Genomic DNA, 72089 nt, shown 5'->3' with positions numbered 1-72089 from the left:
AACCTCACATACGTTCTGCCCTCTATCACATACAAACATCAACCAAGAGTGACAATACTCTCTCTCGTCTGATCAGGGTGGTGGAATTTACATCAGCCAATTCAGATCCACCCACCCTTTCCCCTGAAATAGCCCAGAAGGCTCAAGAAGGTCAATGCGATGCCCAGGTTCGGTGGGGGCAGAGAGAAGAAAGGTCCATCTGGGCTGTGATGGCCTAGGCCCATGAAGGTCACCACCAAGCCACCCCTAGTCCTGCCTGTGAGGGCCCTTTTGGCTTCATGGCCTCTGTGGAATCATCTGCTGTGCCTTTTTCATGTCAGGTGGTGGATTCACGAGGCTGTTCAGGGCATGCTTTATCATGACCCATGAGGCAGCTGTTTCTTCTCTGAGGTCCTTTGCCTCCCTGCAAAACAGACACAGCCTGCTCCGCCCTCAGCTCCCACAGATACACCTGGGGATGTGGCTACTTGCCCAGCGCTCAGCCTGGGGGACAGGAAGCCAAGCTCCTCCTGGGGTCTCTCCGTGTCTACGCCTTCCCTGCCCCCCTCCACCTCACATTCCTGCCTGCAGCCCTGAGAATCTTTTTCTGGCCAGCGATAGGGATGGGAGGAGGGTATTCCTCTCATGCATCTCATGTCCTTCAAAATAATCTTTTGCAGACAGGAGTGCTTTTTGTCTGCCTGAAGGTCTGGGCTACTGAAACTCTGAGGCCAGCAAGAATGTTCCTTTTTCATCCCCTTTCTGCCATCATAGGGAGGGGTAGGAAGACGGGAGTCTCCCTGATGAATGGAAGGAAGAGCTCTATGAGGGAAAAAGAAATAGCAATAATAACGACAATCAGATCACGTTTTAAAAATATGGTCCCGCCACAGGTTAAGAGGCTGGGGCTCAGAGACATGAGGTGCCCTGCCCAAAGACACAGAGCAAGTGCTTGTGGAAAAATTCAAGCCAGAAATTAGCCTCAGGAATATGAACTATAGGAGAGAATTTTGTTCGGTGGGTTCAGCTGTGAGTGAGAATCACCTGACCTCACACGGGAAATCCAACTTTAAGGAGAGCCTCAGGAAACTGGGAAGCAGTAATTCTATACTCTTTGGAAACCACGTTGCAGGATGAAGATGCTAAGCTCAGAGGGAGTCTGCTTTCTCAGTTACCATTTACAGTCCACCTACTTCCAAAGAAATTGAGGCCACTCTTCACAAGGTCATGGCATCAAGACTAGAATAGATGCCTAGCTCAAGGTTTCTTCCTCTAGAAACCAGCCTGTGGTCTGTCCTCTACCCTGTCCACTCTGTCAGGGGAAAAGTTGTAGCCCTTTTTTTTCTTTTTTTTGAGACAGAGTCTTGCTCTGCCACCAGGCTGGAGTGCAGTGGCACAATCTCGGCTCACTGTTACCTCCGCCTCCCAGGTTCAAGCAATTCCCCTGCCTCAGCATCCCGAGTAGCTGAAAATACAGGTACGCACCACCACAAGCAGCTAAGTTTTTGTATTTTAGTAGAGACGGGGTTTCACCATGTTGGCCAGGATAGTCTCGATCTCTTGACCTCATGATCTGCCCGCCTCGGCCTCCCAAAGTGCTTTTATCCTTTTTTTTTTTTTTTGTGGCCAATTCATTCATGCTCCAAAAGTTATCCAAGAAGCCAATATGATTGAGAGAGAAATAAAAACAGAGCCTGTGCCCAGGTGTGACTGCATGAGCAAGAAGCGATGTAAATCAGGGGTCTCCAACCCCTGGGCCACAGACCAGTACCAGTCCATAGCCTGTTAGGAACCGGGCTGCACAGCAAGAGGTGAGCAGCAGGCAGGCAGGCATGACCTCCTGAGCTCCGCCTCCTGTCAGATCAGTGGGGCACTGGATTTTCGTAGGAGCGCAAACCCTATTGTGAACTGTGCATGCGAGGGATCTAGGCTGCACACTCCTTATGAGAGTCTAACTAATGCCTGATCACCTGAGGTGGAACAGTTTCATCCTGAAACTATCCCCACCCCAACCCCCGTCCATAGAAAAGTTGTCTTCCACAAAACTGGTCCCCGGTGCCAAAAAGGTTGGGGGCCACTAATGTCAATAAATACAAGGTCAACCCTCATCTGGTCTAGGGTGTGTGTACGTGTATTTGGAACCAATAAGCCAAGCAGAGATGAACCAAATATACCAACCAATCTGACCAGTAGTTACTCTATTAGTCCTAGGAAAGTATTGGACAATATTATAAATTTTATTTCTGTCAACAACTGGAGACTGGAGATATGCTTAAGAATGTCATATAAGGCCCTACCCTCAGAAAATTCACATTTTTATGGAAAGATTGGCAAAAAACTAGGGAAAAAAACATGAAAATATATAAAATAATTACACATGCAGTATGGCATTGAAGAAAGCCAATGAGAGGCTGAGTTAGAACAGGGGTTGGCAAACTTTTTCTACAAAGGGCCAGATCGTAAAGATTTTAGGCTTTGTGTGCCATGCGGTCTCTGTTGCAACTACTCAGCTCTGCCAACGTAACCCGAGAGCAGCCAAGTCCACAGGTGAGGGAATGGGTGTGGCCGTGTCCCAATCAACTTTATTTACAAACTCAGGTTGTGGTCAGATTTGGCCCTGTAGTTTGCAGACCCTTGAGCTACAGTATAGTTTGTGGGGTGAAATGGGGGCAGAGACCTATGTTACATGGATGGTCACAGAGGATGTCCCCCGAGGAGGTGACACGTAAGCCGAGACTTGAAGGATAAGGAAGTGCAGCCGTGGGGACACAGAGCCCCTGGTAGGGACGAGCTTAGCTGAGTGGAGCATCTGGTGGCAGAACAGGGGTCAGGGGCTGGCAAGGGAGGGGGTGGCAGGTAGTGGGCGTGGTTCATGGGCCCTGCAAGAAGTTGGAATTTTCTTCCAAGTGCAACAGAAAGCTATGGACAGTTTCACGCAGGGGATCGGCAGAATTTGAGTGACTTTTATCTTAAAAATCTCACCTCCTTGAAGCTGCTTTGTAACATACAGACTACCTGGGAGACAAGGACGGCTGCCAGGGCCGGTCATAGGCTTCACGCAGCAGCTGGGTGGGTAGCAGGGCTGCGGTGGCAGCAGGGATGCTGGCCAGAAGTGGGGCCTTTGAAATGTGGTAGGAATCAAGACTCAGCTTGTGAAGGGGATACTCCTGGGCCATCTCCAGATTTCCTGGCTGAACAGGTGGGCAGGGCTGGGGATGCATCATTGCTGAGTGAGGAAGATTCTGATGCCTCAGAGGATGCAGCAGGTCACAGAAAGAGGGGGCTGGACCCTGTCACTCAAACCATCCATGGCTGTTCATTGTGTCAGTCAGTCTTAATTGAGCACCACTGTGTGCCCAGCACAAAGCCTCCTTGTAAGGCCTCACTTGGATGGAGTCGGACAGGTAAATGAGGTCACACACCTGCTCTCTGTCCACGCTGCTACACCTTCCCACCCCCGAGTTCTCGTCTCAGGCTCCCAGACATCAAAGATTCAGGACAGCAGCAAGGACAGAAGCCGGGGCTGCAGAAGAAGCAGTGACCTGTCCAGCACTGGCAAAGTTGTTGAAGAAGCTAGAAAGTTTTTTAAAGTTTAACTTTTCTATAAAGTAGAACAGTCACCTCTGTGAGCTTCAAGTAAAACCTGAGCCAGATGAACTTACTTAAATGTCAGCCTCCCAGCATAAGGTGAGGTTCTTGGCTTGGTTTTTGCTGTTTTTCTGAAAGGAAAGGCTCGAGGGAAGCAGGAACAGCACAAGGAGACGTGGATCCAGGTCTGTGATGCCACAAGGGCACACCCACGGTGGGCTCTGGGGAAGTCACGTGCCTCTGAAGGCCTCGGTGGACCCCTCTATAAACTTGGAGTTGGAGCAGATGCTCTGCAGGCCTTTCTCACTCACCCTAACACCTGGCATCAGGCCTGTGCAGTAAATTCCCTTTGTTGGGTGATGTCGTTCCCCACAGTTGTGGCCCAAAGGGTCTGTGGCCCTTGTAAATTGTGACCACCTGCACTCTGTCTGGGAGCCATAAATCACAGCACAGGGAGCTGAACGTCCTTTCCTGCTCAAACTCAGGGCCTCCTCGCCGGCAAGCAGAGCCACTTTTGCCCACTGACAGAGTCATCTGGCACATTGATGAGCGTCTGGTGCCCCCAAGTTTACAATGAGATCCATGGCCCTCCCTCATCAATATGTCTGACCCCCGGAGACATGGACTGAGTCATTTCTGATCTCCCCCCTCTTCTCCGCCAACCCTGCATTTGACCCTCTCTACAGCCTCTTCCCATGAGGTATTTTCATTTATGTGTATGTTGGGTATATTTATTCAGCAGGCATTTATTAAACACCTACTATGTGCCAGATGCGGAATTACGGGCTGGGAATACAGCACAGACAAGACAGATACGTGTGCCCAGGAAGAGACCACAATCTGGTAAGGAAGCCTCACAATTGATTCAAAATCACTACGTGGAGTAAGCGCTATGAGGAAGTTAAAACCGGATAGGTGTGACAGAGAAGCGCAGGCGGATCTGCTTTTGATTACGGCAGGGTCAGAGAAGGAAAGGCCAGGGAAGGTCTCTCTGGGGAACTGGCATGTCAAGTGATTAGAAGGAGGACAGATGAAATGTGAGGTGTGGACAGGGCACAGGCACAGGCAGCAGGGGAGAAGGACTGGCACATGCCAGACCTGGCAGGTCATGTGAATGGTTTGGGATTTCATTCTAAGTACAATGTTTCAATGTTGAATGTTATTTATTAAGGGTTTTATTAGATTCCTAGGGCTGCCATAACAAAGTAGCACAAACTGAGTGCTTAAAACAACAGAAATGTATTCTCCCACAGTCCCGGAGGGTGACAGTCTGAAATCAGGGTGTCAGCAGGGCCGTGCCCCCTCTGAAAGCTCCAGGGAAAAATTCCCTCATGCTTCTTCCTAACTACCAGCAGCTGCCCACAGTCCCTGGCATTCTTTGGCTTATAGCAGCACGATACGGTTTGGAGGTCTGTCCCCTCCAAATCGCATGCTGAAATGTGATTCCTAATGGTGGAGGTGGGGCCTGGTGGGACGTGATTGGATCAGGAGGGTGGATGCCTCATGAATGGTTTAGTAACATTCCCTTGGTGAGGAGTGAGCTCTTGCTCAGTGAGTTCATGCAGGATTTGGTTGTTTAAAAGAGTCTGGGATCTCCCCAATTCTCTCTCTCTCTCTCTTGCTCCCACTCTCACCAGGTGACCTGCCTGCTCCCGCTTCACCTTCTGCCATGACTGGAAGCTTCCTCAGGCCTCTCACCAGGAGCAGATGCCAGCACTCAGGTTCCTGTCCCCCCTGCAGAACAGTGAGTCAATTAAACCTTTTTTCTCCATCAATTCCTCAGTTTCAGGTGTTCCTTTACAGTCATGCAATTGGACTAATACATCACTCCAATCTCTGCCTGTCTTTGTGTGTCCCCTCCTCATCTTATAAGAACATCCGTCATTGGATTTAAAGCCCACCCTCATCCAGGATGACTTCAACTTACTTAGAATTACAAGGACTCTTATTTCCAAAGAAGGTCACATTCTGATGTTCTGGGAAGACATGAATTTGTGGGGGCGGGGAATCCCTATTCAACCTACTATAAGATTTTAGGCAAGGGATGGGTATAATGAGATTAATGTTTCAAAAACAGGATTCTGGCTGGACTGTGAGGAATGGATTCGAGTGAGGAAGAGAGGAAGCAGGAGTGAGCCAGGACACTTGGAGGATGATGGGGGCCAGGCTGGGCTGGGGGAGGTGGAGAGAAGGGATAGATTTGGAATCTGTTTTGGAGGTCGAGGGGACATGATAGGCACCAGATGGATGTGAAGGGTAAAGGAGAGGGGTAAAGATCGCCACACAGTTGCCTGGACACCATACATACTTTGAGAGCATGAGACAAGCCCCTTCTTCCCCCAGCACAGACGAGGTGCTCACTAAGCACCTGCACAGTGACGGATGGCTCAGGGCAAATACTTCCGGTGCCAGAGCAGGTATCTGAGTTGTAGCACACACGGCCTCTTTCTCCACTTTGCAGCCGACACTTCCAGGCTCAGTCTCTGACTTGGACAGGGGCTTCCACCCAACCAGAGAGGCAGAAGCTGACCTGTCCTCCCAGGTCCTCCCCCAGATCGCCTTCCTCTGTTTTCAGAGCACCCCTGGGGACCTCTGGCTGGCAGGTGGGTGAACGGTTGTTGTTGCCATTTCCGCAGCAACTTAGGTCCAATTTCATTCTGTCCATACCCTCTCCACTCTCCCACCACTGGAGTATTTCATAGTAAATCTCTGACATCATCTCATTTCATCCATAAGTATCTCAGCAGGCAGCTCTAAAGGATAATGACTCTTTAAAAAAAAACGTAATCACAATCCCATTATCACACCTAAGCACATCAACAGTAATTCCAGTCAGTGTTCAATGATCAATTTTCTCAAAAATTTTTTTTTTTTACCAGTTGGTTTGTTCAACTCAGCATCCAAATTAAAATCCACACATCGCATGTAGTTTCATTTGACCTGCCCCCCTCAGACCACAGGACCTTCGGGGTAGAAGCCCAGGTTTATGTCTAACTTCACTGGAGCAGAGCTGATATGTGGTAAGTCATTCATAAATTGGGGCTGAACAACAGAAGGAAGAAGGAGGAGAATGCTGGCTCCTCAGACCTGTTAAGGATCCTGACAGGAAAGACCCAAAGTCAAAATATGGGCAACAGAAGGAGGTAGCAGGAGGAAATTGAAGTGCAGACATTAAAAGAAATTCTGTCTGTGCTGAAGGCTTCTTTGAAGCTTTGACAAGGAGAAACACTTGCTCTTTGTTCCTTGCCTGCTCTTTGACAAGTAGCCTTGAAGCAGTTTTGTAACCTTAAGAGGAGCCTGTGACCACCAGAAAGTGGAAAGCAGTGGTTTTTGAGAAGTGGCCCAGGGAGAAGAGAAAAGCCCAAAGGCACATACACATGTGTGCACACATACACAGGCACACTGGCACACGCACACATACGCAGAGGTCAGCAGGCTGCCTGTGGTCTGTGCTTAAGACACTGCCACTACAAAAACTCAGACCTGAATCTGCTCAAGACTCCCGATTCAAGTTCTAGGTTACAGGAAATACAGGGGACAGAGGAACATGCTAAACAGGTCCCCAGGGATACAAACAGCAAATGTGAGGTATGGAAACCACAGAAAAGATGACCAGATTGTGTAAACAATTACGTTGTAAGGAAAGAAAGAGGGAGAGAAACTACAGCTCAAATGAAACTACTTGCAGTGTGTGGACTTTATTTGGATCCTGAGTTGAACAAACAAACTGGTAAAAAAAAAAAAAAATTGAGGCAATTCGTCACTGAACACTGATTGGAATTACTGTTGATGTGCTTAGGTGTGATAATGGGATTGTGATTTTTTTTTTAAAGAGTCATTATCCTTTAGAGCTGCCTGCTGAAATACTTATGGATGAAATGAGATGATGTCAGAGATTTACTATGAAATACTCCAGTGGTGGGAGAGTGGAGAGGGTATGGACAGAATGAAATTGGCCCTAAGTTGGCGACTGTTGAAGATGGATGTTGGGATCATGGTACTTTATTATTCTCTCCACTTTTGTACATGTTTGGAATTTTCCATGTTGAACAGAAATTAAAAACAAAACAAAACAAACAAAAACAAAACTCTACCCAGGGAACTCCCAGCTCTACCACTGACTGGCTGAGGCCCTCCCAACCATTCCTGGCTTCCCTGAGCCTCGGTGTCCCCAGAGGTAGGGGCTCCTGCCTTGCAGGGAGTAGTGTCTAGCAAGAACTCCATCCCTGTTCATTATTTCTGCTATTTGTTTATGAGTGTTTACTCTCTGTTTCTCTTGGGACGGTCTCAAACGAGCATCAAATTAATGGATTATCCTCCAACAGGGCGCAGGTATTTTTTGCTTCCTCCAAGAAGCTTGCTTGATACCTGACTCGGCTGAAGTGGGCGTCTCCCCAGGATCATCCTGACACTCTGCAGGGGCATCCCCCATTAGACTGAGCTGTCCTCGGCACCTAGCATGCCGTAAGCACTCAGTAAGTACTATTTGACCAACCAAATGCATGAACTCTGCATCCCTGGCTTTTCAGGACCCCACTTTACTGAAAGAACTCCAAAAGATATGATGCAGAAATCTGCCTTCTCAGCATTACTCTGTCTCTGCTTTGCTGTGTGGCCCTGAGCAAGAATCTCAACCTCTCTGAGCCTCTTAAGTCACTCTTCCTGATGGCCATGCTGTGATAGGAAATGGATGGAAATCTGACCATTGCCCATTGCCTCCCAGTTTCAGGTGCATCTGCCTTTGTAACACAATATTGCCTGGGGGCGAGGCCTGTACTGAAGGGAACTGCCCAAATGCCCAGCCCGAAGCAGCTCCCATGGCCTCAGCTTGAAAGGTGCCACCACATCCAACCCACCCACCTCCCCTCTCTGCTAGATTCCCTCGTGGTCCACAGAGACTCTGCACCAAGTCCTCGGTCTCTCAACGACTTTCATCAATAAGACTCTCATTGTGATAAAAATCACTCACCGATGACATTTAAGAACAAATAGATTAACATTTCAGACAAGCCCATAACACAACAAACCCCATGAGGGATCCGTTTCAGACAGGGCAATTGGCTGCTAGAAACCACCAAGTAAGCGACGTCCTCTGACTGCCAGAATTGCAGCTTTAACAGCTGGGAGAAGAAAACACAGCCTGCCAATGTGATTTTACCAATGGTCCAGCATGCCTATAACCCATGTTAGTATGGCTGAAAACCCACACAAGAACTTCGGGCAGCTCCATACCCAAGTGAGCAATATTCCGAGATGCTGGCGGTGACAATCACATGAACTGCAACTTATGCAGATTATGACACCTGCACCTGCACCTGCAGCAGTGGAGACCTTCATGGATCCTGCGGGGTACACAGGCCCCCAGCAGCTCTGGGCCCTCGGCCCAGGACACACAGGAAAGGCCCAGCCAAAGGCTGTGGCTGAACAGTGTCTGGACAGAAGGGCACAACCGTTTGGGGGGATCTGATGGCCGGTCCCCCTGGATCCTCCAGAGAGCTTCGCAGGCGATACCACAGCTAAAGGCCAGAATGGAATAAGGAAAACATTTCCCCTCCGTTCCCTGGCCCAGAACAGCCTAGAGGAAAGGGCTTTGGGGGCCAGGAGCAGAGCCAGCTGCCTGGGTTGGTTTCCTAGTTCTAGAACACTGGCAGCCCAGGTGGCTACTGGGCCAAACCCTTGTTTAATGTGGCTCTCCTGTGCCTGTCTGAATCCTTCCCCAAGCTTCCAAGACCAGCTCACTGCCCTCTCCTTCCTCTACACCCAGCATCCCCAGCCTCCCAGCTCTGCTCTGATCCCATTTTGCACACCAGCTGAGCCTTCTCACCCACTCACTGTTCCCGGGGCTCTACTGCCACTCTGCATAGCAGCTGCCAGGGCCAATGCCCAGCATGCACACAGGTGCAGTGGATTTGAGGAGTACCTACTCAGTACTCTACCTACCTCAGTACCTACCCTGAGTACCTACTCAGCACCTACCTGTACCTACTCAGTACCTACCCTGTACTGTAGTACTCAGTACCTACCCTGAGTACCTACTCAGGGTCCAGTGAGGCCCTAAGGAAATAGAGAATAAACAAAATACGCAAAGACAAGCTCTCTTCCCCTAGCAAACTCTCCCTCCAGGGAGGAGGCCATAGGAACCAGAGGCTCCAGGGCAGGCAGACCCAGCTGCACATAGCAGCTCAGGAGTCCCTCTGGTGCTCATCACAGCTGCCTGAAGTCCCCAGGTCTAGCTGGAGGTCTCATTCTGGCAAACATGGGGCCAGTGTTGGGTTGGGAGATACCCAAGGAAATGCAGCCCCATTGGAGCAGCAGAGGGGAGCAGGGAGCTCAGGGGATGCAAGGCAGAGGATTCCAGGTACAGGGTGCTTCTGAGGCCCTGAGATGCCCCAAACCTCTTCCATTCTCAGCTGTCTTCCCAGCCAGGTCCCAAAACTCCAGGCTGCATTGCAGGGTGCTGGCGCCCTCTAGTGGACGAAATGACAGGTGCCCCCCACCCCACCCCGGGCCCCCCCTCCCCGGGGCTCCTCTACTGATGAAGGAGGATTCAAGTTCCCAGGCAGGCACCAGCCCAGGGCAAGACTGTGCAGTGCAGGACACTTGCTTCCAGCCCCAGCGTCCCTCCCCTTGTCCCTTCTCAGCATTTCCCTCTTCTTCCCACAGATCTCAGACACAAAGCCACGCATTCTCCCTCCCGCTCTTCCCCAGTTTGCTTTGCCAATCTTATGTCTACCAATGTGTGAAATTTACACTGTAAATGAATAATAAGGGATAATATGGTGGGTTTTTTAGGTGCAGCTGGCACAGTCTCTGTTTGGAGTGAAGTTCCAATATGGTGATTTAGACATTAAAGAGGTATTTCTAGGCGGCATGTGAGGCACCGCTTTCCCCTTCTGAGAGGAAGTAGGCCTCTATACCATATGACTTGAAATCAGGAGCATTCCACTTTTCAAAGGCCGAGGTATAACCAGCGGACCCTATAGGGGAGTGAGGGGGATCCTGAGCTCACTGCCTAAGCAACATCCGAGACGACCAAGTGGGCTTGGAGTCCCCTAGGCACAGCAATGGAGGGCGGAGGAGAAAAGCAATGACTCGCCCTCACCCTCACTCTGCAGCCACTGGAGGCATCCCTAGGTGCTCCCAAGACAGCAGGTGGCATGTGGCAAGAGAAGCCCATCCAGACCCATTGGCACCCATTTCTCCAACAATATCAAATCCCTATGCTTGTCAGAGAGGCCACTTCCCCATATCCCAGGAAAAGCTTTTTAAGAGACACAACAGTGAATCAAGCACAGTTCCTGCCCTCGAGGAGTTGGGAGGCCATTCATCGAGTGTCAGATCCAAATGCCAATCTCACACTGCGCCTCCTGTGCTGTGCTGCACTAGAGCTGTCAAACACATCACACTTTACCTCCCAGACTGCACCCCTCAGAACCCCTCAGAACCCCTCCCTCACTGTGCTCTGGAGGCAGCTGTCCTCCACCCCACCCTAAGCCACTGGAGTTTACCTTGACAGTGTGCCCTATCCCTGTATGGTGGAGAAGGCCTGCTCACTGGTCTCCAGAATGCCCAAATCCACCCACTTCTCTGCGTCCCCACCCAAGCTACCAGCATCTCCTTCTGGACTATGGTTTCCTTTCCTCCCCTTCCACTCGGGACACTGTATACAGATCAGCAGAGGGAAAAAAAATGCACTTTAAAAAGCTTGAGTCTTCATTACTTCCCTTCAACAGCTTCCCTACCTGGCCATCTGGCATCCCTCTCAGCTCAGATGCTGCCTTCAGCCTTGATATGGTTTGGCTGTGTCCCCACCCAAATCTCATCTTGAATTGTAGCTCCCATAATTACCATTTGTTGTGGGAGGGACCCGGTGGAAAATAACTGAATAGGGGCAGTTTCCCCCATACTGTTCTCGTGGTAGTGAGTAAGTCTCACAAGATCTGAAGGTTTTATAAGGAGTTTCCTCTCTCGCTTGGCTCTCATTCTCTCTTGTCTGCTGCCATGTAAGATGTGCCTTTTGCCTTGATTGTGAGGCCTTCCCAGCCACGTGGAACTGTGAGTCCATTAAACCTCTTTTTCTTTAGAAGTTACCCAGTCTCAGGTATGTCTTTGTCAGAGGCACGAAAACGGACTAATACAAGCCTTCTCTCAGCTTCTCCACCAGCCCAGTCTCCTCCCGCCTTAGGGTCCTCCTCACGCCATCCCCTCTGCCAGGGCAGCCCACTCCCACCTCACTAGCCTCTTGCCAACCTGGCTGTTTCTCAGTCTTGAGGCTTGGCTGAAACACCACCTTGCTCAGAGAAGCCTCCCCAGCCGGCACCCCACAACACACAACCACAGCACCCATGGGTTCCCCACACTGCCCTTGTGGCAAACTGTGATTGTTTTCCTTACACTGTTTACCTTTAGGCCCATCTCATCAGCTGGAATGGAAGCTCAAGGAGAGTTGAGATGTTGACTTCATTCACCATTGTATCCCTGGCATCTTGCCACACACAGTAGGTGCTCAGCAAACATTAGAATGAAAGAATAAATGAAAGGGCCCAGCACCATAGAAGCAATGCAATGAGGGTTCAGAGGAGGAAGCAATCACTTATGGGTTGGGGTGGAGAATAAGATTTGAACGTGCAGAGGTGAGGAATAAGAAACTGCAGAAGCAAAGGCACAGGGTGGGGTGTGCCTGAAAAAGCACTGAGTGCAGTGAACAGGGAGGGCCAGGGAAAAGTAGGTGTTCTTGGAGGGCTCTGACAGTGATTGAAGGAGGAGCAGAAAGGCTCAGGGGAGTTGGGCTGCAAGGCAGAGGTGGGCAGAGAAACTGGAGAGAAGGCGATAAAATCAGCAGAGACAATTTGACAGAGTGACCAGAGCCTGGACCAGCACAGGGGATGGGCGGATATGAAACAGGCAGAGGTGACAGGCCCTGTCTCCTGGCAGGGGACGGGCTGCCTTGGGTCCCCATCAATCCACATCCCTGTGCCTCTAGGCTGCAGACAGGAAACAGAGGCTAGATGGAAACCTTGGGCTCCCTGAGCCATGCCCATTGCTGCCACTTTTACCCCACTTCCCACCCCATCTGCATTTCTGTCTCTCCTTTCCTTTCCTCCACTTGAAGGATCCATCCTGAGGTCTCATTTCTGGCCGTCAGTGATAAGCTGCAGTTGCTAAGAAGCACCCCAGGAGGCGTCCACCTGGTCCCAGGGTCTGGGCGGAGGCCACACCTTTTTTCCAGTCCTGGGCCTGGTACCCCTTGATGAAATCTGACCGCCATCTAGTGGACAGAGTTGGAATGCGCAGTGTGGCCACACCCTGCATCCTGGTCCAGGCAGGGCCTGATGCAAGCAAATTAGCATCGGGAAATTCACGACCAACAGGAAGGCTGAGGAGGCTGGTGAACCCAAAACCACTAGTCCTGCACACGGATGCCCCTGTTTACGCGGTGGTTTCAATATGCTGGCCAAAGGAGCCAGTGGGTAGGCAGGGGTAGACATGCAGTGGCTCCTGCAGAAAGTGCGCAGACTCATCTGGAAAAGGGCAAGCCTCTTAGCAGAGCTAATGTGTATAAAGCGTTTACCATGTGCCACGCTGGTGCTAAATGCTTCATGCATGCTCATTACTTCATTTGATCTCCTATCAGGTGGAAGTGACTAAGCAAAAAGCAGGCACAAGGTTCATGTGGCTGGTAAGTGCAGAGCAGGGATTTGAACCCAGGCACCCTCAGCCAGATTCTGAATCATAAAGCTATAAACCCCTGGACAGCAGTCACATGCAAAGGCAGTTAAGCCAGAAGGCATTTAGGTAGGAAGCTGCCCCCAGACCATGCACCAGACTCTAGCTGCTCGAAACTCTCGTCTGTTGGTAGTTCAGAGCTCTGTACTGGAAGAAGGCTGTGAAAATGGACTTGCCCATGACCTTCCAGGTTGTGGCTTTCTATTATCCTGAGGCCCCTGACGTGAGATTGGCCCACCCATCACACTCAACAGCAGTGTGTGCCTCCCCACTTCAAATAGTTATAGCCCCTTTACCCTGGAACGGGTGGGTTTAATTCCTAAGGCAGACACATGGGTCCTGGGAAGCGGGCTTTACTTTTTTTTGGTAAAGTCCCACATTCTAGTGCATTACCTTCCTTCTCCTTCCCCTCATCTCGAAACCCATATCCAAATGTATTGGTGGGGGGGTACTTAGTATACCCATATCATGAAATCCAGACATCCAGGAAGGAAATCAAGGTCAAGGAACCTTGAGGTTCAGTGGGAGGAGTTGGAGTTTGAGTGCCCACCGACCAAGCTTCCCCTAAGAGCTTGAGGAGTTTCCCAAGACCCACTCATTCTGCTTCTCTATCTGTAAAATGGGAAGTGGCTAGTCGTGCCTGTAAAGCTGTTAGCCCAATGACTGGCAATTAGTTCTTGCTCAATATATATTGCTTTACCTTTACCCTGAAAAAAAACAAATTGTCCATCTGCTTTCTTTTTTTCCATTTTAAATAAAGATAGGCATTTGGAGACATTGCTTTCTATTTTGGAAAAAAGAAAAGTGTATGTCCAATAATTAACAACCCCTGACCCTTGGTGTGAGAACCAATTGGGTAAGGGGAGTGTGGCACATGAAAAGACACACGCCCCATCCAAATGCTCTCTGTTCACTAGCAACCCCTTACTCCACGCTGGAGCACAGGCCCAGGGCCGTCAGGTCTTCTTACAGATTTAACAAAAGCTAGAATTTTACAGAAAAATTTTCTGACATCTGAAGCATTGACCTCATTTCTTTGAAAATTTAAAGTTATCAAAGTAGCTTTAAATAACTAAAGCTACTTTAATTATTTACAGTAGCTTTAAATAACTAAAGCTACTTTAATTATTTACAGTAGCTTTAGTGATGTGATGTGATGGGTGGGCCATCTGTCTGGAGCCCACAGGTCACCACTATGTGTGGCCACACATAGGATTCGCATATTATCACTTAAGAGTTTTGTTAAATTTCACTGTTGGGGCCAGGCACAGTGGCTCATACCTGTAATCCCAGCACTTTGGGAGCTGAGACAGTCAGATCACTTGAGGTCAGGAGTTCGACCTCAAGTCGAGGCCTGGAGGCCTGGCCAACATGAGGAAACCCCATCTCTACTAAAAATACAAAAATTGATCGGGCACGGTGGCGTTCACCTGTACTCCCAGCTACTCAGGAGGCTGAGGCAGGAGAATCACTTGAACCCAGGAGGCGGAGTTTGCAGTGAGATGAGATTGCACCACTGCACTCCAGCCTGAGTGACAGAGTGAGATTCTGCCTCAAAGAAACAAAAAGCAAAAAAAAAAACCGTCTGGTGAACTGTTGAAGGGATTCCTGTCCCCACTCTCTGGTTCTTGCCCTTCCTTCAAGGCTCAATTAAAAACTAACTCTGATATGAGACCTCCCTCAATCACCATCCAAATCTCCAACTACAATATTGTTAGGTAACTTTTCTTGGATAAAGTCCTGTGTCCCCTGAGAGCCAGAGGGCTGCCCCAGGTGAGGCCATGGTTGGCCCTTTGAATCTTCTGCCTTCTCTAGGCTCTGTGAATGTGGGTTGATGATGGTAATAACCCTCCCCAAATACCTCCCACCCTGAATCCTAATCTCTCTAAGCACAGTTGATCATCTTTCTTCCTGGCAACCAGCAAAGGAACCAGAGCAGTATTTCCAGATCATTCCTCATCACCAACTTCTGGCAGAGACCTCAAACCTGGAATTAGAAACATCAGCTTCCATCTCTCTCCCTCTAATTGTTCCGCAACCTGGAGTGACACGGAATTGGTTAGTGCAACTTAGCAGTCTTTGGAAACACTAGCTGTTGATGTGGCTTTGTGGCTCAGCATCTTTTTCTGTTTGTTTTTTTTTTTTTTTTTTTTTTTTTTTTGAGATGAAGTCTCTGTCACCTAGGCTGGAGTACAGTGGCGCGATCTCGGCTCACTGCAGCCTCCGCCTCCTGTGCTCAAGCAATTCTTCTGCCTCAGCCTCACGAGTAGCTTAAATTACAGGCATGCGCCACCATGACTGGCTAATTTTCATATTTTTAGTGGAAATGGGGTTTCTCCATGTTAGCCAGGCTGGTCTTGAACTCCTGATCTCAAGGGATCCACCTGCCTCAGCCTCCTAAAGTGCTGGAATTAAAGGCGTGAGCCACTGTGCCCGGCCAGTTCAGCATCTTGTCTGATGAATAGTCATGAGGCCTGTCTTAGTTTGGGTCTCCCTAAAAGCTGCTAGAAAGACAAGAGTTTGGCTGCAAGTCATTTATGTGCGAGCTGATGCCAGGAAGGCCAGTTAGGGACTGGGACAGGGAGACACAGAGGGGAAAAGCCAAGAAAGGGGTGCTCATGAGTAGGTCACTGATGAGGGCAACTGGAGCATCATCCCACCCACAGGGACCCTCCAAAGCATGCCCTTGAGGGGCAGAGAAGGTGGGCTGTTTATCCCCCAGCTCTCACCTCTGAGGTGTTAGCTCCCAAGCACCAGAGGCAGAAACGAAGAACATCCTCCACAGAGAGACCCAGGAAGAGAGGGGGTGCAGGAACATCCACATCTGTCCTCCAGGGTGGCTGAGGGGAGAGAGGTAGGGCCTACAGAATCTACTGCAAAACTCTGCCTCAAAAGTCCAATTATGTGACCGAAGCCCACCTTTACACTTAAATTACACTGCAAAGCACCTCACACTGGTTCAGCAGGTTTTCCTAATACTCCCGCGCTAGACATGGGGTCAATCATTGTTATTAGCCCTAATTAACAAAAGGGAGAGATCAAGTGTGTGCCCGAAGTCATATAACCAATTACTAACTCTACTTTGCAGACTCGATGACCTTCATATTACTAAAGACCTTGCCAGGGAGTACTTTAAATAGCAAAGCATTTAATCCTTTAAAACCATGTTGTAATTTTTAAAGTTGATTTCCTAGGAGCTTTTTGGGAATTCACCTGGTGTGGGGTATCTCCTGTCTCTGTGTGCCTGGCCTGGCTACAGTAACTCCATATTCAGTATCTACCAAGTCCTAGCTCCTCACAATGCCATGAGACCCAAATGTCTTTCTGACAGTTACTCTTTCAACCTCTACATTTCACCATTATGTAAAATTATTTCCTGGGCCCTGACAAGATTTTATCTTTAATAAAACTGAATTAAAACAGCAAGCACAGGCACACCATTTCAGCTGACCCTCCTGGTTCAAAAGATTAGAATAAAGAAGTGCAACGAATTGTCACGAAGAGAAAGAACTAAATGCAAGGTTGTTGCCAATAAAAATTAAGTTTCATCCTGACCAGAAACAATGATTGTGTTCCATTGCCCATTTTAGATATACTCTCCAAATTTAATTTCTTGCCTTGTGTCTGCAGTGAGAGGGAACTTCTATGGGGGAATGTTAAGGAGGCTAGAAGCCTCCTACAAAACAGATTGTACAAAAATTCCTGGCAGGGCACAGTGGCTCACGCCTGTAATCCCAGCACTTTGGGAGGCCAGGGTGGGTGGATCATGAGGTCAAGAGATTGAGACCATCCTGGCCAACATGGTGAAACCCCGTCTCTACTAAAAGTACAAAAATTAGCTGGGTGTGGTGGCACATGCCTGTAGTCCTAGCTACTCGGGAGGCTGAGGCAGGAGAATTGCTTGGACTTGGGAGGCGGGGGTTGCAGTGAGCCAAGATCGTGCCACTGCACTCCAGTCTGGGCGACAGAGGGAGACTCCATCTCAAAAATAACAACAATAGGCCGGGCGCGGTGGCTCACGCTTGTAATCCCAGCACTTTGGGAGGCCGAGGTGGGCGGATCATGAGGTCAGGAGATCGAGACCATGGTGAAACCCCGTCTCTACTAAAAATACAAAAAATTAGCCAGGCGTGGTGGCAGGCGCCTGTAATCCCAGCTACTCGGAGAGGCTGAGGCAGGAGAATGGTGTGAACCCGGGAGGCGGAGCTTGCAGTGAGCTGAGATCGCGCCACTGCACTCCAGCCTGGGCGACAGAGCGAGACTCCGTCTCAAAAAAAAAAAAAAAATAACAACAATAACAAAATCCTGACCCAGAGGCAGAAAGACACTTTGTGTAAAAACAAACAAACGAAAAAACAGCTTGTAGTTTAGAGCCTTAAAGCATGATGTAGCTTTGGCCCTGTTAATATCATTACTGTCCCAGGATTGCAGGTTTGGAAGTGATCCATTTGTTGTCTTGGAGGGGAGAGGTCTCTCCTGACTGCAGAGGGAGGGCGCCAGGACCACAGCCTGCACAGTGAGGGAGGACAGGGTGGAACTGCCACCTGTTCCCTCAGCTACAAGAGAAAATTAAGTTTTCCAACCCAGTGAACACAGTGGGAGACTTCAAAGTGAACCTGACTAAAGCTCGCTTTGTGCTCAAAACAGTTCCCAAATAAGTGCCATCTCCAGATTCTGTTTCAAAGTTAGTTGTTCTCTCTTCCAGACATGGACCCACCATATGGGATGCTTAGAGAGTGGATGCTAAGTGACTCCACTGAGCATTTGTAAAACACAATGCTGAAGATCAAGTTGGAAAACCAGCCACACAGCTTGCCAACACCATGACCCTGAGAAATTGCTCACATTCAGGTTACTATTAGGGTTGTTTAGGACCATGATCAGCATGGTGTCTGGAGCATACAATAAAAATACTACCCTATGCTAAGTTGCTGAGTGTGGCTCTGTGCCATAACAGATTTGCAATAAGCGGTAGCACATTCTGGCTATTTTCAACCTCAAAGACTCCCCTCCTGCTCAACTCTGTGCAAGAACATTTTAAGAGATCTTCAGCGAAGCCCTTTGCTCACTTTCTCTTCCCCCATCCTGAGGATGTTTTCCTAAGCACTGTTTTCCCTGTGCTTTTGTCAATTGCTCCTAGATGAAGGTTCCTTGGGTTTGCAAACTCCAGAAAGAAGCATGTCACAATGATCAAGAGAAAATGTGAACTCTGTGTTAACAGTCTTCAGCAAACTACTTCACCCCTGAGTCTCCGTTTCATCGCTGGTAGGATGGGGCTAATAGTATCCACCCCAGAGGACTGAGATGATACATACAAAGTGCTTAGCACAGTGCCTAATGATAGAAGCACAAGTCAGTCCTAGATATGTCTGCCACACTGTTTTGCTGGAGCCAATTAACTTCCGTCCAGTCCACATCATTATGCCATTTGCCAAGCTTCACATCAAACACATGCATGATTTGACCTTGCTGCAGGAAAACTTGGTCATTTTACTGACTTGTCCGTGTTCCATTTGGCTGGTGTTGACTGGAATGTGTCAAACAATGTTGCTTCTGGTCTAAATTCTATCAACTTACTGTGTGAGCACTGGTAATCTTCTCTTCTGTAAAACTTGGAGGCAGAATATTAGGTGACCCTTAATTTCCCTCTGAAGGATGCATAAGCTTCCTCAGAGCTAAACTTTCTATCCTATGATTCTTTGACATCTTAAAAAGACTGTCTGGCTGGGGAGAGACTGCCCCTCCTGGCACTAGCCAATTCTTAGAGATAGCAAAGGACTCAGCCAGGAGCCTACTTTGATATACACACTAATTAATCCAGAGCCATTCCTTCTCAATCTGGCCCATACACCCTCGTAAGCAATATTCCTCTACCTAACTCATCCCAGGGACTGATACCAGAAAACTAGGGACCACTCCTATAGTTTAGAGCCCAATGAAATTATCCAGACTATTCAATTATCGATCCTAAACAGTTCACACTGCCCTGCCCTGCCTTTCCCTCAGAAGCATCAATAAAGGCTCTGACACAAGCCCCCACCTCGCTCCTGTCTTCTGCCTCCTGACCACCCCTGTGTCTTTCCCATGTGGCCCTGTGTGGTGTGTCCCATGCCTCCTGTCTCTACGACCTGTGACTATAACAAATTGTGTCTCTTCTGTGGCCACACCTGACTGGCCATCACATGAAAGCATACAAAACACACACAGTTGTTTCACACTTGCCAGCCTACAAAACACTTCCGCCTTCATTAAAACTAATTTCATCTTCAAAAATCCACTGTGCATTTGCTCCTATGCCATATGGAGAACAACCATGTCCACAGAAGTGATGTGACCAGCTCAGAGTCTGTATGCACACAAGAAAGCCAGCTCTCAGTCCTAGATTTACTGACCAAGGGATCAATTTAAAGGACTGTGTAAAGCTCACACACAGAATTCAACTCGGGCAAGCCTCCTTTTCATAGATTGAGGGCTGAGAAGCACCTCAATGCCAAACTTTGTGGTGTAAGTCACCCAACTGCATGGGAGCTATGCCAGCATCTACAGAGATGGCTAGGCAATGACAAGGCTCAAGGAGCCATTTCCCATTGTAGAAAGAAACATCTCCAGGTACATAAAGGATCTAAGCATTGTTACCTGAAAGCCCAGCTCTGTCCCGTTTACTTGATCACTTTAACACATCCTGGAGGAAAAGCCACTTTAGAAGGGCGTTTATCACCCATGCCTTCTCCCTCGTTTTTACTTCCGGAGTATGCTGTGTAGAACTGTGAAATGCCTGATTGTGCCAAGTGTCTAGAGCAAGGGTGCTCAAACATCATGTGTATCACAATCACCTGAGGACTTGTTAAAATACATATTGCTGGTCTCCGGGTTGGGGCTCAAAGTAGTTGCATTTCCAACAAATTGCCCAGGTGATACTGAAATTGCCCAGGTGATACTGAAATTGCCCAGGTGATACTGAAATTGCCCACGTAATACTGAAATTGCCCAGGTGATACTGATGCTGCTTGTCTGGTAAGCACACTTGACAATCACTGGTCTAGACAGAGCCACCGTATTCCATGGCTCCTTAAAATCCTCACTGTGGGCCCCGTGCTGTTCTACTTTTCCCTTGTTAGGCGAAGGGAGTCAGCACTCTCTTCACCACCACGCATGCCTAGAATCATGAAATAGAAGCGGGATGTTTGCCCACCATTTCAACAATGGAGAAATAATAAAGCAGGTAAATTGGGCCTCGAACCCTCCAAAAGTAGGAGAAGAGATGGGCTTTGTAGGATTCTCCGAGAGAGATTACTTGGGGACAATTGGGCTATTTCTGAGCTCTCCCCAAGAAGTGCTAAGACTGGTTCAAGAAGCAGAAGTTAGATGTTTTATAGTGCATAAACATTTCCTTACAAGTAAACTCAAAGACTTAAAATTCTCAGGTGATAAAAACCTGAATATATATTCTTAAGGTAGCTTCGTTCTCAATTCCAGCAGGATTCCTTGTCACTAGCAGCTGCAGAGCCCATGGATACAGCAACCATATAGTCTATTATGCACACCTAGACTCTTCTAAGAGTCAAAGAGGGCATTGTTAATAATTACAAAGAAAAAAGAGGGTATGGGCATAGGATTAGCCCACCAGTAAGGAGTGAGAAACAAGGTGAAATACACACTCAGGCATGCTACCTCTGCTCTTGCCTTAGGGAGTCACCTCACTTCTACTAAGTTCTGTATGAAGTATCTTGGCTATGTAGGTTGGGAACTTTCAGCAGGTGGTTGAGGGTGTGTCCACTTGTGTTCTTTCCTTTCTGACTGTCCACCAACCTGCAAGACAAAAGAGGCAAGATGTTTTCCCAGAGGGCTGGAAATTGCGTTTGTCCACTCATTTACTCTAATCACCTGTCATAGGTAGCCCACTGCCAGCAGCAAATGCTAGTTTGTTTTGATACACACTTTGACATGGGCACAGCTGTGAGTCAGATGTCAAAGGCTGACCCAGACGTGTTCATTGCCTAGTTAAACATCACCAGTCTTCATCAGATACTTGCCTCAAGCTCTAGTCCTGCCTAAGTCAGGTGACCAAGGTTAGCTTTCTCTCCCCTGGGGACTGCCTACTAGCTCCTCCTGGAAGGGGCACCTTGAAACTGGTCCTTTCATGCTTCTTTTTCCTAGGTCAAAAGATACAAACTGGCAGTTGGCAAGATAGAAATGGCCTGGAAAGGCAATTTACTTGATCCATATATGTTGTTGGACCATTGTGTAAAAATTAGATGCTTTCACATAAAAATACAAATTCCAGATTATATTGAAAACATTTTTTTTTTTCAAATCAGAGGATCAGGTAACACTACCAGGACTATCTGGTAAGGGATGGGAGGCAAGGAAGAGTTGGAGAAGCACGGAGTCGTGATGGTAGACAGGAGACAATAGGGCCATGGAAACTGAGGGGGCAAGAGAAGCCAGGTAGGGGTGTCAACACCACAAGTGCCCTTGTACATGTCAAGGAGGTATGTTGGAATTTTACTAGCTAGGTGTGTAGAAGACAGCAAGGGCTTAAAAAGGAAAATGATAGGACTAAAATTAGAGAGTAGACTAAACAACAAGAGATGAGACTTCAAAAATAACATCCACTTACCTAGTGGCTGTAAAAGTTAGAATTTAGCTACAATAAAAGGAAGGTAACCTCTGGCAGCAGCAAGAGAGTTGCTAATGCAAAGAATGAATGTGCCAGAGTAAGGGCACAGTCACGGCAACATCACAGAGGAAATAAAAAGTGTTCAAGTAGAAAGTTCAGGGAGAGAGGCTGGCTGGAGAACGGATGGGATGGTCTTGGGCGTCAATCAGTTTCACAGCCACATCATGCATCCAAAGGACACGGACGTCATCAGCAGGCACACATTTACCACGGTTCCCAAAAGGAACACTCTGGAGATCAGGCTGTATTTGAGAACTTTCAAAGAATCCACAAAATCTGTGCTCTGATAAAAGAAATAATATTCTTGTCAAAAAAGTAAACTAATGTTTGAGCAACTGTGATAAACTAGTGGAGAAAACACTTTTTATAAACTTAAATATGTAAAAATACAACAAAAAGCACCAAGCTTAAAGAAATCTTTACAAAAACCCACAGAATCTCCCTAGAATATGAATATTTACTAAATAAAAGGAGAGCAATATCTAAGAAGCAGACCTACATCTCCAAATGCTTGATCAAATTTGGAAAGCTGTGGGTCAATAATAAAAGCATGAACTGTAGATTCATACATTTGATATCGTTAAGCATTTTAATAAGTTGCTATATAAAGTCAGAAAACAATAATTGTTCGTATAATGAATTATGTAGGAAACTGTTTTAAATACAAATCAAACACATCAAGAATATGTTCAATTTTTGGTTTATTAAAACAAAACTACATTTTCTGTGTTTCTTGCAATACAATAACAAGCATAAAAATCAATCAGCATTTCCAAGTATGTTTTGCTCACAAAATCGCAGTTATTTCACAGTACCTTATAGTAATTCTTTTCACAACAGTCTTAACATTTCTTTGTACAGCAGGCAAATAGTTTAATACCTTCCATCAAGACATTTCAGAGCTTTAGATGTTTAGAAATAAGGTCAAGAATCTCTTTCAAATGCAATCATTAGTTTGTATTAAACTAAAATGCCAGACGGCAAGTCTCAGGTTTCTAAAAAGAGTTTTAAAAAACAGGTTTACAGCCCATAGTAAGTCCTATAAACCTCAACGATAGGTCCTCTCATGTCTAAACACTACAACTATCTGTGGATAAAAATCTGCATTCAAATGTACAATACTTTCTTCTAGATCTGAATTAAAACCTTATTTACCCCAATTCATCCATGTATTCTGATACGTTCAGTGAAAAAGCCAGGATCATTGGGGCTGTTCTTTCTATCAAAGGAAAGAGCTCCGATCACCTACATTATAATTTTCTGTGCTTATTTTCTGTAGGGGAGGAAATACACATCTATTCAACGCCACACTGGATGTTACAAAATACATGCATATTCTGCCCCAGTGCCATCTGTTCATTACCGTTTTGTCTCCTTAAAGATCTAACATAGTGTTTCCCAAAATGTTCTCCACAGGACATTAGTGAGAGGTTCATAAGTATCCCAAAGGAGAAAAAGGTCCTGGTGTCAAAATAGTTTGGGCAATGCTGGGTTAGACAGTTTTTCACTGCCGGATGCCAAGCCCTTACTGCGCTAAAGTGCATTGTAAGTTTCCATGTGCAAACTTAGTTTCCCAGCAACACCATTTCTATAAAACACTGATGAACATCTCACAGAGCACTCATATTACATGGAGTGCTATGGGAAATGCATTTCCCCGTCCAGGTTACTGTCAATTCCACAATTTGGGCTTACTTTTATTGTAATCTCAGAAATATTTTCTCCATTTACCCTCATGACTTTGTGAGATTTAACAGATTTCAGAAGGAAGACTCGATGCCGTCTCAGTTAACAGTTCTACAAATTTCACACTAGTTTTTGCCTTTGTTTTTCATGCATTTTCAGAGTGCATAAATTCCTTCCTCTCTTCTGAATCACTTAGGACATTCTCATTTTTAAAAACAGAGTGCAGCTGCATATTGCTTAATATTGTTTTTTTTTAACTTGACTCACAGTCTTCCCCTGAAGAAGGGCATGCATTTCATGTTACAGAAATGCAATAAACTGTAATAAATTATTTACAAGCACCTAGTTTGTTTAACCTTATGTGGAAGCCATCACTGTTGGAAAACAATGAGAATGTATCTTTTAGCAAAAAGGTGCTATCTGGAAGCTTTATTGTGAAGATGCTTTCATTTTTTTGTTGTTTTTTTTTTTTTTTTTTTTTTTTCAGTCATGAGGCACTGAAGAATGAGTTGTGCTGAAATTAACTCAAAGGTCAGCTTGTCTGGATAAGCATAACTTTGGTTGAGGTTTTTCTCCCTTAAAAAAGATTTTCAAAGCACCAGTTAATTACAAAAAGCATGCATGTTTATCCTCACAGTGAGTTAAGTGGTGAGAGAGCTAGCAAATCATACATTGCATTCCCCAAAGCATCTGATCATACTTCTAGAAAACAAACCAACCAAAAGGGAAAATAATGCAAGAGAAGCCATATTTTCTTTGCTTAGGCTGGCAAAGCAGCAGCTCTTTGCAGCAGTGACAGGCAGGGCAGAGTGTCGACTGGGAAGTGAGTCCCAACCTTGAATAACGGTGAGTTTGAGTAATCCTTAATCTACAATTTAAAGGATGAAAAAAAGAGACTAGTGAAATGTTTGCTTCCCCAGATAAGGAACACCCAAGACTTCCTGGGTATCCTCCAAATGTAACCAAGAAAAGTGTTCTTCTACCCTAGTCAATAAAATGGAATGCTAAAACGTGATATCTCATTCAACATCAGAGATACTACAACTGACAATTACTTAACGGTACATCAATTCCTATAAAAAAAAATATATTTTAAATGCAGAATTTGAGAGGAATCACAACAGCATAGCATTATTGCTACGAGTTTCAAACATGGTATTTCATACCATGTGAAATATCAATCAGCATCCCTCCCTCTCCCAAAACACATGTTATTCATGAGATATTATTAGTGTTTAAAATCCAAGCTTATGGAAGTACAAACTTAATTCTCAGTACTTTTATACTAAATTCAAAGAATCTATGTAACACTCATCTGGAAAAATTCTTAATTCCATAATATCTTGGAGATAAGCAACAGTAAACTGTTAGAAAATGTTTTAACATTACATGATATTTAAAAAATCACCATAATTACCATAATAAACTAATAATTATGCTCCCTGCTCACAAAAGGTACCTACCGATTATGAACAGACCATTTTTCATAATTATTTACCACTATGTGGCGTAAGGGTTTAGGCATATAACCCACAAAAATTTGTTGAAAGTCATGGTTTTTCCTCAAAGCTAAAAATCCATAAATGCCTCTAACCATTATCAGTCAGTAGGGCCACCACACACATATACTGGACAGGTTGTGCACGGCACAACTCGAGTGGGTACCAGTCACCTGGACTGGGGTGCAGTACACAATCTGTGTGCAGTACAGAAAGCCCTCATCAGTTGTGACCAGAGCACTGTATTCTAACAGAGTCTGTCAGCTCAAGCTAATCAAGTTAGGAAAGTTGCTATTTGGTTGGAGGATTTCCAAGAAACAGCTGTACCTGTGAGAGGCAGGTATTACCTGAGGGGTGGATGAGGTACAGACATAAAACAGGAAGGGTTCTAAATATTTGCTGGTCATTCAAAACTCAATGGCACTTTTTTATATGAGCAAAAGCCTTCAACACCAGTTTTCTGGCCAAGTTTCCCTAGAAGTTTGCCAGCCAAATTAACTTCCTGATGTTAACTATTTGATTACAATATCTCAGTTGCCGACCTAAACTAATATTGTTTGTTTTCAAATAGCTCTTAAAAACATTTTCTAAATCTGACAGCAAAGGACAGCACAGTGATATCTGGGTGTGATATATACCAGTCCACTCAATTTATAAAGCACTTTGGGATAAAAGATGCTCCCATTAAAAATGTAGCTACTATTGACAGATAAAACTGAAAAAGAGTGAATGGATGACTCAATTATTTTTAAAGGAAGCATTAACCACTAACCAGATAATATACCAACAAATTACCCAACAGCACGAAGTATACAAGATTCAGTTCTAGAACACAGCTACATTTCTGTGTCCATCACAGTAATTAGTCCTTAAAAGTTGTACTTAAAATGTCAATCTTTAATAAACTCAAAAATAATTTATTGAGATTTCATCTTGTAGTCTACGGATTATGAGTTGCGAATAGAGGCTGAGGTCCCCCCAAGTGTTATCTGCAGGCTGCTGTGTTGATGCAGAGCTGGGAAGATCACAGATTCACGGAGGGAGAAGGCACTTGTCTTCCAGGAGATCACTTTGGGACAGGGCAGGCCTGACCCTGCAACGGCACCTTCAACTCTCAAGCCAGAAGCTGGTACCTACAAGGGACTCATCTCATGACCTTCATTTGCCAATGGTGCCACACATTACCTACAGCACCACAAAACTCAGAATATATTCTAGAAGTTTTTGTCGGTTGCATTGAGGTAGAAAAGTGCTGCTCAGTTCTAAAACAGACACTCTCTTTTGTTTGGTCTCCTTGAAAACCTAAAGAAAAAGTTTAGATTAAATTAAAGGCAAAAAATAAAAAATAAAAAAAATTTCTATTACCAACCTGACCTGTGGTGTCCTAGACCTCAGAAGGCAGTAAAGGCACAGAAAACCATATCCTGGCTTTAAGTAAATGTATGCATGGGTGTGTGTGAGTATGAGGTGGGAGTTTCCAATGCAAGCAAGGTTTTCTTTTTCTTTTTTTTTTTTTTTTTTTTGTTTTGATGGAGTTTCAACCAACATTAACTATATTCTAAAATTTCAACCAACATAACTATACTCTAAAATGACTTAGAATAAAGTCACAAACAGTCCCTCACAAAAGGCCACTAGTATCTCTATGGAACTTACATTCCCCATGAATCACGAAGGTAAAGGACACCTGAGGATACTTCTAGAAATTCTCGTAAAAATACAAGAAAGTAACTAAAAATCATATGGAATAATTAAGAGCCAAGATTGCGGTCCTAATCCCAAAATCAAAAATCTGAAGTACTCCAAAATCTGAAAGATTTTGAACGTCAATATGATGCTCAAAAGACATGCTCATCAGAGTATTTTGGGTTTCGGATTAGAGATGCTCAACCTGTAAGTCTAATGCACGTATTCCAAAATCCCAAAAAAATCTGAAATCCAAAACATTTCTGGTCCCAACATTTTAGATAAGGGATACTCAACCTGTAGCACCTTGAAACATGTTGATACCAGTCATATATAGCAGCTTGGGAATAAATGTGAAACCAGTAAAATTCCAGAACATTCAAATAAATCTACACTGATGGGCTTCACCTTCAACACAGCCCAACCCATCCTACATGCCCCATTCCCAAAAATGCCTTTATCATTAAGCCAGCAGAAACTGCTTCTCTCGGGGTCCACCCCACCACAAAGGTAGCTCAAACAGACTAGATCTCAAGAGAACAGAAGTTAAAATAGCTTTTATACCATAAATGGTGGACACCTACCCCAATATCCTTAAACATTTTCACAGCATTCTTCACAAGACAGTATGTGGCACTCTCAGCTGAAGAGAGAGAATAAAACCCTGTCAAATGGTTAGGCCCAACAAATCATGACAATCCCAGTAGCCACAGTAAGAAAGTATGGGGAGCAAGGAAGAGAATGAGAGCAAGTCAGCAGACAGGGGTGGGGCCCCACTTCCACCACTGGCAACCTGTGAGTTCTCAGATGACTGGCTGTTAAACCTACTTTGCTTACACCTACTTTGTCCTATATTGAGGTAAACAAGAAAGGGAGGGGCAAAGAAAAGGGGGTATAGAGAGATAAATAGGGAGAACAGAGAGAAGTAGAAACACCTAAAACATCCATTTTCCAGGACTGTTGTGAGAATCAAATGAGACAGTGTATAAGTATTCTTTAAGCTACCCAGTGGTACACAGATGATTGTACATCAGTGGAACCAGAGAAAGCATAGGCCTCGAGGTTAGGAAACAAGAATTCTGATCCCGAGATTACCCATTAACTAGCAGTGAGACCTTGTGTATTTTCTTCAACTATAAAATGAGGTGATTAGATTAGATTCCTTCTGGCTCTAAAAAGTGATTCGAAGTAGTTTCAGCTCCAAACTACAACTGTATAAAATACTACTCCCACCCCAATCATACCTCCTAAAACAAACAAGATGGAGCGCTGGCCAAGATGTGCAGCAAGTGAAACACATACGTGAGAGTACAGGTAGGTATAACCCCTTGGAAACTGTTTGGTGGTATCTACTAAAGCCTAATATACCCAGAGCCTACAACCAGGCAATTCTGTTCCCACATATATGCTGTATATAGGGGCACAGATGTTCACCAAAAGACATATTCAAACATGCTCATAGCAACACTGTTCAAAGCAGCTGTGAACTGAAAACAACCCAAATATCTGTCAACAGGTGGTAAATATTTATACAATGGAACACTACACAACAAGAACAAAGGAACAACTATATGTAACATGTATGAATCTCAAAAATAACGTTACGTGAAAAAAGCCAGATGTAAGAGTGTACAACTGTATCATTCAACTTATATAACATGCCAAAGAAGATAACAGTAATACTCTATGGTGTTAGAGGTCAGGATAAGTTTGCATTTTTCCAATTTTCTACAACTAGCGAATTTCTGTAATCAAAAACAAAAAAAAAAGATTTTAAAAGAACAAATAGTGACTTAACATACCATATACTGCAACATTTCTTTCTGTTCTGGTTATTAGGTATTTGTGCAACTTTTGCAGATACTCAGGTTCTGGAACAGGACCACTGAAGTTGTGAACAAAGATAGCAGCAGAGCTGTAGGCCTCCAGCAAAGGCCCAAGGAGTCTCTGTAAGAAGGTGATAAACTGCTGGTGCTCCTTGGATTGGCTCACCTGAGTGTGCAAAAGCAGGAGATGAAGTCATGAGGAAGGGACAAGAGACACAAGGCAAGTGGACAGAGGACTTTCTCTGGAGAGCCAGTAACATGAGAAGATGGCCACTCACATCAGCACTACATGAAAGCGGCTCCCTGCCCCTCATGCAGAGAATCTCTGCTGGAAACAACTGCTGGCTTTCAAACACATTCTTTATTGTAATCATTCACTTTTTTATAGTATTTGAGGCTTGTGTTCATTGAACAGCCACCTAGAAGAAATTTTCATAAATGAATGCCCTACTTATGATATGCTGTCATCACTGAAAATAGCTGCTCCTAAGACCAGGCCCTCCACAGTTTGAAGCCTGGGCTCAACAGTCACTCAAGTCTGCAGAAAGACCAATGGAAGACCACCAAGATCATCTCGCTCCTTCTGCAGCACCTATTCCCTGCCTCCCCTAAATGGCCTTTGCCCACAGTCCAGCACTGTGGGGAATGATGTCCACTGTGACGGCGGTGCTTTATGGCTGAGAGGCTCTCACTGTACCTACCCAAAACACACTGGTTTGGTGAAGCCCCCTGGAGTGTGAAAGCAAGATCACTGCCCCATCTTGAAACTAAACTAATACCACCCAAGTGAAAAAGAAGACAATTTCTAAATGTCAAAAAAGAGTAATCCTCTTAGAGTATTCAGAAAAGACGGGTCACTATTACTAAGTTCTAAAATTATAAATTAGACAAAATTGATTTTTCTAAATCAGGGACTTTTTTTTTAATCTCAATTATCTCCTATAATGGTATTTGTTTTAATTGACAGCAAAGAGCTTAATATATGAAATTTTGGGAGGGACAGCAAGAGTGACTCAAAAAGAGCAACGAGGCCAGTGGCAGCTCAACAGCAAAATAGCTGTCTCATGAGGGGTGCAGGTGTAGGTAAACAGGTATGCATCTGTGTACTTCATAAAACGATGGTGAAAGTCTCACCTATGACATTCATCCTCCTGACTTTTCAGACTCTCCTTTCCTTTTCTACTTAAACTGAATAATTTAAGGTATTAATTCAACTCAAACAGTTTAAGTGTCTTTACCACACAGAAGGTACCAGAGCTAGTTGGGGGATTCTTTAGATATGAAGACATCACCAAGGCTCCAGCTGATCTCACTACAGCATAAACCTCAACATATCCCCGTAATATTCACCAGAATTCTTCACCCAAGTACCTTCAGGTAGCAATCTCGCTGTTCCTCCCCAAAGTCACTGTCTTCATCTTCTTCATCACTTCTCCAAGACAAAGGTTCAGGAAGCTTCTTGTCCCACTGCTGCTCAGCAAGACTAGGACTGATATCTTCCTGGTCATCGTGCTAGGCCAAGGAGATGATGGATAGTAAATAAAGATGCACTGGCACACAAACAACTGCCCAGTGGAGCCAGGACGAGGCAGTCCTCTTCTCTGACCCTTCCTGGCTCTTCTCTGTTTAGCCATTCATAATGTCAATCCACTTCCCTTCCAAACTCAAACTCAGTCAGGAGACAGCAGGAGACAAAAGAAAGGGTGGGTGGGAGGGGAGAGCTACCAGAAAGATCAAATAAAAGTACCCCTATATGTTCTAAATTGATATGTACTTTTCCAGGCCATCTCCTCTACACTAAATCTACCAAAATTAAAATAGAATCTCAAAAATGAAAACTGCAGATGTGCAAGCTACAAGCATACCGATAGGTGTAACATCTCAACTTAGCATACAAACTTCTGGATGTCACAGAATCAAGTCAGGATATGTTTTAGACAACACAACTTACAAATAGGAACCAAAATATTAAATAATCCCAAAGGACACTTATTCTCCCCATTCTTATTTTTCGCTTCTCTACATCTGAACATGACCATATACCAAATGTAATTATTGGTTTGTTTATTTATTTATTTATTTATGAGACTGAGTCTCACTCTGTCACCCAGGCTGGAGTGCACTGACACGATCTCGGCTCACTGAAACCTCTACCTCTCTGATTCAAGCAATTCTCGTGCCTCAGCCTCCCAAATAGCTGGGATTACAGGCGTGTGCCACCATGCCCAGCTAATTTTTGTATTTTTAGGAAAGACAGCGTTTTGCCATGTTGGCCAGGCTGGTCTCGTACTCCTGACCTCAGGTGATCCACCCACCTTCACCTCCCAAAGTGCTGGGATTACAGGCACATGCCACCACGCCCGGCCAATTATTGGTTTAAATAAGTGGTAGAAAAGATAAGGGAATAAAGAGCAAGTAACTTCATAAAGACAAATAAAGGAAAGCTCTACCTCTTACCTCTGCCACTGTAAGAATGCCATACTGGATAAACTTTCCTACTGTTTCATGGCAGACTTGGTAAAATGTCTGGCAAGGCTGAAAAGAAAAGTCATTTAAATGTAAATGCCACCATTTTATACTTCTTTTTTTAAAGGCAGAAAACATGGTACAAGGTAGCTGCCAAAGTCTTCCATTCTGTTACCTCCATCACCCCACTGAGCAAGTCCTGTGATTCCCAATGCCCACCGTCTTGATACACACACGGTCACGGACAAAGCCCAATAAGAGACCTCTGTCACTTAACGTTGGCAGAGCATCCAACGCTGCACCACCTGCAAGGTAGTGCCACAATGTAGCAAGCCCTCTGAAGACTGCTTATCAGCCCCCCACCATCTATTTCTTCTATTTTATAAGACAGTTTCTCTGCAATAGTTATCTTATAATAAATACTGTACACAAAAGTGGTGATTGAGGAAACACAACATTGGAATAAGTAAATAAAAACCAGAGAAAGGACAAGGTCAATCTTAGGAGTCTTATCTGCCCTCATCCCTCCCATCCCACCACCCAAGGTTCATGCAAAACAGATTCCCCAGCAGGACCACAAGTACACGTCACACAAAGCACAGTGTGGAGGGGGCGGTACTCCTAACACATGCACTCATCTCATCAACATCTCAAGACACATTCATACAAAAGAAAATATCGGAATTCAAATAAAATACGAATTCTACATGATGATGATTTTGAGAAGAAGGAAATCTACTACTTAATACATATGTCTCATGATAAATGCCTAAAAGTGTTTGGGTATATAATATAAATGCTCATTAGTACTGCTGGGCTTGGTTTTCCTCATTTGTAAATTGAGAGGGGTTGAGCAGATGATTTTCTTTTTTTTTTTTTTTTGAGATGGAGTCTTGCTCTGTCACTCAGGCTGAAGAACAGTGGCGCAATCTCGGCTCACTGCAACCTCCACCTCCCAGGTTCAAGTGATCCTCCTGCCTCCGCCTCCAAAGTAGCTGGGACAACAGGCGTGTGCTACTACACCCGGCTAATTTTTTTTTTTATTTTTAGTAGAGATGGGGTTTCTCCATGTTAGCCAGGATGGTCTCGATCTCCTGATCTCGTGATCTGCCCGCCTCAGCCTCCCAAAGTGCTGAGATTACAGGCATGAGCCACCGCACCCAGCCGAGCAGATGATTTTTAAGGCTGCTTCTGACTCTTACCATCTGTGGTTCCATCATCTACAGGTGGATGTGTTAATTATTTACAAACCACTGACCCAGTGCCTCACACACAATACATGCTCACTAGCTTTGGATGTGACTGCCTGAGATCATTGAGCAATTTGTCCTATCATGCAGGATAGATTCAGTGGAGCAGTAACCCAGAGAGCAAACCAAGATAGTAAATGACATATTGGTTTGGTGGTCACTGAAATCCAGGAGTGGAATATACAGTATCAACAATGGGCCAAACATTCTCTAACAGAAAAACACGGGGGGTTATGTTTTCATGAAAACGCTCAAAAAAAGAGACCAGGCAACACTGAAGAGTCTTCACTCACCAGTGAGATGGTGCCTTCATTGGAGAGAAGGTAGCACAGGCTGGCCGCCTTCCGCACCAGCTGCTCCTGGCTGATCAGGTTAGGTGGGGTGCTGGTGGGCCCCCCCAGTCCCCTCTTGTTCAGAACTGCATAAAGGCTGCAAGCTAAGAAAAGAAAAGAAAAGCAACAATGAAGTTGCCAGCTCAAAGTCTCCAAGAAAAACTTCAACTGGCTCGAATAACCTTAAGAGATTATTAATACATCAAAAATAATGGCCTGTATTTGGAGAAATTTAAGTAAATCTCACAAGATTAAATTCTCGTGATTCCATATGATCCCAACTGCATCAAAAACCTTCTCCAAAGACATAAGCCCCCTCTTCTCTCCTTCCTCTCTTTTCTCTTAATCACAAATGAGGCCCTCCATTCACTTTGCTGCCCTGTGTATGTCTCATCTCAGTTAGATTTTCAGCTCCTGGATAGCAAGACACTCTACCTCTCCTGAGAAATAAGGGTAATACTAATCAAATGGTAATTCAGTAACTACTCATTGTAGTTATAAACAGTGATATAACAGGAGATTACATTTTCGTTTGAAAACTAAAATTATAGCCACATTCCCTCAAGCAAGGGGCTATCATCAAAATTAAAGTAGATACCACTATGTGTTTTAGGCCTTTTTATTTTCCATGAAAATTACTGAAAATATTTCAAGGCCTGACATACCTATGATGGCCTCCATGATAAAGACATGAAGTACCCCATTGCTGTAGAAGTTGAGTTCAAAGACTGATGGGACAGTTGTGCTGGGGATGATAAAAAACTCATCGTTCCTGCTAGTGTGGGTGATTGTGACACAATTTCCCAGCAGCTGTATGGCATGCATTACTACATCTTCTGAATTTCCTGAGAACCCCAGGTCAAAATCACGAGCCAGGACTTCCTCTTTCATCACAAAGAAGTCTTCAACCAATGTGGAGAGATCAATTCCCTAAAGAAAGACAGAAACAGTATTATGACAGTGGAAAACTTACTTTCCAAAAAGCTGAGAGGCCAACACTCCAAGACTTTCTTCTTGCCTTGGCTTTCCTGCAGCTCACTGCTAGCACATAGAGAAGTAGGGCCAGAACACCAATGCAGAGCGAGTCAGAAAACTACTTAAAAAGCTGGTCCTCCAGGAATGTCAAGGTATTACACATGCTAGTGAACACTCTAGCCATGACACATGATATGCACATGTAAGATCACAAGGGGGAGAAAAAAAGCCATCTGCAAGTAAGGAGTGCTTATTTTTTAGCAAGATTTCCTTCATTTTAAATATTTATCTGACAAATATTTATTTGGTGCCTATATATATTGGCACTGTTTGGTATTGAGAACATGACTGAACAAGACTGCTGTGGTCTCTTCCATCATAAAGCTTAGACAAATGTATTTTGGGAGGATAAAGGGTGGGTTCTAAAATGCCAGTCGATTCGTTTGGAAAGCATTTGCTATCAGAATACATACCACATGTTAATGAGACAGACCTTATTTACATTAACAGTATTAATCAAGCAATAGCTTAGTACTACATATATTAAGCAGTCTGTTTTGTTTTGTTTTTAAATGTAGATTCTTCCTCCACCAAGTTGGTAAGCTCCTTTGGGCAGGGTCCTCAGCTTATTTTACTGTTTACCTTATAGTACTAGCCATGAGTGGGCCAAATCTGCCCCTGAATATGTATCTGAGCAGCTGACAAAACATTCTCCTGCTTCCTACTTAACTGCAGGTGACATTGCAGACATACCTGCCTGTGTCTGTAGAGGAGCAGGCAAGCCACAATGTGTGTGGACATAATGGCACAGGACTTGCTAGCAGCTGGAAGGCAAACACAAAGCTTTTTTTAGTTGCACTTTTTACAAACATAGCTGAACTTTTTTGAAATACTTAAATTTTAAACAGGAGTATTTAAAACTGTGAAAGTCTTCTGTCACATTTCCCATTCGTGTGATTTACCAAAAGGAAGTTATAATACTAGTGTTCTGGTATAATGGAACCTCATTAGAGATCACTATTCATTATACAACAGACTAAGACAGGTCCACCTTCAATCCAGGCCAATGGAATTTAGTTACTGAATGACGAAGAGACACTTTTATTGAAGTATCAAGACCCAAAGTACAAGCCTGTTTTAGTTCTACAGGATTTCCCATTTCCATAATCCTTGACTTGCTCCCACCTACAGTCTATTATAACTTCAACTCCACTTCACTTTTCTTGCTGGTATTCACCATATTAAAACGAAGGTGTAGTAGAAGGATAACAGCTGACTTGAAGTCAGAAAAATCTGGGCTCAAATCCTAATTTACTCATTAACTAACTTCATGACTTGGGGCAAATTACTTAAATTCCTGGCCTCACTTTCCTCACTGATAAAACGAAAATACTACCTAGCTCATTAGAACACATGAGAATAAAATGACTGGCCCGGCACAGGAGCCACAGCAATGGGTGCTCAATATATTTGTATTTCTTCTTTCAACCTGACCCAGAGGTAAGAAGGAAGGGCACAGACACACGTTTGAGAATGACTACAGTGCACACCCCTACACTGAATTCGCATAAAATTATAATTATATAAATCAAATCTGAGAACACCCATGGAATAATCTGAAATCACGATAACATTTGTGAGTTTTCTAAGATAACAATAAATTTATGAATACTTCATTCACCACTCGTAATTGAAGTTGTCTGCAGTGTTTAAAAAAAGTACTCAGTACTATATGTATAGCTATTAAAAATATTTATAAAGAATTTTTAAATGTGAATATTGTGTTATAAATGGAAAGCAGCATAATACAGAACTGTAAAAAATATTTTTAGAGACTACACAACAACACCACTGGTTATTTGGGTAATGGGTTTTTGCTATCCATTTCATCTTTATTTTCAAACTTTTTAACAATAAGGTATTAATTTTTGTATCCAGATTTTAAGCAGGATAGAGACATAATCAAATGTGCTTGAGAAAGAATCCTCTGACACAAAATCAAGCAGGAATAGGAGCCTCCAGAATGGGAGGAGCAAGGTGAAGGAGGAAGGCCTCCCCAGTAGCATTGGAAGGGGGCGCTGAGAGTATCATCAGGGTCCTGGCCCAGAGAGCAGTAAGAAAGAAATCACAATGAGGCTGAGCACCAAAGAACCACTGTGCTGCCTTGGGATTTTAAAGCAGCCTCCACAACAGTACACAATTGTACAGCTTGGAACTTATAGAAGACTGGTCCTGCAGTGAACTCACACTCCTCTCTAGGTTCACTTTAATTATTTGTATATAACCATCCCACTGACATGAACATAAGCTCATTGAGTTCAGAACCATTAATTATTCATTTTGTATTCTCCACGGCTAAGGCAAAGCTTTATACAAGGCCACTCATATTTGCTGCATTACAAAAACTCATGGGGTCAAAGGAGAAATGGACATGCAACTATAAATGTAGACGTTGTACCACAAATTAATGCAAGTAGTTCAAATAAAACACATTAATGAGCAACAGAGGCAACAAATCATTTTAATAATAACTATCTTTAAAAAGCACAACAACTACCACATGAACACCTACTAATTACCAGACACTGTATAAGATGTTTAACTCCAATTAGCTCAAATCCTCACGGTATCACCTTCTTTCTAATAACTTACCTGTCACCACCTGTGAATTAATAGAAGTGGAAACTAACCTCAGCAGATTACAAAACCTGTATAGTTTGCACCACACCATGATGAATCTAAATTGTAGAATTAAAGAGTCTGGTATTCTACTTACTGAATAGAATATGCTCAGCCAGATTTGCAATCAACCTCCTTCGTAGGGATTCATCTGTTGCATTTCTGGACTCATTAATAGACGTGTCTCTACCTTCATCAGCAGCATCATTGGGTCTAAAAAGTGTTTCAAAAGTCAACACACAACTGCACTCTTTTACAAGGCAAACCATGTGGAACTCATCTTTAAATGAATTAGATACTTTAAATTACTATATATTTTAAATTTAAACCACACACAGATTATTTCTATGGGTTATTTTCCTCCATAATATACTATATTATGGCCTGGCCAAAACATATTATTTAGTTATGACTAAATAGTCTGTTGATATACACTTTCAAAACCACTGGCAGAAAGAATACATAAAGCAAGATGCCTTATTTTAAAACATTTCTGAAAATTCAACACTTCCACATATTAAAGGAAAGGCTTCATATTCAATTTCTCTAAGTTAAAATTCAATTTGAATTCAATTTGAATTCTGAAAAATTCAAACAGCAAAATTCTTTCACACAGTTCACTTACATACAATATGCATAACCTACTACCAAAAAAACTCAGTTCAAGCATTCAAAAAGCATAAATCAAATAAGAACTCCTATATCAGTCACAAAATCAAAAATATTTTATAAGCAAATAATTAAAAACTTCCAAACTAATATGAAAACATGTCATCTCAATATCCTTTATTGGACTAAGAGAAAAGTTACTTGAGCAAAGAAGTGAAAATAAGAATGTGCACATTTTTAATAAGGTTAATCTATGCAATACAAGAAATAACAAATGTTTGGTAGCTTGATTAGGATTAAAAAATTCTACAAATTTTACCTTGAAGGAAGTATAGCTGGTAACAACGCTTGCTCCAGAGAAAGTGGAGCAGACACCGGTTTCTGACTTTGGCTTTCTAAATATTCCTGGAGAAAAAAAATACAACATGATCATTTACCCTCACTTTCGAACCAACATATAAAATGTAATTTCATCTTCCAAAGGTTAAAAGGGAGTTGTTTATGAAATAAGCCATGCTATAGAGCATGGGAAATACTTTCTATATCCTAAACTGTCTTCAGAAGTCCAGAATGATTCACAGAATGTTGCTAAGCATGAAACTGAACTTGAACACTGAAGACACAAATAGGATGCTTAAACAAAATCATTTTAAAATTAAAAGAAATTTTTAACTTTTCTCACACATCATCATAAAATTGACATTCTTAATATCATTAATAGTGATGATAGACATAATCATACTTAAAAAAATCTGGCAACCCAAGGGTCACATTATTTTCAAAAGAACCTCAATCTAAAAGCAAATCATAATATGACAGAGGAGCTATGTGACCATTTAAAAAATAAAGAAAAAGAAAAGTGGCAAGAAATGATGAGGTTCTAAAAGATCAAAGCGTTTAAGGTTAGCAAGCATCTACCACAGCAGCTGGAATCTCTTAAAGTTAAGCCAGGAAGTAGAATAAAAGGAGAGGCGGGACCTCCTGCTCCTTATCCCTGGGCTCCCTACTTCCGTACCCATTCTTCTTCTTCTCCTTTACAATTTGAATATCTTAAGAATTTAAGACAGCAAGGGCCTCAGGGACATGCCAGTCCAAGACTTTCAATGAGGATGGCACTATCCTTTGGGATGTGTGGGTACTGGATTCTACACAATAGGACATAGAGAGCATTATCCTGTCAAATTTGCCCAGCTTTGGCTGCCCGAAGCGGCTCACACCTCTAATCCCAGCACTTTGGGAGGCAGAGGCGGAGGTGCGCAGATCACCTGAGGTCAGAAGTTTGAGGCCAGCCTGGTCAACATGGTGAAACCCCGTCTCTACTAAAAATACAAAAATTAGCCAGGTGTGGTAGCGGGCACCTGTAATCCCAGCTACTTAGGAGGCTGGGGCAGGAGAATTGCTTGAACCTAGGGGGCAGAGGTTGCAGTGAGCTGAGATTGCGCCACTGCACTCCAGCCTGGGCGACAAGAGCATGAAACTCCGTCTCAAAAAAAAAAAAAGTTACCCAGCTTTTAGGGGAGGTGTTTGGAAAAATTTCCCCTAAAGGCAATTTTAAAACATAAGATATAAATACATATTATAAAGGCACATGCAAGATTCACATGAATTTTTATTTTTTTACAATTATTTATTCATTTATTCATTCATCCATCTCAAAATTTTTTTGGCTTTTGGGGATTTTTAATTGGTATATAATAGTTGTACATATTTTGGTGTACATGTGATATTTTGATACCTATATACAATGTGTAATGATAAAATCAGGGTAATTGGGATAACCATCACCTCAAACACTTACCTTTTATGTGTGTGTTGGGAATTACAATTCTTCTCTTTTAGTTATTTTGAAATATACAATAAATTACTGTTAACTATAATTTCCGTACTGTACTATCGAATACTAGAACTTATTCCTTCTACCTGTTTTTTGTTCCCCTTAGATGGTCATGAATTAAAAAATAATAATAATAGCAATAAATGCTGAGCCTGATATCTCCCAAAAACAGATACTCGCTCTCCTTTGTCAAGGCAAATTTTGTAGAAAAATTTAGGCAACACCACCTTTGTCATAGTCCTCATTTTACAGGAGAGCAGCCCCAAGTCACACAGAGATGTGCTATTAGAGTCAGCACTGGAGCCTCCTGACTCCAGGTCGATGCTTCAACATGGTTGCATTTCAACAGACACTCACCTTTAAGGAAAACGGCTGTGCAAAATCCACTCGGACACAACCATAGTTTTTTCGTAACATTCTAATAACACCTCTTGCTACACTCCACAGGCTCTCATTCTTCTTAGGTTTGCCCTAAATTCCAATAGTGAGAATAACATGGTGAGAAATAAAGCCAACACATACACAAACATTCTATTATCCACAGAATAATTTGTTTTATGGAAACTGTAAGTTCATCTTGAACAATGAAGAAGGAAAGGAGGTAGTCATTAACTGCGGCCTGTCAGAAAATGTTTAGTATTCAAAGATGCGCAAAGATGTAATCAAGTCATTGGGAGATGGAATTCAGTCAATGAAAAACAAAACATTTAATACTATTTCATTTAGTATCATGTTCACACAATTCACAAAAATACAATTGCAAATGAAGGAAAAAATGACATAGCCTGGAAAACTGTTCTGTGGTTCTTAAATAAGAATAAAACATCAAAGAGGCCATTTATCTGAGGTCTGATGATCACCAGAGTCTAAATGTCTAATATTAGGCAAGTAATTGCAAATCCAGCCTCACAGTGGCCTTTGAGCTGAGTATTCATTCAGTAAACACCTAGTATCTATTACACATAAGGCACAATGACAGGACATATAATGCACACAGACTCAGATATGAACTCCTGAGACACAGTCAGGATGAGTAGGGTATACATCAAGGACAGATTAATAGAACACAAGGAGAAGAGTGTCATACAGATCATATCACTTAATTTGTAAGCCTATCACTTAATTTCTAAAGCCTTTGATTGTCAGATGTCCTTGAATTTCTGACATGTCTGGAGCCGTAAGCTTGAAATAAGTACCTCAGCCAAAATTTCCACAATAAATAAGAACAAAACTAAATTCCTCTTGAACGTTAACTGCTGACTGGAGTGTTAAGCTGGTAAAACCACTCTGATAAAGTGGTTGGCAGTAACTACTAAAGGTGAAAATACATATTTTTTAAGACCCATCAGTTCTTCTCCTAGGCACATACCCAACAAAATGAATGTATATGGTCATCAAGAAAAAAATCCAAGAATGATTACAGCCAAATATTTTGTTAGCAGTAGAATAAATTATGGTATACTCATACACTGGAATACTACACAACTATGAAAAGAAATAGACTACATGTAACAATGTGGATGAATCTCACAAACACCTGCTTAAGCAAAGGAAACCAGACGCGTACAGACCACTTATTATCCAATTTATGTAAGTGCAAAAATCCGCAAAACTAACCTAGTCTGTAAGAAATGAAATTAATGATTATCCTTGAGGGATGATGATAGGAGAAGCACAAGGAAGGTTTCAAAGGTCCTGGTAATATTGTTCATTGATCTGGGTGCTAGTTGCATAGATGTATTCACTTTGTGATAATTCAAGCTACATGCTTATGATTTATATACTCTTTTGTAACTACTATACTTCAATAAAAAGGTGTACTGAAAAAGTCATTGCTACTTCTCAAATTAATCTGTAGGTGTTTTTGCCAACATGACCCCACAAGTTCTTCAAGCCCAATTTAAAATATGCACATATTCATTAAGCCCTGGGGAGAACAAACCGCAGATAACCTTTCACAGCACAGATGGCAACACGGTGGCAAGTCTTCTCCCACTTCCCAATCCCATGACCAAGGTCGGCACTGATAAATCTAACCAGGTCACTTCTGCCAAGCTCAAGAAACACCACATAAGCACTACCAATCAAGTTAAAGATAGGGCATGAAAGCTACTCACCATGCCCATCCAATCACATTTCATACAGTGCTTTAAACATAGGGAGTACCAAAAAAATTCTTAATTCTAAAAGCAAATGTAAATTCTAAAAGTTAAATCTAAAAGACTTGATAAGCAAAGATGACTTTTGTGTAGGTACCCTTACCAGTTGTTCGCCATTGTAGTGACCTTCGATAATGCGATCATAGGAGATTCCAACAGGTATTATCAAGATGTCTGGTATGACATTGGTAGACAGAGTATCTACCACAACTGACAAAAGTCCCGCCCGAGCACAGGAGGTTTTTCCACTCCTAGAACGTGTGCCTTCCAGGAAGATCTCCAAGAATTGCTGCTGTCGAAGTAATTCAACTATATGCTGGGATAGAAGAAGAAAGTAAAACATGAATTCAAGACCACTCAACTTAGAATGAGCTCAGAAAAATTAAATCTTTAAAAGCAAAACAGAAAAAACTGTAACTTCACTACTGACAAAGTATCTTATTCACACTAATAAAACAGCTCCTCCAATGCTATATTTTGGTAATAACAACACAACAACAAATTACCAAACTCAAGCAATAATCACTCCAGTTACTCAAAGGGTAGTTTTTAAAAATCTCAACTCAAAAGAGTCGTTTTTCCTTCCACTGTGATAACCAACACAATGTCCCTAAGGATAATTAGAGATCACACATACCCCATGGAGCAAAGCTCTATAGAGAACATCTTTCCGTCCATCTGGTGTTTCATCGAGCCTTCGTCGTATGAAGAAGCCCCCAAGCTTATGGATCAAGGTACTATAAATTCAGAATGCATGAATTATTTACAAAGAAAAATGTAAAAAGAATACTCACATTCCAAGTTAATTGAAAACATTTGCCAAGTGGATACAAGCCATATGTGCTGTTTGAGCAGCTGACAGTAAAAATGCAGGCATTTTTTTCATTTTCCATATTATTGACATGTTTCAGTCATTTACATTATTCTTCAGTCTTTGGGATATCACTGTGTATAATGAGCCTCTATTACATCTGTTCCAAGCCAAAAGGAGTTTGCATGACATATTACCCATAAAAATGATAGTATAGATTTTAAGAGGATTATAGAACACTTATAAATTTTAACATCCTGCCCAGGGTCTCAAGACACTGACCCTTAAACATTCTGAAATTCCCCCATGGCATGTTTACTACAAAATGAATATGATGTTTATTACGAAAGCTCCTTGGGGGAAATTTTCTCAAATAATTATTGTTTACAGAGGGTCCTTGTAAGACAAAAATAACTTTATCCAACTGAACCCAAGCATAACCAGCTTTCCGAAACATGAAACAAAAATGTGCTTCATTTGCACATACACAGGCATAAAACAATTCTTTTCCCAACCCCATGTCTCTTTCTACAACACTAATTTTGATATGAAGTTGAAACTAAGTCAGTGTTTCCAAACTCACAGCCTCCTATTCTTTTCAAGTAGAGTGATACTAATATAAACATTAATACATATTTTTGGTATCCTCTACAGCAGGGGTCCCAAACCCCGGGGCCACGGACCAATACCAGTCCCTGGCCTGTTAGGAACCGGGCCACACAGCAGAAGATGAGTGGCAGGCAAGCAAGCAAAGCTTCATCTATATTTACAGCTATTCCCCATCACTTGCATTACCCTCTGAGCTCCGCCTCCTGTCAGATCAGCAGCAGCATTAGATTCTCATAGGATAGGAGTGCAAATCCTATTGTGAAGCGCACATCTGCCCATGAGGGATCTAGGCTGTGCATTCCTTATGAGAATCTAATGACTGATGATCTGTCACTGTCTCCTATCACCCCCAGTTGGGATCATCTAGTGATTCTACTTCGTTAGTTGTATAATTATTTCTTTATATATTACAAAGTAATAATAATAGAAATAAAGTGCACAATAAATGTAACATGCTTGAATCATCCCAAAACCATCCTCCCCACCCCCATGGTCTGTGGAAATTGTCTTCCATGAAACTGGTCCCTGATGCGAAAAAGGCTGGGGACCACTGCTCTACAGTAAATAGAAGGAAGCCACAGTAAGGTGTTGCCAAAGCTTAGTATCACTCTTTGAGAGTAAAACTCTGCAGAATAAAATGAATGAGATGAGCCATCCACAAAAATAACACCTGAGAAGTGGTTTGTGAATGGGTAGACTGTCATGTAACAAAAGAAAGCTGCACAAAAACAGGCTGGGTTAACTACAGCCTGCTGTGTCTGAAGGACAGGTGAGCTACACAATCACTGGCATAGAGTACATGAAAGAGAAGTTGGATTATGAAAAATTATCAGTGTTTATTAAGAAGTTCCAAGAAATCCTAGTTGAGAACCAAATGTGAAGGAAATGGGTACAGGAAATATTCTAATTACAGAGAAGCAAGGCTTCTCTCTAGAGCCCCAGTGGAATAGTCCTCTTCCCTCTAAGTCTGTGCCCACCAGAAACTTCCTGATGACTTTCTAATTCAGTTTCCCAGGTTCCTTGTTCCTGGAGAGAGGTTCCCTGGAGAGCAAACACAGATATTCTAATTCCTGGAAAAGCACATCTACGCTGTAGGATCATATCACACACTATTACAGCTAGCTGTCTGTCTACATTATCCATTATGCTATGTGAAGGCAAGGACTATATATTTTGTTCTCTCTTGTCTAAAGCACAGCTGGATAAATATCATTGACTGCATGAATCCATGGCTTCTCTTCAGTTAGGTCACAGGAGTCTGGTTAGCTACAGAACTCTGAAAGCCTGTAGAACTCTGAACCAAGGGATTAAGAAGGAGCTCCTTAGACTGTGATACTGAGGACATAGCACACAAAGGTGATGAAGGCCATCTTGTGAAGCTCCACCTGCACAACCTGCCAGCCCACTTTCCTCCCAGTCTCTTTCTAAATTCATGCTCCTCTTATCCACTCTCTACCCACAGAGCTGACCTTAGAGATGCTGTGTGCTTTCAGGTTTCAAACTTTAATTTCCCAAACCAGCTCAACCAGTTCCTCACCAATTCCTTGTTGGTGATCAGACCTACCACCTACCCAGTTTCCTAGTTGGTAAACACCTGGGAATCTTGCTCCTTCCTCTCCCCCTCTATTGAGCCCCCATATGCACTAGCACTGGGTCTTTAAATTCAAGCTACTAAGTACTTTTTAAATCTATGCCCTCCTGTCCAAAAACAATACTACGATTTAAACCTCCATTATCTTCTGCCTGAACTACCCTCATGGAAGCAGAATTGATTTCATTCTTTCTAATCCAGAATGACCTTTCAAAATACAAATCTGAACATGTCATTTCTCAAGTACAGGACAGACTCTAATCTCTTGGCTTAGAAATTGTTTTGATCTGGCTTTCACTACCTACGCAGCTACCACCTCCAGTCTCTGATCCTTCCTAATGCATCCCATATTCCCACCTTACCCAACTGTCCATCACTTCCCAACCATACCATGCTCCTGTATCTCTCCACATTTGCACATACTATTTCCCCTGAATGGAAGGCACTGAGGAAAACCTCTAAAAAACCTTTCAAAAGGTGAAAACCTCTAAAATACACCTTCCACATGATATTGTACTTTTTAAGTGGTTCTAGCTCTACTAAATTATGAGGTCAAAGTAACAGGTATGGTTATCTTTATATCACGAACCCTTCTCCCACTTCACTGCCCCCTCCCCTGCCACACAACTCCCTACTGCTGAGCCTGGTACGGTCATTTGTTATCTTGCCTTTCTAACTGCCTTTTATCTGTTTGATAAATAATGCCCATAAAGTTTAGGTAGTCACAGTTCACCAAGTATCCCATATAAAACATATAGATAATGATGATAAGTCTTAATGCATTTTTGCACTCTCCAAATTTTACACAATAACTATGTATCACTTTTATAATAACAGAAAAAAGGCTAATGTCATCTTTACAATAACATATCGAAAGGTATAATTAAAAAAATAAAAATTCAAAACATAATCTTTTTAATTCCTTAAATTCCAAAATCAGCTCATCTTACCTGAAGATTGGGATGTTGAGATTATTGCCTGAAGCAATGTATGGTGCTTTGATGTTATGGCAGAAGAGAATGAAAGTGAGCAGCAGATAGTCAATATGGGATCTATGAACTGGTAGAAACAGAAGCGGCAAATTTGTCTAGCAAAGGGAAAAATGCCAAATTTAAAATTCAAATGTAAAACTCAATCACACTTTGCAACTGCATATTTGGCTAGTCACTCAAACACTGGCTAATCAGTGACTCACTCTTTAAAAACATTTTCCAATAATAGGAACTTCCTTCAGTGTAATACTTTTTGAGCTAAAAAAAAGAGCAACTGTAACAACAGAAATAAGTTGGGGAAAGAAGAGCAATCAAGAGTTCCAGTTGACCTATACCCTTTCTGAGAAGCAGCTCTACTGATATAAAAAGAGCACAGGTTTTGGAGTCAGGCTTGGTTTGGTTTGAAATCCAGGGCAAGTCACTTATTATCTGCCACTTGAGACAACCTATTTCCTATTTATCTATCTGTGTCTCTATTGCTTCATCTACAAAATAGGGATTGTTCTACCAGATTTTCAGGGTTGTTGCAAGGTAACTTACAAAAGGAATCCTGCATATTGCTGGTAAGTACTCCTGTATCCCATTTCTCCTCCCCAAATACACAGCTACTGAATTTATCACAAATGAGGGAAATCTTCCAAATGGGTTGAAATACATCACAGTACACAAGAAAACATTTCCACAAGAACTCTAAAATCACTCTACAATTGAGGGGAAAATGGGGTAATAGATTCACAGAAATTCTTGCCTCAGTTGCAGCTTTAACCATCTCAAGTTGACCTTTGTGAATTTGAATGTTCCAAAAGAAGCTGTTGAACAGTTTTAGCAGCACCCACCCAGTCAGTCTGAAACAAAGTACAAACAAAAAAAACATAAATGAACACACATATATTTTTACATACAAGCATATACAGTTTACTTCTGTCTACTTAAATTTATGGACCTACAACCTAAAAGTACTTGTAAATGACTTTGTGTGTGTGTGTACACATGCATGCATGTATGTCTGAATTGCTGAACTAGAGCTAACTTTATATATATATACTACTTACAGAAGTATCCATTTATTATAGACTACAATCATATTTCACTCTAATAACATTTTATACTGCAGGAGCAAATGACCAAGGCGAATGAATATTTAGTGAGCAGAATGATCCCTCTGACATACACAAACCACTCCTTTTATGACTCGGATATGTGAAAGTTGATTCACAAGTAGTCTAGGTGAGCAGATGTTAGTAGTAATACATTGGCTGCTATCAATTAACAGAGAGGAAGGCACCTTCAAGCCTACCACAGTGCTACTTTGCATGAAAGGTGAATACGAATATAAGAAGAGTTTAATTTAATATCAGGATTCATTAAAACATCTTTTGGACAAACACAACTGTGCGAGGAAAGTTCAATAATTCAGTCTTATTTGCTCACACCAGCATGGCTGTGATTGAAAGCTTTTTGCCTTGCCTTTTAATACCTGATCATTGCCGGTGAGACAGTGGCAACCATTTCTTGAAGAATCCTTTTAGCTTTCTTTTTCACTTTGTTAACGGCTTTTGATTGCTGCTGGGCAGAACCATCAGGGTTTAATTCAGCAGCCACTTCTGCAATTGCCTCTTGTACTCTGGTATGAAAATGGAAAAAGAGACAATGTAACTGGTTCTATACTACATTCTGTATTCAGTATTTTCTAAACTGCAGTTGTAAATCACAAAACAAAATGTATGTTCTCTTTAAAATGTGGTCACATGAAAGAATAAGCTCAAGCTAGAAGTGCTCTTTCTGGCTATCTACTAAATATTAAGAATATTATATTCCTAAATCAATGAATCTCTGAGGAATCTGGAAAGCAGACTCAAGAATTTAATTCAAATTTACTGGGTGACAACTATGTGAATTTGAATGTTCCCATTAAAGTGTGAGGGACACGAAATCGTACTCTACAAGGAGAGAAAAAGAAAGGTTATCCCTTTAGGCATATAATTCAGAGGGATCCAAAAGTCTACTACCAAATTAATGTGTGATTTTTCTTTTGAAGACTTAATTTACTTTTAATTTGTACTGTGACTTTATTAGTAAAACTATATGTAAAACTCTGGGAGGGAACAAAAAGGGTCATAAATATTTACAGTTTTTTTTTCAACTCAAACCAGTAACTTTTAAAAGGCACAGCTCAAGATCAAAAGATCACAGCACAGAATAATAAGCAGTGAGATAAAAGGAAACACTTAATCCAGTTTCATAAATCTTCCAGCTGACTTAGGGGAGAAAGTATGAGGTTCAACCTCCTTAAACCACTTCTAACAGCCCAGTTACTAGTCAAAACATCTAGAAGAAATAAACGTACTTGAAGGTTTTAACAAGAAAACAGAATATATAATAATCTAAGAGCTTCAAATAATTGTGTTTTACCCTACTGGTGCTGATTTTGGACTAGTGAAGTACAGCAAAATTCCACATAGCTCCATAATTTACTAATACGAAAAGACCAATACCACAGGACACTGATGCCCCCCAAGTCTATTCCCTAAAAAGCATTCATTGCATTCTGGCCAGGAATGTTTCTATATGTCATTACCATGACTGATGCACCTCCATTATCAACTACTCACTCATCCATTCGAGAAGTATTTCTTGAGTACATATTATGTGCCAGCATTGTTCAGGCCTTAACAAACATAATGAAGGGTCTACAGGTGACACTTATGAATTCAAAGCAGCCTTTTAATTCACCCTGGTCTCCTGCTCCCCAAATCCAGGTAGATCTCTAAAACTGGCCACGCCAATGAGGCCAGTACTCTAGAATCAATATTCTGGAGTATGGGAGTTTGGAACACCTTCACTCAAACTCCCATACTCTAGAATATTTATTTCCCCATTCCACCTGAGTTCCAGTCAGTCTTTCCTATTGTAAGCAAGCTCCTGTAAGAGCAAAGGCAGTAATTCATTCTGTTAAGATTTCTAACAACGACTTTCTAGTACAAGAATTTGTACCTAGATACTCAGTAACTGGCAAAAATATCAAACTCAATTCTCTTTCAGCTATAAAATAGGAAATACAATGTCTCCAACATTGTTATTACAGAAAGCAGAGAGCTCTGGAAATATGTGCATCTCTGAACTCCTATTTGCCTTTCATGTTTTAGAAACCCATTCAATTATTAATCCATAAAACAAGGCTGCTATTCCCACATGGCACTGTCACCAAAGCATCTGTTCTCCTCCCTTTCTTTAGTTTCCTTTGGAGCTTAACATTTAATGTTTGGAAATGTGAACACTTCTTGAGACACAGTCCTAGAGAAACTAAAGGTTACTAAGAATTACTTCCCCCTCCCACTCCTACCGCCCCTCCTTGCCTCTTCCCACCTTTACACCTGTGCCTCGCCCTTACCTACTGCTGTTCAGCACATTTTCAGTCACATTGGTGGCAAACATGCCCTTATGCACATCTCGCTCTTGAATAAAAAGAACGTAAGAAAGGCGTCTTGCAAGCCATCCCCGGTGTCTGTGAAAATGATTTAGCAGAGAAGTATTAGAGGTACCCCTAAAACAAGTTGCTTAAATCATAAACTAATTTTCCGCCCATAAAAACAAAGCCTAATGTCATCTATTTCTGAGATTTAGGGTTCTCCCATAGCAAACTCTCCTTAGTAGTTCAGAATGTTGTGCAGCCAATTTTATTCATGTACTCTCAGCTAAAACTGAAACTTGGAATTTGTGGATTAATGTTTGAATAGTGTTACTGTGCTGAATAACCCTAATATGAAAACAAAAGAAATAAGAACATCTGGCTTTATTAATACTATTAAAAAGGCAAAAATGTTTAATGCTATATATAAGCTATATCTATTCTGATACACCATACAGCTTATAATTATAGCTATGGGCTATAAAAAGATAAATTTGGAAGTCTTTTCCTATGATCAAAGGCTAATTTTTTTTGTTATAGTTTTTGTTTGTTTTTTCCTAAGATAATCACTGACTCTAATTGAATTGACAAGGCTGATCAGTTGAAAGAAGTCAAGCATGATCTAAATATTTGTACTCTAGGCTAACGAAGCCAGAATTTCTCACATTTTTTTCCCCTTCACATTTTAAATACACCTGAGGGACAGAACATATTCCTGTCAGTTACAAATGACTATGTGGTGTTTAGATGGGATGATAGAGAGATGAGTTTCAGAATAAGAATGCTACAAGCTTTCATTATGTAATAATTTGAAAACATTTGTAATGATTACATGATATTGCATTATCATGATCAATTCAGTAACTCTGAAAAGACCAAGAATACCCTCAATTGAGAAAAAGTAACTTGAAAGAGAACTGTTTATGAATCACCTATTTCTTCACCTCTCCTTCCTGCCATTCTCTTTTTCTTCCTCCTTTCCTTTGTCTAAATCTTCCAAAAATTTGGCCCAATATATTAAACGTTAATCCTAAACTCTTCCTTCAGCCAACATTTTCAGAAATATTATTGGTATGTACAAAGTCCAGGCTCTCTATGAAATCCCTTTGCAACTGACTGAAAGCATTGTGTGTGTGCACATGTGCATGAGTGTGACAGTGACAGAGTGTGTGCCTCTGTAGGTGAATGTGTAAAATGTTTTAGGCTTTGCTTCATAGAATACACAGAAGAACTAAATAGCTGAACATGCAGCTTATTTCACAGAATAGTTTCATTCTGCCTAGTCATCATGGCAAATGCAATTTTCCTCAACTGTCTCTAATTGAGGGCAAGAAACAAACCTCTTGGCTCTATATATAAAATATCTGCTTACATAAGGAAGACTCTATGAGATCCCTTTTTTTAGGATCTTATCACCTTATCAAAAAAAATGCAACGGACCAAAGTCTCTCCCCTCTTTTTTAAATTTAAATTTAAATGTAAATTTAAAAGAGAGAGAGACCAGCAGCCTGGGAATGATCTGCTCATATACTTAAAGTTCTATTTTTAAAAGTTTACTATATATGCAAGTATTATCATTCTCATATGTGATCTAATCATCAAATTATGAGAAGTAATATCATAAGGGCTTCAGGTAGTTGATTTCTTGCACTAATTTTCATAGAATTTCAAGTATTTCTCATCTGAGCCTATCTGCCTGCCTACTCCAGGTATCTATTTTTAGAATTACAAGGACTGCTAGCATTTGGCTACTGATTCTCTTGCCTCACAGACATTCACATAACCTTTCGGCCCTCCTTCCCTGTCCCCTGGCCTAGAGTCAGATAAAACAAAGACCCTTTTCTCTCACACTGGTGCTTATAAGCCTATCCCCATATGCCTAGAAACTGTAAGAATTCTAAGTAAAGTCTTGGGTAAATAGTAACTCAAACAACATTTGCTCAGTAGAGAAAATGTCTTTTAACACCCTACAGATTGGGCAGATTTCAATAATTTATGCTTTTTTTAAGTATTAAATAGTCATAATAAATCATAAGAGATTCAAACCTACCAGTCTTCTCAGACAAATATTTCCCACATTTTGGCATACTTCATATGCAAAATCAATATAAGTCAAAGAACATTCTAAGTGACACCTACACTCCCCTGAAAATATCTGTAAGTACACAAGTGGTAACAGTAATAGTTCTCTCTGTGGCTATACCGCTTGCGATTTTCAGATAATCTCTCTTGTGTCAGAAACTCATATTCTGTTAACTCTCAGTAATGCAAAGCAATTCAGCTTAAAGTGTGTTAACTGATTATTATGAAGTTTTTCTTTTGAGATGTATTAAAAACATAAGAAATTTCTTTTTACCTTGTGTGAGTTTCATTGATATAAATAACATTCCGCAAACCCAAAGACGGGATACTGGGGTTGAAAAATTTGTCCTATATAAAACAAAGTAAATGTAGACATAAATACACAACTAGATTGACAGTGAAGAGTTCTCATTATGAATTCTTGATGACTTTAATATCAAGCATAAAAATAGATATTGCCTCAAAAATCTAAGTGAAGAAAAAAGTTTTATTGAAAAGTATTTTTTAGCTTTCAAAGAATGTCATAAACTCAAAATTCATCTTTAAAATCTTAAAACTAGCCAGGCGTGGTGGCTTACGCCTGTAATTTCAGTACTTTGGGAGGTCGAGGCGGGCAGATCACCTGAAGTCATTAGTTTGAGAGCAGCCTGGCCAACATGGTGAAACTCCGTCTCTACCAAAAATTAGCTGGGTGTGGTGGTCGGTGCCTGCAATCTCAGCTACTTGGGAGGCTGAGGCAGGAGAATTGCTTGAACCTAAGAGACAGAGGTTGCAGTGAGCCAACACGATGCCATTGTACTCCAGCCTGGGCAACAAAGCAAGGCTCCATCTCAAAAAAAACAAAAAACAAACAAACAAACCACCTTAAAACCAAAGGAAATAGTACCCCTTGCTGCTTGACTCCTCATCTCCACCCTGAAAGAAGTGAAGCTACAAGACTGTCAGAGATTTCAGTTTTCCCAAAATACAAGGACCATGCTAAGTACCACGCAGTTCTTGTTGCTTACCAAATCTCCCAAAATCCCTGACACATAAGAGTTATCACCATTTTCTAGGTGAGAAACTAAGACTGGCAGAGGTTTAGGATTCAATCTTATGTCTTTATCTAAAGAGTATGGTCTTTCTATTACCCCTAAATAACTGTCCATTTAATGAGAAATCGTATGTCTACTGGTCACCCTCTTTACATGTGATCTTGAAAGATACTCCAGAGATAGCTTTGCTGAAAAGATAGTCTACAGCTTTATCAATATCGGCAAAAAGGTAACTGTTCCACACTTCAGTGCTGAAAAAGCACAATGTTCCCTCAGCAAATATAAAACTACTTAAGTGGAATCTCTTTAGAGAAAAGGAAAATAGGATTTCAGAGAAAAGATAGCAAATATCATACAGTTACAAATAAAATATTTTTAAACAAATTATTTTAAATGATCATGTCATGGAAGTAATTCAAGATCAAGTTCAACTCCATCAGGTACTATAGTAGGGCAAAAATCAATTGTCTGTTGTACTATCTACCCTTACTCCAAACCATCACCACTACCAAATTATTTCCTATACCCTCTGACTTAAGAACACATTGTAGTTATTGTTTTAAGTATTCAAAATTAGAATTAGACTAGATGTCAGATCTAAAAAGAAAATGACATTCTGTTTAAATCTTGATTTCAGGTGGCCTATTAATCTGAACTAGCTTTACTCCTAGGCTATAAATTTCTGTGATCCTTGAATTCTACCAAATTCTTGCAACAAAGTACTTGTGGTTTAAAAGAAGCAATATTTATAACAAGACATTCTTCAGCAGATCTGAACATTTAACATAAACTGCTTGGGTTCCACACAAATCTCTCCCATGTTAGTAAACCCCTTTATACCAGACTCAGAATTCTACTTTCTGCCAAACCAACCTTGAGTAGAAAATTCACACAGCACAATTACCTAGTCTCACAAGTTAAAAGCAACCTCTATAAATGGCAGGCGCTTAAACGGCAGAATTTCTTCATCCTAATAACTGGATCCCAGAGAGAGCTTAACATTCAGATATGACTTTTAAAAGGCAATTCTGCTGCCTTCAAACACAACTACATGAAATTCTATGTTCCTGTGCTAATTTGTCCTTCTCTTCAACTATTACCAAAAATATTCCTCTCACACACTTGGCTCTTCTCAAAGACTACACAGTAATGCAAAAGATATTGCATGGCTTGTTTTTTCACCAAAATACAAACAACAAACCCATATACACTCTCTTAAATCTTCATTCTAACATTTTAGTGACAATCTTTCACTATCACAAAGTCAACAGACACCTTCCATTAGCAAAGACTCCGAGCAAAGTCACAGCTTTACCTTCTTATTCTGTCCCATTATCTCTTTCTTATCTCGCCAGGATTTTAATGATAAGTGCTAAAGTTCAACACCTAAAAGTTCACGAAGGTTCCCACTAACTTCTTTGAAGACTTAACCGAAAGTAAGATCTACTCTCCCCCTAAAAATCCTACTAAAACCTCAAAAGAACTAGATTGTTACCTAGTATCAATTATGGGACCAATATTTACTGAATAAATGAATGGAAAGAAAAAGTGTGTCAACATCTTTACTTGAAATATTTGGTTCATAAACATGGGTCTCTGTTCTGAAAGTGAATTTAGTCCAATAAGACCGCCTACTACAAAGTTGGAAATCATATTTTATGCTGAGTATTAGGGTCAATAAGCAGTAAAGTCCTTACCCAGCTCTGGGGAGTGCAGGAGTAACAACATCTTCCAACAAATGGCCTTTTCCGACTCATTAGGCTTTCTTTCCATTTTAAAGTTGCAGATCTGAAGACGGTAGGTCTAAAGCCACACTCACCCTGACAAATCATAAGAAAAAAATATAGTTTCTAAATGGCAAGAGAACACTCGTCTACTTGATCTCAAAATCTAAAGTATTTTGGACAGAAGAAAAACTTACGGCACATTCCGGGTGATTTTCATTTAAGTACTCCCTCCATGATCAACACTTGGATAAAAGCTTACCACATAAGCAAAAGCTGAGCACCCAAGGATAGTAATAGCTACACACTGAAGGCAGTATTCAAAAATGTAAGAACTAAATTGTAGAAGGTCAAACAGACTTCTGACAGCTAGATAAATCAATTCAGACTCCCGGATCTCTAGTCTAACAATTAACTTACCCCCTTTTAAATCACACAGTCCCACTACAGAACTATAAAGGCCTTACATAGTGAGCAAGTTTTTACTTTAAATAAAAAACAGGTAAACTTATATAACATTCCTTTATCTTATCAAGGGAACTTAAAGACCAGAATTTAAATTATAGCTATACTGTTCAATTAGGGTCAAACCTCGCTCTTTTATTCTAAAAATGCTTAACTTTGAGCTCAGTTGCTCGAATCTCTGTTATACAGATACAACATTCTCAAAATTAAGCAAAAAAAAAAAAAAACCCACTTTTTTTATATAAAGACAACTAAGATAATATTTAAAATACGTCATGTTATACTGAAATAGGAAAAAAATCCAAGAAAATGTATGCCTTTTGGATTGAATTCATACTATAAGTTCCTAATTTTTTAAAGTTTACTTCTATTATAAAATTCATGCTTTTCAAGTATAACTCATGGAAAGTACACACCAAGAGAAAAGAAAGAAAAAAAAAACTTCTGACCTGACCCAAAACTACTACTAGGGTTTTCTTCCTATGCAAAATGATTATTTCATTTTCTAACATAATCAGTGTACATAAATTTTCTAACCATTTTTTCTTCCCAATATAATGCCATAGAATTTTTTATTAGGCTTCATAAACATACCAGTTTCTGTAGCTATTAATCTTGACGTGATATTATGTTGCTGCCAGTATTTGCACCTTCACAAACACCACTGAAATGAACATTTTTAGGCTGAATGCTTTTAACTCTTATCCTAAACTTACCCATTCCTCACTTGTGTGCTTACATCGACCAACACTGTATTCTGATGAATTTGGCAGATAAGAAACATCTATTGTACCAAGGGTCAGTGCAGATTCATCCATGTCACAAAGTGTAATTCCCAAATCATGTGCTATAAAAAATAGGTACCATTTAAATTAACAAGGAATCGAGAGAGTAAATACCAGAACTCAAAATTCTGATTTCTACATTACTTTGCTCCATAATGGGATATCAAATGAACTGACAGACTTCTATCATGTTGAGTCACAAGGTAAAAACTGACCTTGATGTGTTTGTATGAACACAGTTAGGCTGCCCTGACTAGAAAAAAAAAAAAAAAAATCAGCATTTGTATTCTAAGACTTCCTGAATATATAAGGATACAACACTGTATCCTCTGTATCCACACAAAATAGCTATGAATAGTATCCAAACAAAATATAGTATGCAAACAAAATAGTATCCAAACAAAATAGCTATGAATTGTATCCAAACAAAATAGCTATGAATCGTCATTTGCAAATGAAAGTAAGAGCTTATTTTTATTTCATTTTTGTTAATTGAATAGTTCCTGGCAGAAGGAAGGCATGTTTATTCAATTAAGGCAATTAGGGCACCCCTTAAGTTCCCCTACTTAAATTGAATTAAGATCTTAATTTTCTTGTGATGTCCTAAAAGAAACATTTTCACTTTTAATACAAAGGTAATACAAAGCTACAAAGCTCTGAAAGAAAAGCACACTATTTTGAAATATCCGATGTATAAGTTTTCATCCTTTTCGATAAGCTTTTTTCTACCCTAAGGAAAAATGTTCACTAAGAGTAAACTCCTAGAATAGATATTAACCCAAAATATAAAAACTTTCAAACATAATCTCTAGCCTCACATTATTTTTGCTTTTGGCTGTTTCTCACCTGGCCTAAAATTATTCCTTTAAAATCCTGAAAGGTCATGTCTAGATTAACAGTGTTCCTTTGGAAGGCATATTCCAATTTCTTTACAATCCCCACATGGGTTTGCTACAGTCACTGTTATTCTCGGCATAACCACCTATGTCCTTAACAATTTAACATAAGTACAATCTAACAGGCTAGGGGAGAGAATAAACCAATGCACCTGGGATGAAAGTTCTTCTATTTCATAACATAAAACTTCAGGACTCAGCTATCGGTTTCGGGTGCAGAATGTCCATACAACAGGGGAGCCGCTGCTGCCTGAGAAAACGAAGTGAAGAGGGGATGAGGAGAAGACAAAGAGGCTCGCTTGTGCCAATAGGAGGTCCACGTTTTGCACTTCCTCCCTCCGCACAGTTCGCTCTAGGTCAAGGAGTAATAAAGAAGCAATATCCCAGAGGCACCAGCCAGCATGCGCTGAGGGAAGCTGACTAGAGGATCTGAAAAGGACAGAGGCTGGAAGACCAGCTCTGAGGTTTAAATCTTCCACTGCTTACCATCTGTGTGATTTTTTATTACCATAAGCCGGTTAACTTCTATGCCTTAGTTTTCCCATCTGGAAAACGGGCAGAATGATAGCTCTTACCTCCTGGGTTGCTGAGAGGACGGAATAATATAAACAAAGGGTCTACCACAGTGTGTAACACACAGTGAGCGCTCAGTACAATCAATGGTAACGCTGTCATTAATTATCTCCAGCACACCGGCTGCTCTCAGAGTACCCCTTGCTGCCTCAATGTCCCCTAGGGACCCGGGCGGGCTGGCTGGCGGCGCCTCCGCGCGTGCAGATGCTTAGGGGACTGAGTCCATAAGGACTCCTTCCAACCCAGGGGAACCCATGCCCCAGCCCAGTCTCCCCAGGAGAGATGAATCCTGACCCCCACCCCTGCACGAGACCGATCCATTTCTCAGGGAGAAGCCTGGAGCTCGGGGGTCGGGGAGAAGGGGACACGACTGCCCCAGCAACTTGCAGGAGTCGCACCAGCTCCACGCACTTGTCCCGGCGCTCCCGGCCCGAGCAGCCTCCCGCAGCCCACACCTGCCCTCGCAGTTCGCACCCTAGCAGCTCCGGCTTCGGCTGCTGCAGCAGCCCGCACTTCAAGTCCCTGCCAATGCTTGCTGCAATGGCGCACCCTGATGACACAACCGGCGCGTGGGATTGACGCACGGCCGCCGGCGAGCCAGCGCCGGGGGCGGGGCCCGGCCTGCGGGCCTCAGGGAGCGTGAGTGGATCCGAGAGTGGAATGTGTGTACTCGAGTGTGCGTGCCTGTGTGTGGCTAAAGATAGTGTGTGAGCGCCTGGACAGATGGTTACACTGCCTAGGCCATGCGTGTGTGAGTGTGCGTGGGTACCTCATTCTGCTTTGTGTGAATTCAGCGTATCCGGGAGCTTGTCCCTCTTCCAGGCTCTGTTGGGAATGTGCGCGTGGGCTATCAGGTTATGTGTGTGGTCTGACTTTTTATGAGATCTGTAAGACTATGTAGGATTTACTACAAATGGGAGAGGCAGGGAGTGCAAATGGCCATGTTGTGTAATTTCTACAAAAGTGGCTGAGTGCCTTTTCCTTTAAGGAGAATGAGATATGAAAAGAAGCAAATAAGGCTTGTAGGATAAAAAGCCTCGGTTAGGAGAAATAAGGGCTTTTTTCCCCCGTCGGATTATATGTTGCAAAGCATGGTGAATATAGTAAATAATAATGTATTATACAGTTCAAAATCGCTAAGAGTACATTTCAAAAGTTCTCACCATGAAAACTGAGAAGTATTTGAGGTGGATATGTCAATTAGCTTGATTCAGTTATTCCACATTGTATTCATAAGTCATAACATCGATTTGTACCCCCTAAATATATGCAACTATTTAGTTAATTTAAAATATAATTTTTAAAAAATGAAGTAGTCTGAGTTCAAGTTGGCCTACCTTTAGCCCTTGGAACAAAATAACACCGACCATGAAGTTCTAAACAATACTTGTCATGCCATTGACAAGGCCAATGATTATCAAGAGCATCAGCAATTTAGAAGGAAAAAGATAACCTTTTTTATCCAGGGGGTGGTGGCACACATCTATACTCCCAGCTGCTCAAGAGGCTGAGGTGGGAGGATTGCTGGAGTCTGGTAGGCAGAGGGTTGCGGTCAGCCAAAATTACACCACTGCACTCCAGCCTGGGCAACAACGAGACCCTGTCTCAAAAAATAATAAATAAACTTTTACATGCACTCAAGCAACAGACATAAAGTATGAACTAGGACCTGGGAATACAACGATGATTAAGTCATATGCCCTTCCCTCAAGCCTCTGCCGCCAGTCCTTGTCCCTCCTACACTCACTAATTCTAATCCCCTATTCAATACAAATCTTCGTGCATATCCACCTGGAAAAAAATCATCTACAGCCCCCCATAGGACAAATGCCTGAGCCTGGAACATAATAAGGCCTCCGCAGAGAGGCCTCTGCTATTCCCTCTTCTCCAGCAGAAGCCTTTTACTTCCTCTCTGATTGTTCTTAGACAAGCCATGGGCACTCATCCTCTTAATTCTGCTCATACTGTTCTCCCTGAAACTCTACAGTTCCTTCCTGAACTAGTTCTTCAGGCCTTCCCTAATCTCTCCAGCCCTCAATAACCACACTTTCCTGTGATATCTCAAATATGTACTACAATACCACACCTTGGATCTTTCTCAATTTCTGTCAAGTCTTCTAGATGATGACAAACACATTATGTCAGTGACTTGCCTCAGTCTCTTAGTTAACACCAAAGTCTCTTGTTGTATAGTAAGCACTCCGTACTTATTGGGGCTAAGGAACAATAAAAAAAAAAATCCTTCTCTTGAATTTTTCATGCCTCTGTGTATAAATCTCGAACTTTCTTGTGCCTCTGTGTATAAATCCACCCCAAAATGCAAATGTTCTCCTCTTTTGAAATAATCAAAAACAATGGGAGTTGATATTCATATTTTTTAAGAAAATGAGCTTCTTGAGGTCAAAGACTCTGTCTTTATTCAACCCACACACATAATCTTAGCAATAAGCACACACTTAAATACTCGAGCAATTTATGTTGACTAGAGGAAGATGAATTTTAATCCCAAAACATTATGAAATTTTGTGTACAGGTTATTGGCCCATGACAAGGAAAAAAAGAAAGAGCGGAAAAAATAAGGGAAAGTCTTAGGGTTTGAAGTCACTACTAAAGAGAAAGTAACAACAAATTCACTACAGAGAATACCACAGGAGTTTTAAAATGTAAGCCAAAGGGAAAAAATGGATCATCTTACATAAAATTCATTTGTAGGCAACTCTTCAGTAATGCCTGTTGCACAATTGTTACTGTGGAGCTGATGTGCATTGCAATGTCAGGTGTTTCATGTTACTTAACAAGAATTGTTTTGGAAATAGGTGACACCCTTGGCAATCTGTTTTATGAAGAGAGCCACAGTAATTTATAGCAATCCAGTCGAGCCAGCTAAGATGGAGCAACAGGACTGAATTTACTCTCCTGCCTAAAACAACTAAAAACAAAAACAAACAGGCATTTATAAGACAAAGCCTTTTAAACGTTGTGCTGGACAGTGGTCCTTGAGGCGGGAAAACAAATGAGGTGAGCCCTCTCTTCCCTGGGAGAGCAGGGAGGCCAAAGCAGCTGGAACTGTGAGTTGTATATCAGAAAGGAGAAAGCTACACAGAGAAAGAAGGAGCTGTGGAGATCTACAACACATCTCACTCCAGTCTTCCACTGATTAGAGCATGTGTGTGAGGAAGCTACCTAAGGGCAGGAAATAATCATGTATGAAGAAAAGAGAGAGCAATTACTAAAGCTTGCACAGGGTAGGAAATTAATTCTGCTCCCACAAGGCAGAGTAGAAAGTTAGCCAGTGATCATACAGGACCAGAAATAGTGCCTGATCCTGGCACCCAGACTGGAAAACCTCATAATTCACAACTCAAATGGTTTTACTTCAGTAGTGCGGCAAAATTAGCCCTAATGTGAAAGCTACTCTGTGACAGAGTGAGACTCTGTCTCAAGAAAAAAAAAAAAAAAAAAAAAAGAAATCTTAAAAGCCAGCCACCAAAGGATTAAGCTGTTTTTAAGAACAAAGTGTCCCAGAGCAAAGCACAAGAATATTTACAGGAAATTAAAAATAACCAACACCTAACAAGGTAAAATTTGCAACATCTGGAATCCAATCAGAATTATCAGGCATGCAAAAAGAAGCAGGAAAGTAATGAGAAAAAAAAATCAACCAATTGAAATCATCCCAGAAATGACAGAGATGATAAAATAAGAGAACAAGGACATTAAGAAGTAGTTATGACTGTATTTAATGTGTTCCACAAGTAGAAAAAATAAACTGAGCATAGGAAGTAGAGATGTGAAAAATCTTAAAAAAAAAAAAAAAGACACAAACCAAACATCTAGGAGATAATAAAACCACATCCGAGATTTTTAATGCCCTAACACACACACACACACACACACACACACGATTAATAAGTTAGACATTAATAAAAAAGGAACAGTAAAAAACTTGACGGGAGGCTGAGGCAGGAGAATGGCATGAACCCAGGAGGTGGAGCTTGCAGTGAGCCAAGATCGTGCCTCTGCACTCCAGCTTGGGTGACAGAACGAGACTTTGTCTCAAAACAAAAACAAAAACAAAACAAAAACAAAAAAAACTTGAAAGTATTGTGATAGAAACTATCCAAAATGAAACACTGAGGGAAGAAAAATACTGAAAGTAAAAGTAGAGTATCAGTGAGCCTAGTATACATGCAATTGTAGTCCCTGAAGAAAATGAGAAATATGAGGTGAGAATAGATTAGGGAGGACAGAAAAAAGTATTTGAAAGAATAATTGATGAAAACTTTCCAAATTTGACCAAAACTATAAACTCATAAACCCAAAAAGCTCAACAAACTCAGTAGAAACATGAAGAAAACCATACCAAGAAACATTACAATCAAAATGCCTAAAGCCACTGATAAAGAGAAAATCTTAAAAGCTATCAGAGAGAAAAAAAAAAAGACATTACTGTACAGAGGAACAAAGGTAAGAATGACAGCAGATTTCGCATCAGAAAAATGCAAACCAGAAGATGGTGGAGCAGCATCTGAAGTACTGAATGAAGAACCTATCAATCAAGAGTTCTTTTTATATTAATATATAGTATGTACATTTATATATTTTTTATATATATCAAAAAAATAAAATAACATATTTTGACATCGGATTGCCAAAAGAATTCATCATCAGCAGGATCGTTCTATAAGCAATGTTAAAGTCTTTCAGGCAAAAAAAAAAAAATGCTGTCAGATGGAATTCTGAATCTATGCAAAGGAATTAAGAGCTTAAGAAACCACAAATATATAGGTAAATCATTTTTCTTATTTTTAAAACCATTTTATTTTATTTTATTTTATTTTATTTTTGAGATGGAATCTCGCTCTGTCACCCAGGCTGGAGTGCAGTGGTGCAGTGGCATGATCTTGGCTCACTGAAACCTCCTCTTCACAGGTTCAAGCAATTTTCATGCCTCAGCCTCCCGAGTAGCTGGGATTACAGGCACCCGCCACAATGCCCAGCTAATTTTTTTCTGTATGTTTAGTAGAGTTGGGGTTCACCATGTTGCCCAGGTCAGTTTTGATCTCCTGACCTCAAGTGGTCCGCCTGCCTTGACCTCCCAAAGTGCTGAGATTGTAAGAGTGAGCCACCATGTCAGCCATTAAAACCCTTTTAAAAGATAATTCCTTAATGCACAAACAAAAACAATATTTTGTGGGGTTTATAACATATGTAGAAATAAAATGTATGATGACAACAGCACAAAGTCCAGGAAGGGAGAAGTATTCTGTCATAAGATTCTTATATTATGCACCAAGCGGCACAATATACTTGAAGGTAAACTGTAATAAGTTAAAGATGTATACTTTAACTCCTAAAGCAACTACTATGAAAGCAAAACTAAGAGTTATTGTTAATACATCAACAAAGAAGCTTAAGTTGAATTTTTAAAATGTTTAATGAATTCAAAAGAAGGCAGTAAATGATGGGGGAGAAAAGAAAGAATAGATAGAATAAAGAAAAAATACATGGCAAGATGATAGATTTAAGCTCATATAAGTAATCACCCTAATTAAAAGGCAGATATTGTCAGATTGGAAAGAAAATGAAGATCCAACAATATGCCACCTATTTAAAAACTCACTTTAAATATTAAGACAAATAAAAGTAAAAGGTTAGGAAACAGTACGCTATATTAATGCTAATCAAAAGAAATATAGGTGGGTATATTAATATCATATAATTTCAATACAAAGAATATTATCAGATATAATATAGAGGATCATTTTATAATGATAAAAGGGTCAATTCTTAATGAGGACAAACTGATTCTACATATTTATTCCTCTAATACAGCACTTCAAAACATATAAATCAAAAACTAATCGAATTGCAAGAAGAAATTTTAAAAATCTACAATTGTAGTCAGCCATTTCAATACCCCTCCCCCAATAACTAATAGAACTGTGGGTAAAAAATTAATAAGGACTTAAAAGGCTTGTACAATACTATCAACCCAACTTGGTCTAATTGACATTTATAGAACATGCCACCCAATAACAGGAGAATAAACATTCAAGTGTGCACAGAACATCCACCAAGATAGGTCATATTCTGGGTCATAAAACAAGTCTCGATGCACATATAAGGATCCAAATCATAAAACATATACTGTGAGCACAGAAGAAATTAGAAACCACTAACTTAAAGGTATTTGGAAAATCCTTAACTGTTTGGAAACTCACATACTTTTAAAAAATCTTGCTGTAAAAAAGAAATAAAAATGAAAATTGGTAAGTACCTTGAACTAAATGATAATGAAAACACAATATATCATACTTTGAGGAATGCAGCTAAAACAGTACTTAGAAATTTATGGTACTAAAACACCTATACTAGAAAAAAAGAAAGATCTCAAATTATTTATCTCAGATTCAGCCTTAAGAAAAAAGTATAAATTAAACCCAAAGTAAGCAAAACAAAAAGAGAAAATAATAAAGGGCAGATATCAACGAAAGCAGAAAAATTTTTAAGTAGGAAAATAAAAAACAATTGAAAGTGAAAGTTAATTATTTGAGAAAATCAGTAAAGTTAATGAACCTCTAGCCAGATTCATATGGAAAAAAGAGGAGGACACATATTATTGATATTAGGAACAAGAAGAGTGACAGCACTACAAATTCTATATACACAGTAATACAGCTTTTCATTAACCAAGCTAGTTGCCTTTTGTTTTCAGGGTGGTGTACCAGATGTTAGATTTCCTATCTTCATAAGGTGAGTCTGATTAGATCCTGTAAAAAGCTGGTCCCACCCATTGTACCAGCAGAGAAGCTATTCCCTCTCTGTTTCCCTCTCTATGATTTTGTTCAGGACAATCTCCTGGCCAACTCTGAAAATATAATGAATCATAATACCTAAGCCAATTACGAAAATGGCACACACCCTGTGTTTGTGAAAGTAATGCACATGTACCTCTGTGTACATTGCATTTTGTTTTGTTTTGCCATTTGCCAGATGTTTGAGGTATTTTAAAATCTTTGTTCTGCCATCCTACATATTGACCACTATACCTGCTACATTTTAACATGGCTCATTCTCATGATGCTGCTGCAAGATATTATGATCCTTAATTTACAGATAAGAAAAATGGGCTCAGAGTAATTAAATAAATTGCCCAAATCAACCAGACAGAAAGCAGCACAGAAGGGATTTGAACCTAGGCCTTTCTCATACTAAACCTCATATTCTTGACAATAATTCTTGCTGCCTTCCTAATAGTCCCTGTTCAGAGGCTCCCCTTCAGACCGATCCAGATTCGTTGACCAAACTTCCCTGGGTGCATTTGTTCAAGTAGCTGCAGGTCTACCTATGTATAATAGCATTGCTCTACAAGAATATTGTAAGGACATTGTTAACTGACTTGCAAAAATCCAATGATAAAGTATCTATTAAATTCCCTTATATAAAATATAATGATTGTTCTATCAAGAACTTTTACAGGAAGTAGCTTGGCATGAATTATTCTTACTGGATCCATGCTCTTCTCATTATGACCTACTTTTCTTTGGGCTGCTTTTGTTTATTTATTTATTCAGTATATATTTATAGAATATCTACTTCATGCCACCCAACCTATTGTAGATACAGCATTGAACAAACAGCACACACCTCCTCCCTTCGAGCTTATAGTCTAGAATATTTACACTACTCCTGTTTAATCATTGTTTCAAAAAGTTTCAAAAATCAGCATCAAGTTCATTGACTTGTGGCTTCCAGAATTCACTTCCCTAGTTCCAGCTGATTTGGGGCACTCACTGAGACCTACCTGTTCAAGACATATTTCCACCCTCTGATTATATTCAGGGTAATCTCTTGTCTAGCTCTGAGAAAAGAATGAATCAAGGTATCTAAGCCAATTATGATAATCTAGTTCCCTAATACTGCAACTATCCTTCTAGCCAAGAAGGTCACATGACCCAGTTCTGGGCAATGTGAACTGAGAGCAAGGCAAACTGAGGGTTCCTGAAGAAGTTTTTCTTTCCTAGTAAAAGAGGACACCGGTGGCACTGCTTCCTTTTCCATTTTTCTTCCATTTGCAGTGTAATTCAATATCCAAACCCAACACCACGAATCACACACCTCTGGATTTTGCCAAATCTCTACCTGTGTAAACCATTACAATGTTGTCTTCTGTAACTCTCGGGTAACATTCCTGATTGTCACCACGCATGTTCATTTTAATGAAATGGGCAGGTTAGATCCCTACTGCAACACATCCCAAGCCCAGTTTATTTAAATAATTAATCAAAAACTTTTTTACTGCCTACCTATACTCTGTGAGGAGGATACACTGTAGTCCCTGTTTTTGGCAATTCAAGATCTCATTGGATAAAATAAAATATGGACAATTAAATAGCTGCAAATAAATAAATGTATTTCTAATCACATTATGAGTCTAGAAATAGTCCCTACCAGTGTATCACATGCTGAGGGGTGGCAGTGAAGGTGACCTTAGATTCTGCCTTTAAGAAAGGGTCTTTCACAAGGTCTAGAGATCAAGACCATCCTGGTCAACATGGTGGAACCCCGTCTCTACTAAAAATACAAAAAATTAGCTGGGCGTGGTGGCGTGTGCCTGTAATCCCAGCTACTCGGGAGGCTAAGGCAAGAGAATCACTTGAACCCAGAAGCCAGAGGTGGCAGTGAGCCAAGATTGTGCCACTGCACCCCAGCCTGGGCAACAGAGTGAGACTCCATCTCAAAAAAAAAAAAAAAGAAAAGAAAAGAAAGAAAGGGTCTTAGGCCAGAAGAGAAGGAAACCCCTCTGACTTACTTTTACCACATTTATGGCATACTAAGGACTTCATTTTGACAGAAACCTGCTTCATCAGGAAACAATCAATAGACTCAGCTTCAAATAAGAGACGTTAAAGGATGACTGGAATAGCATAGTGCTGGCAGGAAATGTCTATAATGGCACCCCACACTTGGACTGCTAATTGCATTACCCATCACATATATATTGGTTTATGAAATAATAATTCAGAACTGAATAATTCAGAGAAGCAAATAATGAATATTCTTCCTTCTTTTAGAGAAGGCAGAATCTTCCAAAATGCTACACCAAGAAAAGTGGGCCCACACTACAGATACAGACAACTATTTCCTTAGTCCCAAGCGATTGCTCCCAAGCTAAAATATTTGTGATATTTCTTCTTACATACACACTTGCTTCCAAGTCTTAAAGAAGACTGAACTGTGGCTAAACATCATGGCTTATAATAATGTAAACTTCCTGGGCTCAAGCATAAGGCACGCTGGGACCTCATTCTAGGAGGGAGAGTGAGGAGGGCAGAGCCAACCAGAAGGGAAGACAAGCACATTTTCCTGGACACTGAAGTTAGTTATAACAAGACATAGTGTTCAAAGAATGCACCAAGCCCAGGTCCAACTCGGACAGCCTAGAATGGAAAGTGTCTTTGTGATGAGGCAGGTTAGAGCAGCAGTCTCTCAAGATGGTCATCAAATACACTGGAGCCAGGCAGTAAGGAGCCAGGCTTCTGGGAGATCTCTCTTGCCATCTCCCACCAGAAAGGGTACATGACAAGGTTCAACACCCCAGGAAGAAAGCATGGTGGGAACTAGGTAGTATTCCACACTTCCAGCCACTAGCTGTGCCACTGGGCAGGGCACCAATTCTAGAGGGAAACTGGGGCCCTGCATGGGATAACTAGCAGAGCAGTGTAGTTAAGAAATTAGCTTGAATGTCTCTTAATTTTTAACTACTGTTTGCTCGTTCTTAGGGAATAAAAGATATTTTTCCTTTCTCCCAGGAGCATAGCCAGGCTCTGTGGTTTAAATCCTGAGGTTTTCTAAGCCCTGGAAGTTGGCTAAGTCATTGCAATTAACTGCCTTTTTGTGATCAAAAGCAAAAAAATGAGAAGTTGCTCAACTGGGGTTGGTAACCAAGAAGACAAATTCTAAACGGGCCTTTGTTTTCTCATGGACTCAAGCTGGATTGTGGGAGGAGAGACTGTCCAAGAAAAGAGTGGAGGCCAGGATGGCTCGGCATTGAGAAGGGACAGGACTCAGGGGTCTGATGGTGGCTCAGCTCTGAGATCCTTCAGATGCAGAGCCTTGGAGGTGGCAGGGCTTCAAAAAAGGGTGAAGATGGAGGGACTGTAAAGAATGACAGTCCAGCACCTTAGAAACCTCAGCGAAGGTCCCAGTGGCGGAGTATGTCATGAAGGGAATGGAACTTCAGGTACCACGCAGAGCCCAGGCAAGGCGCAATGAGGAAGGGGACCAGCCTGAGCCGACCCAGGGCCTCTGCTTGGCTTCCACACAACACAAGCAACAGGGTAAGGGTTAGGAGGGTGGAATGCCCCAAATTATCACTGTTGGTCTTCGAGAGAACTTTGACATAAGCTATTTAAAGACAGAGTAATACAGTATTCATTCATTTATCCATTCATTCATAACACACTGACTGAGAGCCTTTTTTGCAGCAGGCATCCTGCTAAGTGCTGAAGACACACAGATGAAGAAGTTACAGACAGATCCTACCCTTGTGGAATTCATGATCTAATGGCATATGGTATGTAGGGATGGAGACAGTAGGAAGAAAGATAAACAAAATCACAGTGAAATTTTTTTAAGTGCAATAAAGAATCCAAACAGCATCTGTCCCAGAGAAGAACAGAGGCGGCCGATATTGGATAAGGTGGTCAGGGAGGACTTCTAAAAAGGGAGAGCAGCTACACTGAGGCCAGGGTGTGAGCAGGGCCCAGCCAAGACAGGAGCCCAGAGCAGACCTCTCCAAGAAGAGGGAAGAGCACACGCCAAAGCCCAGAGGGAGGGCAGAACTTGGCAGAGAGTGAGAACCGAACTAAGGCCAGCGTGGCTGGAGTGGGTAAGTGGGAAAATGGCAGAGGGAGGAATTGGGAACACAGGCCGACCAGGTCTTTTTAAGCCATAGTAAAAAGTTTGGAAAATTCAAAATAAAATTCTGACATGTGTCATAAATGCCATGGAGGTATGTGAATACCCTTTCCCTTGTAAGATTAGAGAAGGGTGAATCAAAATAGAAGCCCATGTCTATGGACTTGGTCAACCAGGAAGAGAAGAAGTGGGCAATGATTCAGGAGCTATGTTGTATGCAGGGGCCTTCCAGCCTGGCTTAAATTGGCAGCAGAGAATCTAGGTAAAGAAGAAAGTTAGTACATTTTGTTAGCTACCCTTTATTGAGCAATTTCTATGTGTCAAGCACTATTCTAAGTGCTTTAGAGGCATTTTCTCAAATAATCACCTGTGTCAGTCATGGCGCCATCAGAAAAACAGAACCCCTTCCAGACAGCTCACTAGTGAGACTTTAATACAGAAAACTACTTAGAAAGGTCTTGGAAGAACAGAGAGGACAAAAGGAGAAGGGTGAGGCCCAGAGATCAGCAGCAACACAAGATCACTACCCTCCCTCAGGCTGGAGTGGCAAAGACAGGTGTTGACAGAGCCAAGAGCCATCACCTCATAGGCTACAGCTGGGACCAAGGAGGGGGTCCTGCCCAGGAGGAGCCAAAACCATGAAGCCACCACCGCTGGAGGTGCCACCTGAGAAACAGGGAGATACCATGACTTTTATCTTCTCTCTGCCAACTGGGGATGACCCAAGCTTCAAGGAAGCCTGAGGAATAAGTTTGCAAGGGGGCATTGTCCTAAGATCTAGAGTAGAGCAGGGAAGGATGGGGAACAGATCCGAGGGCAAACAGGCAGATGATGGGCCCGTCCTCTCAATAGCCCCATGGGTTAGAAACTATTATTACTCCCATTTTTCAGATGGGGAAACTGAGGCACCAGGAGAGGTCAGAATCTGTAAAGTGGCAGAAATGCACTTTGAACTCAGAATATACCTGATATTAAAGCCCAAACATACAAGGGATATATTATTCAGCTAGCCTAGGCAAGAACATGGTAGTTAGAGCTGGGCTAGCAGATCCCAGGTCTGAAAACATTATGATAATTGTTTTTAGGATTTGCTTTGGAAGTGGCCCTAGTTCTTCAGTGGTCCTCATCTCAGAGCTAGGCTGCCAAGATCTTATGCTTGGAAAACATAGTTCTTGCAGATACTTTTGGGACAAAAGAGGAAATGCTATTCTTTTGAGCTTGGATCCTCACATAATTTGTCCTAAATTTTTGAAACTCATATGAACCCTTAAAGTTACTCTATATCAGTCAGAATGCGCTAGGTTATAATACAGTAACAAAAGTCTTAGTCTTGAAACAACAGAGTTTGTTTCTTGCCTAGCTACATGTCAACAGCAGGTTATCCTGGGACTCTGCTCATAACAGTCACTGAGGGACCCAGGTTGAGGAAGGTTCCATGTTGATACACGCCTTCGTGTTTGCCAAGACTGGAAAAGAGAGTGTAGTAAGCTGTACACTGGCTCGTAATCCACTTTATTGGGTAAAGAAGTGTAATCCTACCATGTGTCCCGGATAACTAAACATTTGTGAACAGCTCTAATGACAATCGAACGACATTAATGACACTTCTGGTTGGGCTGAGATAAACCAAAGGTCGTAATGTAGAATGAAGAGACTTAGGCGCTTCTAACAGAACAGGCTACACTATATAACATTATAAAAGGTTGTCTTTGCTGTGCTTAAAATTGCATCTCTGTGGACACTATGTTTTTCAGGAAAACCTTTTGTTCCTAAGTATTGCTTAAGACCATTTCCCTAAAAATCACCATTGGTTCTTAAAAGATACTGTCCAAGATGGTTTGTGGAGCTGAGATACTGGCTGGAATGATATGAAAACAAAGCATCTTGTCTTCTGGAAAAGAGATCCTGATGTGGACTAGATTTTAAAGTGGACAAGCCCAGACTCATTCCAAGCTTTCTACTGTTGTATAACCTGACAGCAGATTATTGGGTAGGGATGGCTTGCTGAGCAAGTCCCAGCTCTGGGTGTAAAGAGCCAGGCAGTCTCTCCGCTTTCACAACCTTGTGCTTCCTGCATTTCTTTCTACCCACCTAGATGTTTTCTATGTTTTCTCTTGGCATGTTTGACTGGCTCAAGTCTTTCCTTCATTTTCACTTCATACCATCTCATCAGCAGGCCAAGAACCTAGAAGTTCTTGACTTTTTCCTGCATCCAATAGAACGCTAAGTCTTAAACAATTTTACCTTCTAAATAGCTTTAAACCCATCACCCCCTTATCTCCCTCTCCACCTGCACTATCCTAATCCAAAATATCACCATCTTCACTGGGGTGCATAACGACTCACTGCCTGGATGCCTCACATCTACTTCTGCACTGGCTACCCATCCAGACATCCCATACATATCAGCCAGACCGAGCATCTGAAAATGCAGCATGCCAAATGCACCATGCCAAATACCCCCATACACATCAGCCAGCCCAAACATTTGAAAATGCATCATGCCAAAATGCACCATGCCAAATACCCCCATCTCTCTCCCTTGTCACCATCCCAACTGACTAAAATCCCTCCATATTCCTTACAGATTTTAGAACAAACACTAAAGCCTGTAACATGTTGAATACCTAGCTCAGTCCGCCCTTGCTAATCTCACCACCCCCATCTGCTTCCACGTACTCTTTCGCTCTCTGACTCCAGCCACCCTGGCTTTCTTTCACTTTCCCATGAAAGCCAGGCTCTGCCCTTCCCTGGCATTTGCTCTGCCTGCAGTGGTCCCCACCACATCTCTCCTCCAACTCATACTTCATAACACAGCTCAAGTCTCACCACCTCACGAAAATTTTTGTGGACCCTTCAGACTAAGTCAGGCCCCTTTCTTAAATTTTTTTCCCCATAGGAATAACCATAATTATAACTAAATACTTAATTGTAGAATTAATCATTTAATATCTGCCCCTCTCTCTCTCTTAAATGGCATTCTTGACTTTTCCCCTGCATTCCTAGTACCTAACAGTACCTTGCGTAAAGCAGATGCTCAATATCTATTTGTTGAATGTCTAAGTACAAGACATGATTAGCTACCTATAAAAGGACAGGGTACATGGCTGTTATAACTATCAAGAGTCCTGAACAAGGATAGGCTTAGGAATAGAAACGTTCAAGGAGCGATGTGGGAACCACAGAGTTTGGGGGCTTGTGACTTTGTAGCTCTTAGAGCAGGCATGCATCTAAGATAGACAGCAGAGTTCCCATTTTCTCTCCCTCACCCCACTCCCTGGGTCAGAGTAGAGAAAACACGTGACTACAAGGAAAACTAGGGGCCCTGATCTCCAGTGTAGGGGGTAGCCTACACAGAACAGAACGCCACGATCTAGAACAAGGCCAAGCAGAGCCTGGGAGGTAAACACACACATGCCCAATACTCTTGAAAGAAGGAATTTGAAAAGGCTTGAAACGGAAAAACTAGGCATGGCTAGAGACTTATTTTTATTGTTCCTCCCTCAGAATCAGTCTTTGTCAAAAGGAAAGAATTTTCATGAAGAGGAGAAGCTGAATTACTTTGCAATTAGATTATTCTTTTTCTAATGAGTTCAAAGTAAGGTAGAACCTCACTCATTAAGTCTAATTGGAAGGAAGATCAATCTAAGTTCAACTAAGGCTAATTTTTAGAATACTTCTAAAGAAATTTAGAATTTTTAGAACACTTCTAAAGAAATTTGACATATAAAAGCTCAAATACTTTCCTTTGGAAAATTTATTCTCTTGGGTGTTCTAAACATACTCTGTGTAACTGTCTTTGGCTTTTAACTTATAGGTTTCCCAAAAGAAAAGGCCTCCAAAGTAAAGAGTGTTATGAACCTAGTTTCCAATTATCTGAATTACCTTACGTAAAGCAAAACCTAAGTAAGCATAGCAGGATTGGTCATAGTTTTAACCACATCTTTTCTAACTAGCAGTCATCATCATCTTACTCCATACAATATTTGATGTTTATTACAAGGATGATCTCCAACATGCAAGTGAGATATTAGAGAACAGGCTTTCATAATCCAGGATCACAAGGTGCAATTTCTTCTTCTAGCCCCATTTTGTTTTACTACTGGTTGGATGGATCACAGAGACCAACACTTCCCTCACCCCATTCCTTTCGCACATTTGATTCTGCTTACGAGATAACAAAACACCTTCCCCCTTTATCAATCACATCATAGTTATTTTTCCAGAGGCTCTCACTTTGGGGCCTACTTCACCTCCATAAAGCATTGGAACATATGTAAATTAAGCACACACACATAAATTGTAGAATTCCTAGTAACTGCTATAGGTAATCAATGGGTTAAATAAATCTTAATATCAATAATGTTGGTTTTTCTCTAGCTTATTTATGAGTGATGTTCTTAAAGAATAGTTCATGTATATTTCTAGGTCACCTGCTCATTAACTGTTGAATAAATATAATCTAGGTAAAGAATGAATTATATCTAAAGCTCCATCAATTGATCAAATCCTAAATGAATGAAATTTTAACCTCGCAGAAATAAAGTTTCATTGACTTTAAGCTCCACAAAGTTGTGGCATGCCGTAGTTAAACAGTCTTAATTTTTTTGACTGTGCTAATAGTTCCAAAAATAAAATTGCCTACTTGGTTAGTAAACTTATTTTATAAGCCATAGTGACTCTTAGCCAAATTCTAATTAAGCAAAGCAGTTAACTTGCTCTCCTCTGTATGTGACCTGGTACGGCATTCTTATTCACAAAAACAGAGGTGGCATGTATAGGAATCCTATTATTAATTGGGATGTACTTCAAGATTACAACATGGCTGCCATTTACACATGTCAAAATCATAATTATTGTGAACCATTAATTACAGATCATAAAACTACACTGTCCACAATTGTGAAGGGTCTTGGAATGTTTAAAGTAAACTCAATTTATGTTTTTTATCTCCCTGTGCCTCATTTTCCTTATCCGTGAAACAAAGCTAATAATAGTACCTACTTTATAATATTATAAGGATTAAGAGTTAAAATATGTAAGGCACTGAGACAACACCTGGCACAGAGTGGGTGCTAGGTAATGTCTGCAGTTCCTAGGAAAATGTCCAGTCCCCTCAAAGTCTGGAAGGTTCCACTGGATCCAGATATCAGTCCCACTTGCTTTCACAGATCATAGCTGGTAAAAGGTGTATTTCAGAATCACAGGCTTCTCCAGATTC

The 72089-nt window shown here is 41.5% G+C and overlaps 1 protein-coding gene across 2 annotated transcripts; it reads right to left on the bottom strand.

Annotated features, from left to right (window-relative positions):
* Positions 1-22657: 22657 nt before the first annotated feature.
* GPAM (glycerol-3-phosphate acyltransferase, mitochondrial) lies at positions 22658-56506 on the bottom strand. Of its 2 annotated transcripts, XM_003255468.3 has the most exons (22): positions 56420-56506; positions 55525-55622; positions 54408-54538; positions 53200-53322; positions 50743-50816; positions 48369-48482; positions 46455-46601; positions 45726-45822; positions 44936-45072; positions 41612-41711; positions 41078-41290; positions 39173-39286; positions 37301-37386; positions 36470-36585; positions 34447-34517; positions 33384-33648; positions 32680-32822; positions 31128-31205; positions 30042-30182; positions 28647-28836; positions 27429-27487; positions 22658-26460 (listed from the first exon to the last, which is right to left on the bottom strand). In XM_003255468.3, exons 3-22 carry the CDS (start codon positions 54507-54509, stop codon positions 26344-26346), a joined length of 2487 nt encoding a protein of 828 aa, XP_003255516.1. In that variant the 5' UTR covers positions 54510-54538; positions 55525-55622; positions 56420-56506; the 3' UTR covers positions 22658-26343. The 2 variants fall into 2 exon arrangements, with proteins under 2 accessions (XP_003255516.1, XP_012361320.1); XM_012505866.2 differs by lacking the exon at positions 22658-26460 and having other exon boundaries at positions 26684-30182; positions 56401-56437.
* Between the last annotated feature and the right edge of the window lie 15583 nt (positions 56507-72089).

The sequence above is a fragment of the Nomascus leucogenys genome, chromosome 3 (genome assembly GCF_006542625.1).
Source record: "Nomascus leucogenys isolate Asia chromosome 3, Asia_NLE_v1, whole genome shotgun sequence".
NCBI classification, from domain to species: domain Eukaryota; kingdom Metazoa; phylum Chordata; class Mammalia; order Primates; family Hylobatidae; genus Nomascus; species Nomascus leucogenys.
Note: the sequence above shows the minus strand (reverse complement) of the source record. Positions and strands in the feature narration are given on the sequence as shown.

What these genes read in the sequence shown, in the direction of transcription:
- GPAM (XM_003255468.3), bottom strand. Translation starts at nt 54,509, where the DNA reads ATGGATGAATCTGCACTGACCCTTGGTACAATAGATGTTTCTTATCTG. An exon ending in ATCAATGAAACTCACACAAG is followed by an intron (nt 48,483 to 50,742) that starts GTAAAAAGAAAT and finishes TCATTTTCACAG; the next exon opens with ACACCGGGGATGGCTTGCAA. An exon ending in CCAGCTATACTTCCTTCAAG is followed by an intron (nt 36,586 to 37,300) that starts GTAAAATTTGTA and finishes AACACTTTTTAG; the next exon opens with ACCCAATGATGCTGCTGATG.